Below are 72,089 nucleotides of genomic sequence, written 5' to 3'. Positions count from 1 at the left end.
CCCAGCATTGGCAGATCTGCCAGTGGTACGCGAGTTTGCTGATGTATTCCCAGACGAGATTCCAGGGTTACCTCCAGCTCGAGAGGTTGATTTCAGCATTGATCTCATACCAAGTACAATTCCTATATCTCGAGCTCCGTACAGAATGGCACCTATTGAACTGAAAGAACTGAAGACACAACTAGAGGATCTTCTAGCCAAGGGATATATCAGACCGAGTGTATCTCTTGGGGTTCACCAGTGCTATTTGTACGAAAGAATGACGGTTCGATGAGATTGTGTATTGACTACCGGCAACTGAATAAGGCAACAGTAAAGAACAAATATCCATTGCCTCGCACAATGATTTATTTGATCAGTTGCAGGGATCTTCCGTCTATTCAAAGATTGATTTGAGATCCGGATATCACCAGCTGAGAGTTCGAGATGTTGATATACCGAATTCAGCATTCCGAACCAGGTATGGACAATATGAATTTATTGTCATGCTTTTTGTTTAACGAATGCACCAGCGGTGTTTATGGGATTGATGAACCGTGTTTTTCAGAGGTATTTGGATGAGTTTGTTATTGTTTTTATTGATGATATTTTGGTGTATTCGAGAAATGAGACTGATCATGCCGAGCATTTAAGAATTATGTTGCAGACGCTGAAAAATGAGAGATTATATGCTAAACTGTCAAAGTGTGAGTTCTGGCTGAGACATGTTGTCTTCTTGGGTCATATTATATTTGGAGACGGTATTTCTGTGGATCCGAGTAAAGTTGAAGATGTGATCAGTTGGCCGAAACCGACTTCTGTGCCAGAGATACGCAGTTTCATGGGTCTAGCAGGTTGTTACCGACGATTTATTCGAGATTTCTCTAGTATTGCGAAGCCGATTACACAGTTGACACAGAAGAATGCGCCATTTGTGTGGTCTGAAGCCTGTGGATCTAGCTTCTTGGAGTTGAAGAAACGACTGACCAGCGCTCCAGTATTGATGATACCTTCAGGTACGGGTGATTTCATTGTATATTGTGATGCATCTCACAGAGGGTTAGGATGTGTTCTTATGCAGCGAGGTCATGTGATTGCGTATGCCTCGAGACAGCTGAAGCCACACGAGATTCGATACCCAATTCATGATCTTGAATTGGCGGCTATCGTATTTGCAATAAAAATCTGGCGTCACTATCTTTATGGCGAGAAATTTGAGATCTACTCAGATCACAAAAGCCTGAAGTATTTATTTTCTTAGTCAGAGTTGAACATGAGACAACGTAGATGGCTTGACTTATTGAAGGACTTCGATTGCGAGATCAAGTACTATCCAGGGAAGTCAAATGCCGCAGCGGATGCCTTGAGTCGAAAGGTATGTTCCCTATCCTTATCGACGATATGTGTTTCGAATTTAGTTGAGTTCTGCTGTTTGTCTGGTTTAGCATTTGATACAGATAGTAGACCATTGCGACTTGCTACGATTCAAGTTGAGCCAGATTTGATTTTGAAAATCAAAGAAGCACAAAGAGCATATCAGAATGTTCAGAGGTCGATTCAGATGGTCAGATCAGGACATCAGTCAGAATACCAGGTGCTTGATCATGTTCTTTATGTGAATAACCGTCTTGTAGTGCCCGATGTTTCAGATTTGAAACAGCACATATTGTCAGAAGCGCACTGTAGTCGGTTCAGTATTCATCCTGGTGGCAGGAAGATGTATAATGACTTTAAGACACAGTTTTGGTGGAAACAGATGAAGTCAGATATTGCAGAGTTTGTGTCTAAGTGCTTGAATTGCCAACATGTGAAGGCAGAGAGAAAGAAGCCAGGAGGTTTACTTCAGAGTTTAGCAATTCCTGAATGGAAATGGGATCACATTTCCATGGATTTCGTTACGAAGTTACCACGATCATCCCGAGGTTGTGATGCGATTTGGGTTGTTATTGACAGATTAACCAAATTTGCATGTTTTATTCCATACAGAATGACGTACGGACATGATCAGATGGCAGAGATATATGTCAGAGAGGTAGTCAGATTGCATGGTGTGCCGAAGTCGATCGTATCAGATCGTGATCCTCGATTCACTTCACATTTCTGGCATAGTGTGCAGCAAGCTTTGGGTACGACATTGCATCTGAGTACTGCTTATCATCCCCAGACAGACGGACAGTCAGAGCGGACTATCCAGACTTTAGAGGATATGCTGAGAGCTGTAGTGCTAGATTTTGGCACTAGTTGGCAAGATTCACTATCTCTTTGTGAATTCTCGTACAACAACAGCTATCAGACGAGCATCGAGATGGCACCGTTTCAAGCTTTGTATGGCAAGAAGTGCAGATTGCCGCTGTATTGGGATGACATCTCAGAAGTACCAGAATTGGGGCCCGATATGATTCGTGAGATGACTGAAAAAGTAAAGATCATTCAGAAGAGAATGAAGACAACGCAAGATAGACATGCTAAGTATGCGAACATCAGGCTTAGACCGTTAGTATTTGAGCAGGGATATAGAGTGTTTTTAAAGATTTCTCCTTTCAGAGGCGTTCTCAGATTTGGCAAACGTGGAAAGTTGTCTCCTAGATACATCGGTCCTTACGAAATTCTGGAAAAGATTGGTGATCGAGCATATCGATTTGCTCTTCCTCCTTCTTTATATGGGATACATGACATCTTTCATGTATCGATGCTGCGTAAATATATGCCTGATGCTTCTCATGTTATTCAGCCTGACGAGGCCGAACATGATCAGACTTTGAGTTATATTGAGCAACCCTTACAGATTCTTGATCGGAAATAGAAACAGCTCAGAACGAAGACTATTCCGCTAGTGAAAGTCCAGTGGAGTCGTCATGGCACGGAAGAAGCGATTTGGGAGACAGAATCGGAGATGAGACAGAAATATCCCGAGCTATTTTTATGATGTAAGTATTTATTCAACTTTTGATCATATTACTTTGTGTATATACTTTGATTGATTGCTTGCAAGTTCGAGGACGAACTCATATCTCAGAGGGGGAGAAATGTAATGCCCGAGATTGTAGGTTGATAAAATGAAATTATGGAGTGTTGTACGAAATGAAGACCGCACATGCGCCTCAGACAGAAGCGCACCTACGGTTGTTTAATTCTGAATTTATGAAGGTGATTCCGAAGGGACACCACACCCGCGGTCCAAGAAAGAGTGCACCTGCGGTTGATGGACAGAGAGTTGGACATTTTTACAGTAGTGACACCGCACCCGCGGTGATGGAGAGACAGCACCAACGGTTGTCGATTTTGAAAAATGGATTGTGATGCCGTGAGTTTAGCGCACCCACGGTCTGAAGAAGAGCGCACCCGCGGTATGACGTGTTGGCTGAAAAATAAAACACTTGTCCTTGGCCATGCAATATATGTGTTGTCTCCTATTCATTCCCTTCAGACTTCAGCAGCAGAAGGCACCGAGAATCCCTGGGAGAAATGTGCTCAAGCTTCTTTCAAGTGTAGAAAATAAATTGTGAAACATTTAGCCATCTAAACTTCAATCCAAGCATAGATTATTGCTCTTCTCATCAAGGGCTAAAAGTGGATGTAAGTTTGGTTATGTTTCAGCATGTTTTGAAGTTTACATGTTGGGGAAATTCTGATATGCTTGTAGTTATGTCTTCTTGAGATCATATACATTGTAGAAACGTAACCAGATCGAGAAAATGATAGTATATGACATCGTTATGATTTCCAGCATGTCTTGAATTGGAAACATGTAGATTTCAGAATTGATATGTGTTTATGAGTTGAAGATTATGACTTGTTGATATATGTTGAGAGTTGATATGACCGGTATAGAGAAACTACGCCATTATGCCGTCAAATGTAACAAGATTGATTATTGATTCATACATGTGTTGAATTGAGTTGTGGATTGATATTGGACATCTCAACATTGTCATTTCAGAATTGATATTGTCATATTCGCCTTCGAGACTTCGACTACGACAAAGACTGTGCGACTGAAAGGTATAATTCATGTTTGATTTGAGAAGACACAACTTAAATGAGATTCAATTGAGTTTCCCAACAAAATCACATACTAGATTGTTGTTTATATTTTGAATGCTTATGATTTGTTTATAGATTCATATTCAAGCCTTTAAGATAGGTGAGTCATTTGGTAGATTCTCCAAATAACAAGACGTTCGGTGGTGTCGACGCTTCGGATTAGAATCACTCCGATTGTAGATATTCGATACAGTCAGGACCGAAGTCTAGGAATAAGATGTAACTGCCACCCCGAACTGGAGAGTAGGTGGGAGATCTATTACATCTTATTCACATCGGGATCCCTAGAGTTAGATAAGAGTCAAGTCCAATATATGAGTTGGATTTTAAGTTGATTGTTTTATATTGCTCATGTTTCATAGATTATGTGGAACATGTAGTTATTGATTACATTCATGATAGTATGTTCATGTTTTATTTTGTATATTCATGGATTATGGTTTGTACTCCCTTGAATGATATGCATGTATACATGTCTTATACTGGGATTTGTTCTCACCGGAGTATCCGGCTGTTGTTGTGTCTGTATGTGTGCATAACAACAGGTGGACAGGATCTGGGTCGAGACAGAGATGAGAGATCGAGGTAGCGTGGAGATCACGGGCCAAGAAGAGGAACTAGGAATGTTTACTTTTGATATGCATTATGTTGTGAACTATAGTTTGTACTATGGAAATGAATAAGACTTGTAACTATTTATGTGGAAATGAATAAATATATTGTTTGCGTATGATTTATATACATCTGATTTAATATTAAAAGAAATTTTTTTATGACCAACATTTTCGAACAAAGATCTAATTAATCCCAAAAAGAATTGAGTTAGAGCCCGGGTCCCCACACAAGGTCTCTACGCTGCTGATCTGCATAACTCTTCTGTTGGCTCTGATCGGTCTTCATTCAGTCTCGGATCTTTACCACTAACTCTGCAGTCTGACTGACGATATCCAGTCCCAACTCTGCCCACTCTCCTATCCTCGTTCCAATACATTAGAGACCTACACTTCCTCCCAGTACAATGCCTCATATGGAGCCATACTGATAGATTTCTGATAGATATTGTCGTACGTGAACTCCACAAGAAATAACTTCGGCTCCCAGCTGTCCTGGAAGTCGATCATGCAAGCTCTAAGTAGGTCCTTTAAAATCTGAATCACCCTCTCTGACTGTCCATCGGTCTTGAGGATGGAAAGGAGTACTAAATAGCAGCTTAGTACACAATGCCTGATGCAAACTCTTCAAGAAATCGGACGTGAATCTCGGATCCCTTGTCTGACACTGATGGATACTGGAATCCCTTGCAGCGTGACTATCTCTCTGATGTACAACTCTGCATACTGAGTCATGGTGAAAGTCTTCCATGATCGGTAAAAAGTGTGCTGATTTAATGAGCCGATCGACTATCACCCAGATGGCATTATATCCTCCAGTCATCCTATAATGTCAAACACTTGGAGACGAAACGCATAATATCTTCCTTCATGCCCGGCCACCAGTATAGAGTCTGTAAATCCTTATACATCTTGAAATTGGTATTTATATCAGTCAGAACAAATATACAAAGGATCTGGTAAAGAAATTTGGCATGGAAACATGTTCAGCTGCAGCCACTCCCATGAGTTCATCAGTTAAATTAGATAAATATGAAGGAGAAATATCAGATGAGATGGCAATCTACAGAGGTCTGACAGGTTCTTTATTATACCTAATTGTTAGTCATCCTGATATCGTGTTTGATGTCTGTTTATGTGCTAAATTTCAAGCTAATCCTAAACAGTCTCAATTTTTAGCTGCTAAACGTATATTGAAATATCTAAAAGGCACAAAAAATTTGGGCTTATGATATGCTTAAGGATTCATCCTTCACTTTAGGATATTTAGATGAAGATTACGCAGGATATAAGCTTGATCTTAAAAATACAAGCGGTTCATGTCAATCTCTAGGAGACTAGACTGATCTCATGGTTTAGCAAGAAGCAAACATCCATTGTTACTTCCACAACTGAAGCTGAATATTGAGCTGTTGGAAGTTTTTGTGCTCAACTGCTCTGGATTCAGCAACAATTGAAAGACTATGGAGTGATAGCTTAAGAGTCACCAATCTTATGTGACAACACCAGCTCCATTTCTATTACATATAATCCAGCTTTTCATTCCAGAACTAAAAACATTGATGTCAGACATAACTTCATCAGATTTCATGCTCTCAAGGAAGACATCAGGCTGGAATATATCTCAATTAAACAACAAGCAGCAAATATCTTCACTAAGCCACTACCCGATACTAAGTTTTATTATTTAGAAATATTTAAGGGCTCAATGATTTATCTTGTTGATTAATTAGGGGGAAAGTAAAATTTCAGTAAGTTAACTGATTAGACAAATGTAAGATATTTATGAATTTAACTGAATTAGTTACAAACTGATCAGTCACCAAATAAATCAAATGATCTTATCCCATAAGTTGATTAACTTTAATTTTATTAAGTTTCATAAAAAAACATGTAAATTAATTTACACTTTTGAATTTCAAACATTTAAATCAATTTTTTTATAACTGCTCAAATTCTGTTTCTAAAAATAAATGGCAACGGTTGAATGACCAATTATTACGGTCAAACTTATAATGGACTGTCACGTGTCAAAAATTTGAAAGTCACGAGACATATTTAGTAACCGCCATTTCTCATATTTGTTCTCACACTTTCCAAATTCTCTAAGTCCCGAATTCTTCAGAGCAAATCACATGTTCTCTCTTTTCTCTCTTTACAGAGCAAATTCAAGATCCAAATGGCAGTACAAACCCTACTTTTCTTGTTGAACGCAGTTGCAATCGATTTTGAATCAATTTTATTAGGCTCTAACGAATCAGTTCGGAACGTTTTTGAGAAGATTGAAGCATCTGGGCTTCGTCACTTTCTAGGACTATCTACTCAGGAAATTTATTCTCCTGAGCTCCTGTAAGGCCCGAGAAATTTATCCTGTTAATCCAAAATGATTTGGGGAAATTGACATGATTATAGACGGAAAGGATTAGACCAGAAAAGACGGAAGGAAACATGAAAAAGGTGCGAGGACAGTACACCTCGCGCATATGTGCGACATGGATGTGCGCATATGCGCGAGATGGGCAGAAGACCTCGCGCATATGCGCGAGGAGTGGGCGCGCATATGCGCGAGTGGTGCGCAGAAACGAGTTTCATGACCCGAGAGCCTCGCGCATATGCGCGGAAGGATGTCACCTAGTCATTGGCTGATTCGTCAATTCTGTGGCCGATTCGCCCAGACACTGGATATATGAATTATATCGATGCCGTCTAGGAGTTGATTCATTCCTATCGACTGAGATTTGATATATTTGTCAATATCCAGACACCGGGATCCCTATATTAAGAATGAGTCGAGTCTGAGTCTGAGTGTGATTCATTGCTTGGTATTGATTTATGTTTCTAATTTGATACATGTTATAGATATTTGTTTATGCTTTTATATCTGTCTATATGAAATGCATGTATACATGATTTATACTGGGAATGTAATTCTCACCGGAGTTATCCGGCTGTTGTCTTGTTTGTATGTGTGCATGACAACAGGTGGGACATGATCAGGGTCAAGAAGAGAACGAGACAGGACTAGATAGCGTGGAGATCCGGGCTCAGAAGTAAACTATGATTCAGCACTTGATATATAGTAATTGAACCCTAGTTGGACCAGAATGTATTTAGTACAGGACTTGTACTTTTATATTTAATATGTATTTCGGATTGATTTACATTACGTTTCCGCATTGTATTTTTTTTAAAAAAAATTAGACCCTGTGTATTATAATCGATTGAATATTTCAAGAATGATTAAAATTGGAATTAGCGTCCGGGTCCCCACAACATGTGGTATCAGAGCAATAGGTCCAGAACTGTAGGTTCCTTAGTCTGAGATAGAGGAGGGTGAGCGGGGTAGAATGAGTTTTCTTTCCTTGCATGTGAGTGCTAGCATGTGATTTATTATAATGTTGAATTACATTGTGTATGCTAGCATGATATTATGTTTTACTGCTTTTAAATACATGTTACCTGAATATCTAAGATGATTTGGTAATATGTATTATTTGAAAAGGGATCAGAACCAATTCTTGATCAGAGGTAAGCTGATCAAAAAGGAACTGAGACAGATTTATCTCATGTGATACCTAACTTTTATGATCATCAGACATACCTCCTCGTAGAATTCCAGAACGAGGTAGTACTTTGACTGATCAGATGGATGTGTCAGAAACTCTGATGGAAACACAGTTGATGAGGTTTCAGTCATTTCAACCGCCGATTTTGAAGGGTACTGAGACGCCAGTTGATTGTGAGAATTGGCTAGATGACATAGAAATGCTATTTGAATTTCTTGATTTCACAGATGATTGTAGAGTTAAACTGATTGGGAACCAGTTACGGAAAGTCGCAAGGAGTTGGTGGCTGGTAACTAAAGAAGCCTTAGAACAGCGTGGTCTAGTGATTACATGGAAAACTTTTAAAGTTGAATTCAATCAAAGATTCTTCCCCGTATCATACAGACAGGATAAAGGTGCAGAGTTTGTAAATCTAAGACAGGGTCAATTGAATATTGATGAGTATTTGGCCCAATTCTTCACCTTGCTACGTTTTGCCCCTCATGTGGCTAGGAATGATGCAGCTGTATTTGATCAGTTCATCCAGGGATTGAATCCAGAGATACGTACATTGGTAAATGTGAAACAACCGAATAACTTTGCTGATACTCTGAATAGAGCCAGAAGGGCAGAAACAGTTCTGATGAGACAACAGAAAGCCTCGTATGTTCTTCTAGCACCTGAGACCACAACAACTGCCTCCCAGAATCGAGATTAGCAGCAGCAGTGGTGGAAAGAAAGAACAGTTGAAAGCTCGAAAGAAGCAGTTCAAGAAGTTAGGGAGCGGCTCATCTAGCTCCAGTGGTTCTTGCCCGAGTTATACGGGGATTTATTACAGAACTTGTGGAGGGAGACATCCCACGGAGCAATGCCAGGGAGTGACTGGTATTTGCAATATCTGTAGACAACAGGGACACTTTGCTAGAGTTTGTCCACAGAGAGGTTCCTGAAGATCTCAGGGAGCAGAATCATCTAGTTGTAGTGACCAAGGAACAGACCCATGATACACTTAATGATATAGTGACAGGTAACTGTTCTTTTATGATTATTTTGCGAATGTATTAAGAGATACTAATACATCCTATACATGATTCTGTATGAATTGCATTGATATATGCTTTATCTGTTGGGTCTATATGTGGGGACCCGGGCTCTAACTCAATTCTTTTGGGATTTATTGGATCTTTTCTAAAAATTGCGGGTCAAAATTTTTGCTTTTTAACATTAATTCAAATGTATATAAATCATACATAAGCAACAACTCAATTTCATTCAAATATAAATAGATACAAGACTTGTTCTATTTTCATAATATAAACTAGTGTTCACTACCAACTACAATTCATATATAGTACATGTCTAGTAAAAACCACTAGTAATCTTCTGCGCCCGAAGTCACTACTCTATCAATCTCTCATCCTCGTCGAGACCCAGATCCTGTCCCACCTGTTGCCATGCACACATACAGACACAACAACAGCCGGAAACTCCGGTGAGAACGAATCCCAGTATAAAACATGTATACATGCATATACGTAATCATAAATCATGAACATTCTATCATCATGAATAAAAGGAATAGCAATGGGTTCCATAATCTATGAAACCAAAGCAATATAAGCATGCAAATCAAATAAATTCATATCTTGACTCGACTCGAACTCTAGGGATCCCGGTGTGAATAAGACGTCACTGTCTGTCACCTACCCTCCCAATCGGGGTAACGGTACGTCTTATTCCTAGATTTCGGTCATGTCTGTATCGAATGTCTACAATCGGAGGAAGTCTACTCCTATGCTTCGATACCACCGAACATCTAGAAATTTGGCAAATCTGCCAATGACTCTCCTATCTTAAATGCTTGAATATAAATCTATAAACAAAACATAAACGTAACACAATATAAACAACAACTAGTATGTGATTTTGGGAAACTCGAATCAATTCTAATTCGAGTTGTATCTCCCCGAATTCACATGAATTATACCTTTCTTGTCGTTGGAATAAATCGTAGTCTCAAGTCGGTATCAAATCTGTCAATCCAAATCTGACATGACAATGTTGAGATGCACAATGTCAAACCACAACTCAAACTAATACTTGTACGGTTCAATATCAATCTTGATACAATTCGACGGTATAACGGCATATTTTCTCGATACCGGTCACTCAATAACAATCAATATATTATCCATAAGCCATAGCATCAATAACAACAATCATAATCTCCCCAAAATCTGCATTATCTCAACTCATACAAGCTGGAATTCATAACAATAGCATATGACATCCGATAATCGATCCGGTTGCAAATATACGTATCTTGTAATCTCAAGAACACATTCTAGAACTCAAATCATAATTCCTCCCATACATAAATTTCGAAACATACTGAAACGTAATTACATCCTTTCGAAGCTAGTGTTGAGAGGAACACAAATCTAACTTCGGAATTAAAATCGGATGGCTAGTTGTTGCACAATCTCTTTTCTAAGCTATGAAGGAATCTTGCTCTCTCTGTGTTCTTCAGCTGAAAATGGGAAGAAAGTGACTCATGCTCGAAGTATATATATACCATGCCATGTGTCATCATAAAATTCAAAGGTGGATTTCTCGCACAGAGCACCGCGGGTGCGCTTAGCTCTCGGCAGCACTTTCATTTTCCAAAATTCGACGCCCGCGGGTGCGGTGTCACTACTGTAAAAATGTCATACCCTACTAGCCATCTACCGCGGGTGCGGTACATTTCTAGGCGCGGGTGCGCTCATGCTACTGTAACTCTTCCACATTTCATGAGCCACAACCGCGGGTGCGGTCCTTCTCAAGGCGCGAGTGCGGTCTTCCTTACATTCAAAACTCTAATTTTTCATGTCTTTTCCATGTCTTTCCTACTCCAATCTCACTTAGTGCTTCTCATTACATGTCATGCATACTCATATCTTCGAATATCACATCAATGAAGACTAATAATCTCAAGCCTTACATTTCTCCCCCTCTAAGAAATGATTTCGTCCTCGAAATCGCAGGCAATTCTATCAAATCATATATGAAAAGCAATATAATCAAAACTGAAGAAATACTCACATCATGTAAATAACTCGGGATGTCTTTGTCTCATATCTGCTTTTGTCTCCCAAGTCTCTGCTTCGGTGCCATGACGACTCCACTGAACTTTTACAAACGGAATAGTATTCGTTCTGAGCTGCATCTCTTTCCGATCAAGAATCTGTATCGGTTGCTCAAAATAACTCAAAGTCTGATCAAGCTCGGCTTCATCAGGCTGAATGACATAAGAAATATCGGGCATATATCTACGCAACATCGATACATGAAAAACGTCATGTATCCCAGATAAAGGAGGAAGAGCAAGTAGATATGCTCGATCGCCAATCTTCTCAAGAATCTCGTAAGGACCGATGTATCTAGGAGACAACTTCCCACGTTTGCCAAATCTGACAATGCCTCTAAAAGGATAAATCATCAAAAATACTCTGTCCCCTTCTTAAAAGGATATATCTGTCGTTCGTATATTTGGCTTATCTATCTTGCACTGCCTTCATTCTCTTCTGAATTATCATTACCTTCTCAGTCATTTCACGAATCATATCAGGCCCAAGTTCTGGTACCTCAGATATATAATCCCAGTACAATGGAGATCTGCACTTCTTGCCATACAAAGCTTCAAACGGTGCCATCTCGATACTCGTCTGATAACTGTTATTGTACGAGAATTCACAAAGTGGCAGTGAATCTTGCCAACTAGTGCCGAAATCTAGCACTACAGCTCTCAACATGTCCTCTAAAGTCTGGATAGTTCGCTCTGACTGTCCGTCTGTTTGGGGGTGATAATCAGTACTCAAGTGTAATGTCGTACCTAGAGCCTACTGCAGACTGTGCCAAAAGTGTGAAGTGAATCGGGGATCACGATCTGATACGATAGACTTCGGCACACCATGCAATCTGACAAACTCTCTGTCATATATCTCAGCCATCTGATTGTGTCCGTATGTCATTCTGTATGGAATAAAACACGCTGATTTGGTTAATCTGTCAATAATGACCCAAATCGCATCACAGCCCCGAGATGATTGAGGTAACTTCGTCACGAAATCCATGGAAATGTGATCCCATTTCCATTCAGGAATAGACAAAATCTGAAGTAGACCTCCGGGCTTCTTTCTCTCGGTCTTTACCTGCTGGCAATTCAAGCACTTAGACACAAATTCGGCAATGTCTGACTTCATCTGTTTCCACCAGAACTGTGTCTTCAAGTCATTGTACATCTTTATACCACCAGGATGAATACTAAACCAACTACAGTGCGCTTCTGACATAATCTGTTGTTTCAATTTTGGAACATCTGGCACTACAATACGGTTATTCACATACAGAACATAATAATGTACCTGATATTCTGACTGATGTCCTGATCTGACCATATCAATCGACTTCTGCACATTCTGATTAGTTCTCTGGGCTTCCTTTATTCTCGTAATCAAATCTGGCTCAACATGAATCGAAGTAAGTCGTAGCGGTCTACTATCTGTATCAAATGTCAATCTAGACAAACAGCAATCTTCAACTAAATTCGAAACACCTACCGTCGATAAGGATAGGGCACATACTTTTCGACTCAAGGCATCTGCTGCTGCATTTGACTTCCCTGGATAGTATTTAATCTCGCAATCAAAATCTTTCAACAAATCGAGCCATCTATGCTGTATCATGTTCAAATCTGACTGAGAAAACAGATACTTCAGGCTCTTGTGACCAGATTAAATCTCAAATTTCTCGCCATACAGATAATGACTCCAGATCTTCAATGCAAATATAATGTCCGCCAATTCAAGATCATGAATTGGGTACCGAGTCTCGTGAGTCTTCAACTGTCTCGAGGCGTATGCGATCACATGTCCTCGCTGCATAAGAACACATCCTAACCCTCTGTGAGATGCATCACAATATACAGTAAAATCACCAGTACCTGAGGGTATCGTCAATACTAGAGCACTGGTTAGCCTCTTCTTCAACTCTAGAAAGCTAGACTCACAATTCTCAGACCACAAAAATGGCGCATTCTACTATGTTAACTGGGTAATCGTCTTCGCAATGCTGGAGAAATCTTTAATGAATCGTCGATAGTACCCTGCCAAACCCATGAAACTACGTATCTCTGGCTCAGAAGTCGGTCTCGGCCAACTGATCACAGCTTCAACTTTACTCGGATCTACAGAAATACAGTCTCCAGATATGATATGACCCAAGAAGACAACCTGTCTCAGCTAAAACTCACATTTTGACAGTTTAGCAAATATTCTTTTATTTCTCAACGTTTGCAACACAATTCTCAAATGATCGGCATGCTCAGCCAGATTCTTAGAATAAACTAAGATATCATCAATAAAAACAATCACAAACTCATCTAAATACCTCTGAAAGACACGGTTCATCAATCCCATAAACACCGCTGGAGCATTCGTTAAACCAAAAGGCATGACAATAAATTCGTAATGTCCATACCTGGTTCGGAATGCTGTCTTCGGTATATCAACATCTCGAACTCTGAGCTGGTGATATCCTGATCGTAAATCAATCTTGGAATAGATAGAAGATCCCTCCAACTGATCAAATAAGTCGTCGATACGAGGCAAAGGATATTTGTTCTTTATCGTTGCCTTATTCAGTTGCCGGTAGTCAATACACAATCTCATCGAACCGTCTTTCTTTCGTACAAAAAGTACTGGTGCGCCCCATGGAGATACACTAGGTCTGATATATCCTTGGCTAGAAGATCTTCTAACTGTGCTTTCAATTCTTTCAACTCTATCGGCGCCATCCTATACGGAGCTCGAGATATAGGAACAGTACCTGGCACAAAATCTATGCTGAAATCTACCTCTCGAACTGGAGGTAACCCTGGAATCTCGTCAGGAAATACATCTTCAAACTCCCGTACTACTAGCAAATCTGCCAATGCCGGGCTCGATTTCTGTAAATCTACAGAATAGACAAGGAATCCCTCTGCTCCTTTCTGCAACAATCTACTCATAGTCAGAGCAGACACTAAGGGAATCCGAGATCTAGAACCCTTACCAGTAGAATTTCCATTCTTCTATCATTTCAGGTCTGAATCTGACAATCTTGTGAAAACTAGTCTACGGTATCTCTGTACTTAGTTAACATGTCAATCCCGACAATACAATCAAAATCAGATAAGCCAAGTACAACACAGTCTAAATCAATCTCATGCCCCTCAAACTGTAGTATACAATGTCTAACTGAAGTCACAGATATCAGACCACTTCCCAACGGAGAAGAAATAGACACTACAGTAGACAATGACTCGACAGGAAATGCATGTGTCAATGCAAAATGCTCAGAAATGAATGTATGGGATGCACCTGTGTCTATCAAAACATATGTAGGATAACCGCAAAGAAAACAGTTACCTGCAATCACATCGTCCGGCGCATCCTGGGCCTGCTCCTTTGTCAGTGCGAATACTCGAGCCTGCTGTCTGGGAGGTTGGCTCACTGTCTGGCTACCTCTGGCTCAGATCTGGGTCTGTGTAGGTGGCGGCTGGAAGGAATGAACAGATGATGCTTGCCGCTCAAGCTGAGATACTGAACCAGATGCTCCTACACTCTGAGCTTGCTGTGCACCTCTCTGGGGACAAACTCTGGCAAAGTGTCCCGGCTGTCTACAGATATTGCATCGGCCCATCACTCCCTGACACTGCTCAGTGGCATGCCTGCCTCCACAAGAACTATAGTAAACACCTGTATACTCTGTACTCTGTCCAGGACCTCTCTGTCGTGACCCACTGGAGCTCGACGAACTGCTCCCTGCTCTCTTAAATTGCTTGCCTCTAGATTTCATAAAATCTTTCTTGCCCCTAATACTGCTTCCACTATCAAATCGAGTAGGAGGTGGTAGAGACTGGGCGGCGGGCAGTGGATGTCTCAGACTCTGAACATTATAGGAAGCTCATCGCAGTCTAATCAAGCCAGCCTCTTCTCCTTTCGCTCTATTCAGTGCATCAGAAAAGGTATTAGGTCGCCCCGTGTTCACCAAAGTAAAAGTTTCAGGGTTTAAACCATTGATGAACTGGTCCTCGACCGCTTCGTCATTTCCTGCCACATGTGGCGCAAATCAGGAGCAAGGAAGAAAACTTGGCAACATATTCTTCTATGTTCCACTGCCCTTGTCGTAGATTTGCAAATTTTTCCCCTTTGTCTTTTCGATACGACACTGGAAAGAAACGTTGATAAAACTCATCTTTAAATGCTTTCCAAGTAATATCAATACCTCGATGTTCTAATGCTCTTTTCGTGGTAAGCCACCAACTCTTTGCCACTTCTTGTAACTGATGCCGTAATCAACTTCACTCTCCGTTCATCTGTATAAGCAAGAGATTCATATAGCATCTCTATATCGTCTAGCCAGCTCTCACAATCCACTGCAGTCTCTGTGCCCTTCAAAGTCAGGGGATGAAATGACTGAAACCTCTTCAATAACGTCTCCATAGGTGTAGCGGTCACATCCATCTGAGTACCTGACGTACTACCCTGTTCTGGCACTTGACCTGCAGCTGGTTGTGGTATTCTTCTAGGCGGCATATCTGATTATTCAACTGATTAGTACACAATCTATACAAGCTGTCTCAGCCCTCCTCTGATCATATACCTCTGATCCAGAATCGGTTCTGATTCAGTCTTTACAAATACATGATGCAATCAACTCAGATAACAATACAACATGTAATAGGGAAAGCAATAAATCATGCTAGCATATCAAAAGCAAGGAAGATGACTCGATCTACCCCGCCCATTCTATTCTATCTCAGTCTATAGAACCTACTGCTCTGATACCACATGTTGTAGGGACCCAGGCTCTAACTCAATTATTTTGGGATTTATTGCATCTTTTCTAAAAATTGCGGGTCAAAATTTTTGCTTTTTAACATTAATTCAAATGTATATAAATCATACATAAGCAACAACTCTATTTCATTCAAATATAAATAGATACAAGTCTTGTTCTATTTTCATAATACAAACTAGTGTTCACTACCAACTACAATTCATATATAGTACATGTCTAGTAAAAACCACTAGTAATCTTCTGCGCCCGAAGTCACTACTCTATCAATCTCTCATCCTCGTCGAGACCCAGATCCTGTCCAACCTGTTGCCAATGCACACATACAGACACAACAACAGTCCGGAAACTCCGGTGAGAACGAATCCCAGTATAAAACATGTATACATGCATATACATAATCATAAATCATGAACATGCTATCATCATGAATAAAAGGAATAGCAATGGGTTCCATAATCTATGAAACCAAAGCAATATAAGCATGCAACTCAAATCAATTCATATCTTGACTCGACTCGAACTCTAACTCTAGGGATCCCGGTGTGAATAAGACGTCACTGTCTATGACCTACCCTCCTAATCGGGGTAACGGTACGTCTTATTCCTAGATTTCGGTCCTGTCTGTATCGAATGTCTACAATCGGAGGAAGTCTGCTCCTATGCTTCGATACCACCGAACATCTAGAACTTTGGCAAATCTGCCAATGACTCTCCTATCTTCTCCCCGAATTCACATGAATTATATCTTTCTTGTCGTTGGAATAAATCGTAGTCTCAAGTCGGTATCAAATCTGTCAATCCAAATCTGACATGACAATGTTGAGATGCACAATGTCAAACTACAACTCAAACTAATACTAGTACGGTTCAATATCAATCTTGATACAATTCGACGGTATAACGGCATATTTTCTCAATACCGGTAACTCAATAACAATCATTATATTATCCACAAGCCATAGCATCAATAACAACAATCATAATCTACCCCAAAATCTGAATTATCTCAACTCATACAAGCTGGAATTCATAACAATAGCATATGACATCTGCTAATCGATCTAGGTTGCAAATATACGTATCTTGTAATCTCAAGAACACATTCTAAAACTCAAATCATAATTCCTCCCATACATAAATTTCGAAACATACTGAAACGTAATAAAACTTACATCTTTCGAAGCTAGTGTTGAGAGGAACACGAATCTAACTTCGGAATTAAAATCGGATGGCTAGTTGTTGCACATTCTCTTTTCTAAGCTATGAAAGAATCTTGCTCTCTCGGTGTTCTTCAGCTGAAAATGGGAAGAAAGTGACTCATGCTCGAAGTATATATATACCATGCCATGTGTCATCATAAAATTCAAATGTGGATTTCTCGAACAGAGCACCGCGGGTGCGCTTAGCTCTCGGCAGCACTTTCATTTTCCAAAATTCGACGACCGCAGGTGCGGTCCTGTTTTTACCGCGGGTGCGGTGTCACTACTGTAAAAATGTCATACCCTACTGGCCATATACCGCGGGTGCGGTACATTTCTAGGCGCGGGTGCGCTCATGCTATTGTAGCTCTTCCACATTTCATGAGCCACAACCGCGGGTGCGGTCCTTCTCAAGGCGCGGGTGCGGTCTTCCTTACATTCAAAGCTCTAATTTTTCATGCCTTTTCCATGTCTTTCCTACTCCCATCTCACTTAGTGCTTCTCATTACATTTCATGCATACTTATATCTTCGAATATCACATCAACGAAGACTAATAATCTCAAGCCTACACTATACTTACTGTAGTAGTTATCCCTTTACCTGTTAGGAAAAAGTTTCATATTAGTGAATTCTGTGAAGTATCGGATACTATAGAGGATGAGAATGAAATTGAGTTAGCTTGTGTTGTCTGATTCTGACTGCATGATTAATATTGTTATGTTGACCAAGTACAGAGCTATTGTAGATTCTTGCTAGGAGATGGTAAGATTCGGACCTGAATTGGCCGAAGAATGAACAATGTATGGTAAGGATTTCTCGATTTTGAATTTCTTTGACATTCTTATTATGTATGACTCGGTGATTATCGGAAGGAATGGAAAGATTCCTTTTGGATTCAGTTGATTACTGAAACTGAGCGTATCGTGGATTGAATTACCAGTAGCAGGAGAATTGCTAAAGTCTTTCCAGACGAGATTCTAGATTTGCCTTATATCAGGGAGATTGATTTTAGCCTTGATTCGATATCAGGTACTGTTTTTATATTTAGAACTTTATACAGAACGACACAAATGGAATTGAAATATCAGTTAGAAGATTTACTGCTTGAGAGTTACATCTGATTGTGTATTTCTCTGTAAAATACTTCAGTTCTGTTTATGAGTTGATGAATCATGTGTTCAGAAGTATTCTGATAAGTTCATGCTCGTGGTGTCTATGATATTTTGATTACTCGCAGCATATGATTGATTGAATTGAATATGTGGAAATTGTATTGAATAATCTGAGAGCTGATATGGTTGTATATAGAAATTGTTCAGATATGAATTTTGATTGAAACAAATTGTATTCAAAGTATGTAATATCAGAAGATAGTATATCAAACAATCTTAACACAGTTGAGGCCGTGATTCGGGGCTGAGAACGACACCGACGTCAGAAATGCAAAAGATGTCAGAAATTCATAATTGCCTGAGTTTAGTAGATTATTATATACGGTTGTTGTTTTGAAATTGCTTGAGAATTGTTATTGTTCTTAAAAAGTAATTGAGACAGATTATATTGTTTGACGGACAATAAATTCGAAGATGATATAGCAGTTGATCTAAACAACGTTGAAGATGTGATTGATTGTTGTATATTGTTAATATTATATACAGTTCAAGCCGAATCGGAGTTAAACTCGAGAATTGCAGCAGTACAGAAGTTTGATCAGAATTTGAATTCGTTAATCAGAACAGGGTGTCGATCAGAATATCAGGTAGGTGATATTGTATTGTATGTGAATAACCAACTTGTTTGTTCCGAATATTTCGAATCTGAAAGGACAGATATGGTCAGAAACGCACAGTAGTCGATTCAGTATTTATTCTGGTGACATGAAATGTATGATAATTCTAAAAGACATTTTTGATATAAACAGATGAGATCAATTGTGACAGAATTTGTACTGCAATGTCTGAATCTCAGACAGATGAAGACAGAAAGATAGAAACCAAGAGAGTGGTTATACAGATTATTGATTCCTAAATAGAAATAAGAATACATTTCTATAAATTTTGGCGATTAAAATACTAAAATCTTTTCAAGACTGTGTTGTGATATGAGTGTGATTGACAAATTGCTCGAATCTGCCTATATGATGTTTTACATGATGACGTACATATATAACTAGACAAATGAGATATATGTCAGAAAAAGGGATCAGATTGCACTGAATGCCAAAGTTAGCTATATCATACCATGATTTTTGGTTGATTTTTTACTTTTGGCAGAGTATGCAATACACTCTTTTTCATATCATCTATAGATCGAAGGATAGTCGAAGCGAACTATCCCAACACTGGAGGATATCCAGGAACTGTCGTGCTGGATTTTAGCACTAGTTGACACGATTTATTGTCATTTGTGAATTATTGTATAACAATAGTTATTAGATGAGTATCGAAATAGCTTCAGTTGAAGCATTGTACAGTGAGAACTGCAAATTTCCTTTGTATGGGAATGATATCTCGGTGATACCTGAGATTGGATCTGATGGGATCAGAGATATGAAAAAGAAATTGAAACTGATTCAAAAGAGAATAAAGACAGCTCAGAATAAATAGACTGAATATGTCAACGTCGGATGATGACTGTTGATATTTAAGGTTGAAGATTGAATATAACCCTGATTGAAATTATCAGATTGATAGGAGATGATAGTATTGATTTGTTATGAGCCGTTAATTGGCATATACGGATGTTGTATAGCCAGTATTGTGAGATTAATTCTATCATCAGTTATTCGAGTGGTATTATGAGATTATACTTCTCGAAGCATTATTCCATATTGAAATTAGAATCAATAAAAGAAAGATGATTCAGAACGAAGACTATTTCGTTTGTGAAAGTTCAATGGAATCGTTATGATACTGAAGAAACTATTTGGAAAACAAAATCCGAGATGAGATAAAGATTCTAGAATTGTTTTATTGAGGTGAGTTTTCTGTTAGCCTTTGTATATATCTCCTTCTTGTATCTGATTTGGTATCTGATATAATTACCTTGTGGAGACCCGGGCTCTAACTCATTTCTTTGAGATTAAATGGATCTTTATTATAAAAAGTGGGTCAAATTTTTTTGCTTTTAACATTACATCAAATGTTAATAAAACTAACACAACATATGCTTCTACTTCATTTCATCAAATGTAAATACAAGTCTTGTTATTATACATTCGTACAAACTAGTGTTTAAAAACAAACTACTATCTACAAGTAGTACAAAGCTAGTAAAAATCACTAGTCCTCTGCTGCGCCCGAAGTCACCACGCTATCACGATCTCATCTCTGTCTCGACCCAGATCCTGCCCCACCTGTTGTTATGCACACATACAGACATAACAATAGCCGGAAACTCCGGTGAGAACAAATCCCAGTATAAACATGTATACATGCATATAACAATCTAAATCATGAAACATGCTATTCTGAATGTCATCAATATAAGCATGCAATGCAAATCAAATCATGTCTAGACTTGACTCAACTATAACTCTAGGGATCCTGGTGTGAATAAGACGTCAATGGCTGTCATCCTACCTCCCAATCGGAGTGACTGTACGTCTTATTCTTAGACTTCGGCCTGATCTGTATCAACATCTACAATAGGAGAATGATCTTCCCCTAAGCTGCGATATCACCGAACGTCTAGAAGTCTGACTGTTCTGTCAAGACTTTCCTATCTTAAATGTAATGAATAACAATCTGTAAACAAAGCATAATCATCTCAAAAAATTTGAATACAAGTCTATAAACAAATCACAATCATATTACAAGATAAACAATAAATCTAGTATGTGATTTTGGTTGGGAAACTCAAATTGGATCTAATTTGAGTCATGTCTCCCCAAACCAAACATGCATTATACCTTTCTTACAACAATCTGTGTCGTACTCGAAGTTTCGATGTCGAATCTGTCAACTTAAATCTGAAATAGCAATGTTGATATACATTCTATTAATTTCTAACTCAATTCACTCATATACAAATCAGTAAGCAAGCTGGATACAATTCGACGGTATAACGGCGTAGTTTCTCGATACCGATCAATCTAATCTCAACATATAACAACACTGTATAATCCTCAATTCATAAACAACATAATCTACCTCATAACATCTCAAAATCTACATAATCTCATATACAACCATTCTGAAAAACCGTAACAATAGTATACAATATCCGTTCTTCGATTCAATTGTGTTTCTACAGTGTCAATAACTTCAAGAACATATATCTACAAGCATAATACAGTTTCCCAATATCAATATCTTAAATCATGTAGAAACTGAGTGAAACTTACATCCTCTTGTAGCCCTTGAAGCAAGGAACAAAAATCTCGATTTAGATCAAATTTGGATAAGTATATCTTGCACAAGCTCAATTACAAGATGAAATGCACTTAAAGGATTTGTAGGATGCTCTATCTCGGTTCTGCTGAAGATGGGGAAGGAATGAATCAGCACTACATCTATATATATATATCATGCCATGTGTCAAGTCAAGGAGAAAAGGTGTATTTCTCGCATGCAGGACCGCGGGTGCGGTCATTCCTACAGCGCGGGTGCGCCATGCTCTCGGCACCATTTTCATTTTTCAAAAAAATAGCGACCGCGGGTGCGTTCAAACCACCGCGGGTGCGTTCACACCACCGCGGGTGCGGTCCTTCTCTCACCGCGGGTGCGGTCTCTCCTAACACCGCGGGTGAGGTGTGGCTTCGGCCTGCCTTCCCAAATCCCCATTTTAATGATCGCGGGTGCAGTCTTTTCCTCAGCGCGGGTGCGGTCTACTTCATATGCAATATTTCAAAATCTCATTTTATCAACTTAAAAATCTTGGGCATTACATTTCTCTCCCTCTTAGAAATGAGTTCGCCCTCGAACTCACAGGCAACCTATCAATTCATACATGAAAAGTAATATAATTAAGACTGAAAAATTACTTACATTATGTGAATAACTCGGGATGTCTCTGTCTCATATCTGCTTCTGTTTCCCAAGTCGCTTCTTTGATGCCATGACGACTCCATTGGACTTTCACTAGCGGAATAGTCTTTGTCCTTAGCTTCTTTTCTTTCCGATCAAGAATTTGTATCGGTTGCTCAACATAGCTCAAGGTCTGATCAAGCTCCGCTTCGTCAGGGTGAATGACATGAGAAATATCTGGCATATATCTATGCAACATCGACACATGAAAAACGTCATGTATACCAGATAAAGAAGGAGGAAGAGCAAGTCTGTAAGCTCGATCGCCAATCTTTTCAAGAATCTCGTACGGACCAATGTATCGAGGAGACAATTTCCCATGTTTGCCAAATCTGACAACACCTCTGAAAGGAGAAATCTTCAAAAATACTCTGTCTCCTTGTTCAAATACTAATGGTCTACGTCTAATGTTGGCGTATTTCGCTTGTCTATCCTGTGCCGTCTTCATTCTCTTCTGAATAATTTTCACCTTCTCAGTCATGTCACAAATCATTTCCGGCCCAAGTTCTGGTACCTCTAAGATGTCATTCCAGTATATTGGAGATCTGCACTTCTTACCATATAAAGCTTCAAACGGTGCCATCTCAATGCTCGTCTGATAGCTGTTATTGTAAGAGAATTCACAAAGAGGTATAGAATCTTGCCAACTAGTGCCAAAGTCTAGCACTACGGCTCTCAACATATCCTCTAAAGTTTGGATAGTCTGCTCTGACTGTCCGTCTGTCTGAGGATGATAAGCAGTACTCAGGTGTAATATCGTACCTAAAGCCTGCTGTAAACTGTGCCAGAAGTGTGAAGTGAATCGTGGATCACGATCTGATACGATAGACTTCGGCACACCATGTAATCTGACTACCTCTCGGGCATATATCTCCGCCATCTGATCATGTCGATAAGTCATTCTGTATGGGATGAAACAAGCTGATTTGGTTAGTCTGTCAATAATGACCCAAATCGCATCACAGCCTCTAGATGATCGAGGTAACTTCGTCACGAAATCCATGGAAATGTGATCTCATTTCCATTCTGGAATAGACAAACTCTGAAGTAACCCTCCGGGCTTTTTCCTCTCGGCTTTCACCTGGTGGCAGTTCAAGCATTTTGACACAAATTCTGTAATATCTGATTTCATTTGTTTCCATCAGAACTGTGTCTTCAAGTCGTTGTACATTTTCCTGCCACCAGGATGAATGCTAAACCGACTACAGTGCGCTTCGGATAAAATCTGTTGTTTCAAATCTGAAACATCTGGCACTACAAGACGGTTATTCACGTACAAAACATGATCACGTACCTGGTATTCTGAAATATGTCATGTTCGGACCATCTGAATCGATCTCTGCACATTATGATCGGTTCTTTGGGCTTCTTTGATCCTCATAATTAAATCAGGCTCAACTCGGATTGTAGCAAGTTGTAGTGGCCTATTCTTTGTATCAAATTTTAATCCAGACAAACAGCAATTTTCAATTAACTTTGTTACACCTATCGTCGATAAGGATAAGGAACAAACCTTTCGACTCAAAGCGTCCGCTGCTGCATTTGACTTCCCTGGATAGTATTTGATTTCGCAATCAAAGTCTTTCAGTAGATCAAGCCATCTACGTTGCCGCATATTCAGTTCTGATAGAGAAAATAGATACTTCAGGCTCTTGTGATCGGAGTAAATCTCAAATTTCTCGCCGTAGAGATAATGACGCCAGATCTTTAATGCAAATACGATAGCCGCCAATTCGAGATCATGAATGGGGTATCGGACTTCATGTGGCTTCAGTTGTCTCGAGGCGTATGCGACCACATGACCTCGCTGCATAAGAACACATCCCAACCCTCGGTGAGAGGCATCACAATATACAACGAAATCACCCGTACCTGAAGGTATCGTCAGTACTGGAGCACTGGTCAACTTCTTCTTCAATTCCACAAAGCTACACTCACAATCCCCAGACCATACAAATGGCGCATTTTTTTGTGTCAACTGGGTAATTGGCTTTGTAATACTGGAGAAATCTTTAATAAATCGTCGATAGTATCCTGCTATACCCATGAAACTGCGTATCTCTGGCACAGAAGTCGGTCTCGGCCAACTGATCACAGCTTCCACTTTACTTGGATCTACAGCAATACCATCTCCAGATATGATATGTCCCAAAAAGACCACTCGATTCAACCAAAACTCACACTTTGACAATTTAGCATACAGTCTTTCATTTCTTAAGGTTTGTAATATAATTCTTAGATGCTCTGCATGCTCATTCCTGTTCTTAGAATACACCAGAATGTCATCGATAAAGACAATCACAAAATCATCCAAGTACCTCTGAAAGACTCGATTCATCAATCCCATAAATACCGCTGGGGAATTCGTCAAACCAAAAGGCATGACAATAAATTCGTAATGTCCATACCTGGTTCGAAATGCTGTCTTCGGTATGTCTACATCTCGAACTCTGAGCTGATGATATCCAGATCGCAAATCAATCTTAGAATAAACAGATGATCCCTGTAATTGATCAAATAAATCGTCGATGCGCGGTAATGGATATTTATTTTTCACTGTCGCTTTGTTCAATTGCCGATATTCTATAGACAATCGCATCGATCCATCTTTCTTTCGCACCAATAGCACTGGTGCGCCCCAAGGAGATACACTAGGTCGGATATATCCCTTGGCTAGAAGATCTTCTAACTGTGCTTTCAGTTCTTTCAGTTCAACAGGCGCCATCCTATACGGAGCTCGAGATATAGGAACAGTACCTGGCATAAGTTCTATGCTAAAATCTACCTCTCGAGCTGGAGGTAACCCTGGGATTTCATCTGGGAACACATCTGCAAACTCCCGTACTACTGGCAAATCTGCCAATGCCGGGCTCGATTTCTGTACATCTACAGCATACACAAGGAATCCTTCTGCTCCTCTCTGTAAAAATCTATTCATAGTCAAAGCCGATATCAAGGGAATCCGAGATCTGGAACCCTTACCGTAGAATTTCCACTCTTCTGTCATTTCGGGTCTGAATCTGACAATCTTGTGAAAACAGTCCACGGTGGCTCTGTATTTAGTTAACATGTCAATCCAAACAATGCAATCAAAATCATCTGACCCAAGTACTATGCAATCTAGATTAATTTCATGACCCTCAAACTGTAAGATGCAATGTCTAACCGTAGTCACAGCTATCAAACCACTTCCCAACGGAGAAGTAATAGACACTACATCCGACAATGACTCAACAGGCAGGGAGTGCAATAATGCAAACCGTTCTGAGATGAATGTATGCGATGCACCAGTATCTATCAGTATATGAGCAGGATAACTACAAAGAAGACAGTTACCTGATATAACATCGTCTGGGGCATCCTGTGCTTGCTCTGCAGTCAACGCAAACACTTGCGCCTGTTGTCTCTGAGGCTGGCTTCTGGTCTGGCTACCTCTGGCTCGAGGCTGGGTCTGTGGAGGAGTAGGCTGAAAGGAGTGAACAGATGAAGCTTGCCTCTCAGGCTGAGTCACTGATGCAGATGACCCTGCACCCTGAAATCTCGGTGCACTTCTCTGAGGACAGACTTTGGCGAAATGTCCTTGTTGCCTACATATGTTGCATCTCCCCGTCACTCCCTGACACTGCTCTGTGGCATGTCGGCCTCCACAAGTACTACAATACACACCTGTCACATCTGTACTCTGGCCAGGACCTCGCGGTCGTGACCCACTGGAGCTCGAAGAACTGCTCCCTGCTCTCTTGAACTGCTTACCCTTAACTTTCAACGGATCTTTCCGACCGCTGCTACTACCGCCGCTATCGAATCTAGGAGGAGGTTGTACTGGAGGTAATGGCGGTCTCGGACTCGGGGCAACATACGGAACACTCCGTTGCCTAAGCAATCCTGCTTCTGCTCCTTTGGCACGGTTCAATGCATCGACGAAGTTTTTGGGTCTCCCAGTATTTACCAATGTAAAGATATCGAGATTTAAGCCGTTTATAAACTGATCTGCCACGGCCTCATCATTACCTGAAACATGTGGTGCAAATCGAAGCAAGGAAGAAAACTTAGCGACGTACTCTTCAATGTTCAATTGCCCTTGCTTCAGGTTTGAAAACTCAGCACCTTTATCTTTACGGTAGGATACAGGAAAGAATCGCTGATAAAACTCTGTCTTGAACACTTTCCAGGTAATCTCTGTGCCACGCTGTTCTAATGCTCTTTTGATATGCAACCACCAATTCTTAGCCACATCTTGCAGTTGATGGCCAATGAGTTTCACTCGTTTCTCATCACTGTATTCCAGAGACTCGAATAACATCTCAATATCCTCCAACCAGATTTCACATTCGATTGCGTTTTCTGTACCCTTTAAGGTAGGTGGTCTGAAAGACTGGAATCGTTTTAACAGAGTCTCCATAGGTGTAGCAGTAACATCCATCGGATCTCCGGATGTGCTACCCTATTCTGGTGCTGTTGGTCACAAAGGCACGGCTGCTCTTCGAGGAGGCATGTATCTGATATTCAACAAATTAGCATATCATCTATACAAACTGTCTCAGCCCTCCTCTGATCATTTACCTCTGATCCAGAATCGGTTCTGATTCAGTCAATTACATGCTGTAATCACATTAGATAACACACAATATGTAATAGGGAAAACAATAAATCATGCTAGCACATCATAAAGCAAGGAAGAAGACTCAATCTACCCCGCTCATTCTATCTTATTTCAATCTAAAGGATCTATCGCTCTGATACCACCTGTTGTGGGGACCCGGGCTCTAACTCATTTCTTTGGGATTAAATGGATCTTTATTATAAAAAGTGGGTCAAATTTTTTTGCTTTTAACATTACATCAAATGTTAATAAAACTAAACACAACATATACTTCTACTTCATTTCATCAAATGTAAATACAAGTCTTGTTATTATACATTCGTACAAACTAGTGTTTAAAACAAACTACTATCTACAAGTAGTACAAAGCTAGTAAAAACCACTAGTCTTTTGTTGCGCCCGAAGTCACCACGCTATCATGATCTCATCTCTGTCTCGACCCAGATCCTGCCCCACCTGTTGTAATGCACACATACAGACATAACAACAGCCGGAAACTCCGGTGAGAACAAATCCCAGTATAAACATGTATACATGCATATAACAATCTAAATCATGAAACATGCTATTCTGAATGTCGTCAATATAAGAATGCAATGCAAATCAAATCATGTCTAGACTTGACTCAACTATAACTCTAGGGATCCCGGTGTGAATAAGACGTCAATGGCTGTCACCTACCCTCCCAATCGGGGTGACTGTACGTCTTATTCCTAGACTTCGGCCTAATATGTATCAACATCTACAATAGGAGAATGATCTTCCCCTAAGCTGCGAATCACCGAAGGTCTAGAAGTCTGACTGTTCTGTCAAGACTTTCCTATCTTAAATGCAATGAATAACAATCTGTAAACAAAGCATAATCATCTCAAAATATTTGAATACAAGTCTATAAACAAATCACAATCATATTACAAGATAAACAATAAATCTAGTATCTGATTTTGGTTGGGAAACTCAAATTGGATCTAATTTGAGTCATGTCTCCCCAAACCAAAAATGCATTATACCTTTCTTACAACAATCTGTGTCGTACTCAAAGTTTCGATGTCGAATCTGTCAACTTCAATCTGAAATAGCAATGTTGATACACATTCTATTAATTTCTAACTCAATTCACTCATATACAAATCAGTAAGCAAGCTGGATACAATTCGACGGTATAACGGCGTAGTTTCTCGATAACGATCAATCTAATCTCGACATATATCAACACTGTATAATCCTCAATTCATAAACAACATAATCTACCTCATAACATCTCAAAATCTACATAATCTCATATACAACCATTCTGAAAAACCGTAACAATAGTATACAATTTCCGTTCTTCGATTCAATTGTGTTTCTACCGTGTCAATAACTTCAAGAACATATATCTACAAGCATAATACAGTTTCCCCAATATCAATATCTTAAATCATGTAGAAATTGAGTGAAACTTATATCCTCTTGTAGCCCTTGAAGCAAGGAACAAAAATCTCTATTTAGATCAAAATTTGGATAAGTATATCTTGCACAAGCTCAATTACAAGATGAAATGCACTTAAAGGATTTGTAGGATGCTCTCTCTCGGTTCTGCTGAAGATGGGGAAGGAATGAATCAGCACTGCATCTATATATATATCATGCCATGTGTCAAGTCAAGGAGAAAAGGTGTATTTCTCGCATGCAGCACCGCGGGTGCGGTCATTCCTACAGCGCGGGTGCGCCATGCTCTCGGCACCATTTTCATTTTTCAAAAAAATAGCGACCACGGGTGCGGTACATATCAGACCGCAGGTGCGGTCACACCACCGCGGGTGCGGTCCTTCTCGCACCGCGGGTGCGGTCTTGCTTCGAATAAAATTTCCTACCCTACTGGACATCGACCGCGGGTGCGGTCTCTCCTAACACCGCGGGTGTGGTGTGGCTTCGGCCTGCCTTCCTAAATCCCCATTTTAATGACCGCGGGTGCAGTCTTTTCCTCAGCGCGCGGGTGCGGTCTACTTCATATGCAATATTTCAAAATCTCATTTTATCAACTTAAAATCTTGGGCATTACATACCTGTGATATACGAGTTGATTGCCTGTGATTTCGGGGACGAAATCATATCTAAGGGGGGGAGAAATGTAAGGCCCGATAAATTTATCCTGTTAATCCGAAATGATTTGGGGATAATTGATATGATTATAGACGGAAAGGATTAGACCGGAAAAGACGGAATGAAACATGAAAAAGGTGCGAGGACAGTAAACCTAGCGCATATGCGCGGCATGGATGTGCGCATATACGCGAGATGGGCTGAAGACCTCGCGCATATGCGCGAGGAGTGGGCGCGCATATGCGCGAGTTGTGCGCAGAAATGAGTGTCATGACCCGAGAGCCTCGAGCATATGCGCGGAAGGATGTCGCTCATATGCGCGAGCAGCCGAGGAAGTTGCATGCCGAGACAGTAGGTCTCGCGCATATGCGCGAGTAGAGGACGCGCATATGCACGAGCTGATAAATATTCGGACAGAACTCTCTGCGCATATGCACAGGGCTTGGGCGCGCATATGCGCGAGTCATGCAGAAAGAAATAACGCCACTTGGTCTCTGCATGCAACGTGTATATATATATATATATATATATATATATATATATATATATATATATATATATTTATATATATATATATAAGACAAGCAATTATATTCCTTCAGAAACGAAAAAGAAAGGAATAGCTGAGGAAAAGCTTTAAGGTTCTTCGACGCTTATTTTATAATTTGCGAGAAATCCGTCCGTCTGATTTTGAATCTGAGTACAGCACCGTGTTCCTAGCGACGCCAACTACAACAAGACGTAAGTTTTGTTACGATTAGATACGATTTGAAATTATGATATTGTCAGAATCAGATATGAATTATATATGGTGTTTCGGATATAGTAGACATCGTATAATTGAAGTCAGATCGAATAAAATACTGTGTATGTAATTGTTATGATTTTCGGAGTTAATTTGATTGAGATTTGATATCAGAACTGTATTGTTATTGATTATGAGTTCTGTTATTATATCTGTGATGTGAGACTGAAGGGGTTACCGAGACTGTATTGTTATGCCGTCGAAACATCAGTAGATTGATATTGATCAGATTCTGTATTGATTGTGACTGTATCATACTGTGTTGACATTGATCAGATTGTATTTTGATTTGAGTATTGATCAGAGCAGGTTCTGAATTGAGTTGTATATTGATATTGTGCATGTTCGATATTGTCATTGCCAGATTGGGTATGGACAGAGTTGAATACGAGATTTCATCTTCATCAGATCAAGAAGATAAATGTATAAATTAATGTTGAGTTGGGATTGCACAACTCGAGTGAGGTTTGACTCGAGTTTCCCTAAATCACATACCTTAGTTTATTGCAGTGATATTTGCAATTAAGGATATTGATGTGTGTGGTCTATTGATTCATAGACAATGTATGTATTGAGTCCTATACTGATTCGTCTAGCTATCGGCTAATTCGCCTAGTCACTGGCTGATTCGCCTAGTCATTGGCTAATTCGTCAATTCTGTGGCCGATTCGCCCAGACACTGGATATATGAATTATATCGATGTTGTTTAGGAGTTGATTCATTTCTATCGGCTGAGATTCGATATATTTGTCAATATCCAGACACCGGGATCCCTAGATTAGGAATGAGTCGAGTCTGAGTCTTAGTGAGATTCATTGCTTGATATTGATTTATGTTTCTGATTTGATACATGTTATAGATATTTGTTTATGCTTTTATATCTTTCTATATGAAATGCATGTATACATGATTTATACTGGGAATGTAATTCTCACCGGAGTTATCCGGCTGTTGTCTTGTTTGTATGTGTGCATGATAACATGTGGGACATGATCAGGGTCAAGAAGAGAACGAGACAGGACTAGATAGCGTGGAGATCCGGGCTCAGAAGTAAACTAGGATTCAACACTTGATATATAGTAATTGAACCCTAGTTGGACCAGAATGTATTTAGTACAGGACTTGTACTTTTATATTTAATATTTATTTCGGATTGATTTACATTACGTTTCCGCATTGTATTTTAAAAAAAAAAATTAGACCATGTGTATTATAATCGATTGAATATTTCCAAGAATGATTAAAATTGGAATTAGCGTCCGGGTCCCCACAGCTCTTATCTATTTATGAGTCCAGCACAGTCACCACTGATGGAAAGATTCAGATGACAATCGATAATCACTCAATGATTATGGATGAAGCTTATTTCAACAACCTCTTTCAACTGTCAGCTTACGGATCTCCTGGTGATATGGAAGAGATGCAACTACTACTTTATGCCATTAAGCATCCAATCAAGGTGTCTGATGCCAAGCGAGAACTGAAGCCAGATTATCGGTTGCTAGGAGATATTGCTTCAAAGGGCATCTTATCCAAGGCCGGTTCCTTCGTCGCCTTAACACAAGAAAAGCTTCAGGATCTGACCGCCATTATGAAAGGAATCAAAGTCGACTATTAATCAATCTTGTTCACCATTTTGAAGAACATGTTTCATACTGTCAAGCTATCAAAGGCATTCAGGGGTTCATCTGGAATCATCTTCTTCAACCACCAAGTTCAAAGTTTACATTGTTCAGAACACTCAATCCAAAAAGAGTGGATTTGAGGAAGGGGCTGTTAAATCGAAGAAAGTTGTCAAGACAAAAATAGTTACTACCCCTAAGTCCAAGAGGAAACTGGTCTTGTCCTCAAGTGATTCGGAGAAGACCTGCTCTCCTCGACTGTTGAAGAAGCCAAGGTTTCATAAGACTAAGATGTATGCTACTCCAGGAGCTCTGCTTGAGCTCAGACTACTATCCTTCGGAGCTAAGAAACCTCTTCTTGCAGTTCCGATTCAGTCAGTTCTACCCGCAGACAAACTGAAGAAAAAACTTCAGCTGACTACCTCTCCACAATCATAACTGAATTCGGTGAAAAGCTGAAGCTAACTGGAATTCTAGCTTCTCTAATCACATTTTTCCGCCCCAGAATCATACCGCAGGCATGCCCAAAAGGAGTGCTCATCAAAGAGGTGGTGGACAAGATTGGGTCATGATTAGATCTGCGTCATGCTCTAACTGATCCAAAGGGCAAGGCAAAGCTGAGTGAAGAACCACAACCCAACAATACTATTCAGACCCAAATTGATCTCATTATGGACTTCATCAATGAGCATGCAGAGCTGACAATAGAGCATTATGACGAATGGGTGCAATTCAGAATTGTCATTCTTGCAAAGAAACCGAAGAATAAGTCATGGAAAGAATATTTAAAATAACTTAACATTTCCGACATCAAAAATTTAACATTTAAAAGTTTAAAGTGCACAAAATCCCTAACTCGTCAATTAACAAAAATCCTACGTCAACCATTAAAATAATCAACACTAACTTCAAAACAAAGCATGAAAATATCTAATCAATTCATTAACAAAATCTTTAAAACTTTAACTATCAAGTTAATGCGGGAAATAATATCTCTCGGGAGTGTATTGTCGGACTCGACCCACTCAAGCGTAAGTGCCTCCTTCAATCTCATCCTCACCTGCAACATTCGAACCTAGTGAGTCTAATGACACAGCAGGTTCTAAACATAAGTATCAAATAATACATATACAGACACATGCATTAAAATCATACTTTTATTCAAGATAAGCTAGTATCAATTTGTAAGCATAATTTAATCATAAATCGGAAAATCATAAAAACTTCCATCATTTATCGTTTTGTGTGAAGTTTGATCCTTGAAAGTGACTAGCTATATCCTCTGGTCGACTGATCAATCTTAGCTCACCATTGCACATGGGACGGGCACTAGGCACCCACATAAAATGGAAATACGATCGTTGAGCTCCCTTTAGGATCTTCTCCCTCACGATATTCCAAAAAATCATCTATCATATCCTTTTAGTCACAATTAATTCACATCTTTCAAAATATTTTTCTTTTCTTTTTAATCATAAAATACCGCGTCTTTTCCAAACCCGAAAAATAGCATTTTAACAGTAAAAATTTCACAGCTTTATCATAAATCATAAATCATAAATCCCTTATTTTAATCATAAACATTTTCAAATATAATATAGCTTGAGTTATGATTCTTCTGGACACTGCCAACTTTTTTTGTACTATCCAGGTGTAAAATGATTGTTTTGCCCTTGGGCCCAAAATTTCTCGATTTTGACTTTTTCTCTCTTTTATTGATTCAAGCCAATCACAAATAATTATATAAGCTTAAATTTGAATTCTAATATGTTTATTTAATGTAAACTTGGGCATTTCATTTTAGTTACTTAATTACTAAACCGTGAAGCGTTTAAATCTCGAATTAATTTAAAACTTAATATTTTCTTCTCAAAATTTAAACACTGACTTTTCATACCTAAACTACTCTCATTAACCATGAATCGGCCTACGAGGACCGTGGTTCGAACTGCTTCTCTTCATAGCCTCAAAACCAAACCCTAGACTATGCATATAAAGACACGGCTCGATTTCCTCGAGCCACCACCGAGCCAAAATGGACCTACCCCTGGCCAGAACTTCATGGACCCTTCCAGAAATATTCTAGCCCAGCGCACCAGCCCCTAGCAACAAGACCAACTGTGCGCTCATCCCCTTAGATCCCTAAGTCATGGCCCTCGTCAAATCGAGCCACCATGGACCATGGCTGCACCAGCCCAATCCTCAACCAGAGCAACATTTCCTAGTTACTACTGGACTAGCCTAGCCTGCCCTAGCTGATCCACGCTAGCCTAGCCTGCCCTAGCCTATTACCAGCGACACGCATGCACGGGTGAGACTCCTAAGTCTTGCGGACTCCTCGTTATTTTGCTGCCGCAAGTACAGCATTCAAGGGACATTCCTAGCCTCTACCCCAAGCCGCACACAGGCCCTGCCCCGTCCCTAGTCGAGCCCTGGCGTTGTTCCTCCTTACCTCGAACCATATTCCAATCGTGAAGCCTAGAAAACCCTAGATTATTCTTTTTTCCAAGCTCGACTCCAACCCTCGTTTCCACCTTACATCGTCCATGTTACACCTATTAAACATCCTATGTTGGCAGCTAATCCCTTGGAAATCATAAAGTTTTTCGTACAAGCGTAAAATGGTCAAAACTTTGAAAATATTTGTTCTATCGTTAAATGGTTCATGCTTCAATATTTTTCATGCAAAAATAAATAAAACAAGCAAGATACGATTTGAATGATGCGTCAAAGGAATTTAGAAAGTTCCTTTGCAGTTTTAGAACACTTGAATATACGATAGTTGGTGTGGGGATGCGAAGGAGAACGAACGAGCGACGAAGACTCTTTGTTTTTCCTCCTCAAATTTTTGAAATATGGTGTGTGAAGTGTGTGTGAAATTTTGGGTGAATGAAGCTTAGGAGGCCCTAGGATTTCTATTTTATAGATTTAAAATTTGCATGTTACTGGGCTTATGTTTTGGGCCTTTGGGTTTAGGAGCGATTGAGCCTACTAATCCTAGGTAAATTAGGCCCAATAACACCTATTTAATTGAAAAATAAAATTTTATAAAAATTAGTTTTCAAAAATAATTACTTTTGGTCCTTTAAAAGTCCCTTGCTTGCCCAAAACTGGCTTTCTCAAAAAAATCATGCTCGTCTCGTAAAATAATTTGGGCTCAAGAATTTTTAGAAAATTTTAATCATATATAATCATATTATTAAGCCTCAAAAATATTTATCGAAAAATATTTTATCTTGGTAGTCCACGGTCTCTTCTCCCCAAACTGTTATCGAGTATGAAGATAAAATCTTTAGTTTTCATGAAATCATGCAATTGGACCTTCAATCATAAACTATGTATCATTTGAGAATTTTAAAAATAAAAAAATTAAGTAACTTAAATCATTTGCATGCATGTGATTTACGTGCAGTGAATTTTCAGGCGTTACACATACTTCTTTGACTTAATGCGAATCAAGATGCTGACTGAGGTGACAGCTGAATTGAAGACGAACTATGATCCAGCTGGTCCGGCTGCATACGCTGATCAAGTAGTCTTTCAACAACTGAACTCTAATCTCATCTCTTTCCAAATGAAGGTTAAGAATTGGGAGATGAGACAACAGTCACACATTCCAGTGGACACAGCATTCCGACAACAGTTGAGGAGTTCCCTCCAACTGAAATGGCAAAGGAGCAGTTGGCAGCTCCAGCTGAAACAGAGTCAGCTATGGTACAACCAGCCGACCTTGTTCCGAAGGTCCCTCCTCCACTTTCCTCCATAGATCAACCATCCTCATCCACATCAATAATTGTCCTACCAGTTTCTAAACTAGTAGCACAATTTTCTACCTATACTGAAGAAGAACTGACCCTAGCAAATGTAGACGAACTGTTGCAATCAGTTGCTGAGGATATTCAAATGGAAAAAAAAAAGAAAAAGATGATATGATTGCTGATGACGTTGTTGCATCACTTCAAAACCTAGAAATGGTCTCAACAACAGAAACAGAAGTTCAATCTGATACAGATCAGTTACCAACTGAACGAAATGTCACTCCAATAGTCCAAGAACCATCAATTGCACCACAACTGCCATTATCTCATCTGGTACTTCCTGAAACTTTCTTCATGTCAGAAGCTGCTCAGAAACTGATCTTCAAGAAGACTGCTAAGGCATCTAGCACTACAACTGATTATCAGGATCAGACTCCAAGTCAATCAGTTCAATAAGAAACAGTTGCAGAACTGGCAAAAGATATAGACCAAGATGCTGCCCTGGAAAAGCTTGCAGTAGTGGAATATACTCATAAAGAAAAAAGGGAAAGAAAAGGCTCCCGCTGAAGAATTCTCCCCAGAATTTCCCCTTGCAACTGATGTGATGTTATACGAATTTCATGACATCTCACAGATCTTGGGTCAAATATCTTTCAAGTCAAATCTACCAAGTTGTTGAATTCCTTAAGTCTGGACACTTTAAAAGATCATATCATGAAAGACTTGAAGTAGCTGACAAAGTATATATCTGCCCTCTTCGATACAGTACAAAAGATGAAAAGAGAATCAGTTACAATTCCTACACTTCTTTACTCCCAGGAACAACTCAGCAACCAGATTGATTTTTTCCACACTAGCTTATCTAAGAAGATTGACATCGTACAAGATCAACTGGTTAAGGTATATGCCGAGTTATTTTAGCACTAGGTATTGACAAAAAGGAGGAAGAACAGAAGACATCAGCATCAGGCACAAGCAGCAAGAAGAGGAGTGAACCAAACAAACCAACTAATAAATTACCAGCTGATAAGAAAATCAAAGAAATGATCTAGTATCCCAAGTCTAAATCAATTGTTAGTCTGTTGGAAATTTGTACATTTTTTTCATTTTTAAATGTACTTACGAATCTATACATACCTCTTTAAAATTCAATGAAAAACTATTCCTGATTATGTATGAATATGTACATTATTTATCTTCAATTAGTTTCATTATTTCAGTTTATCAGAATAATCAATTCATCATTCCAAGTTATCTAAGTTTTGTCAAACACCGGAAAGGGAGAAATTGTTGGAATATAATAAGTTTCAGAGTTTGACAATCTGCAAGAAAACTGAATAACCAAACTGATCGGACGTTATCGGGAGATCGTAACTGAAATAAGATTTAAAACCGATGACATAAAGTTCAGTAAACAAATTGGTAATTAGAACTGAAGACCCCGCGTATCTGAAATGGAAAACCATTTATCAACTGAAGTATCCAAAACTAAAATGACACCAGTTAGAACTAATGTTTAACAGTTGAACAGATCTGTCGACCAGTTGACTCATGATCAGTTAGCCACGTCATCAGTTGTAGTATCAACCTATAGACTGACAGTTTGTATCAAAGCAGAACAAATGAAACAAAGTAGAACAGTCTGATACTTCGTACTACTGTCAGATAAAGTCATCTATATGGACTAAACGACGATTCAATGCATATTAGTCACTAATTGCATTCAATGTGAGCGTTGGAATCAAAGACTATATAGCTGATCGATTCAGTTGAATAAGGATGGTGAAACATATTTGACAAACTATCTACAATCATTAATCAGTTGCGATATATTTTTCGAGCACTTCTCAGTTTACAAATCGCACACATAAGCTCTTATTTCATTGTATTTATTTGTAGCATTCAGGCTACTCTTTAAGGGCGATTCAGTTATTTACTGTAAAAAAATTGAAAAACCAAGAGTTTCAATTTGATCGTGTATATGTCTAACTGAAATCGATTATTGCAATCTATTGTAATACATCAAAGCTTTTTAGTGAAAAACATATCCTTGAGATAGAAGGGGTGACAAAATCGTGTGTTCTATTTTGTCATCTATTTAATTTTTATAGTACATCAAACTCAGTATTCAATCTATATTTCAGTCTAATTCCGCACTGCCATTAGTTGGCAGATTTATATCGACAAACAATATTTCAAGATCAATCCAATTAAAAGACTTATTCATATTCAAAATATTGAAAAACTCCAGAGTGTTTACTCAATCCTTTTCTAAACACTCCAACTGCATTAATCGATCATGTCAAATAATTATATACAAACTGATAATTAAATGCAAAAAATTATAAAAAAATATTCAATATGTTACGTAAATTATTAAATTATAAAAATGACATATGTAAACTAAAAAAAGGCTTAATGAAATAACTCTTTAGACGTAATCCCACGAGCATACATACATATATATATATATATATATATATATATATATATATATATATATATATATATTATATATATATATATATATATATATAATACAAACAAAATAAGAATCATTAAAATAAGGATGAGTAAATAACTCTTTAGACGTAATCCCCCGCTGCCCGCGCACAATTCCGGGGAGATATGAAACTATTTTTTATGCTGCATCAATTTTCTGAAATTTTTTCTTGTGTTAGAAATAAATTATTCAATATGATTTAAAACCTTACGATATAGAGAACCTAGCTCTGATATCACTGTTGGATATCGGTTTTCTCACGTCCAAAGGATGTTTTACTAAATATAAACATACAAAGGATGTTTAGTAATATTATACTTTTAGTGAATTAATTCACTCGACTCCAACTATTCCGATATTGACGGATATAGCTCTTGTTGAAATTCCTGGCGAACTTTCTTCGATCTCCAAATAAGGTCCACGACCGAATTATTTGTTCCTCTTCTAATTTGCACTATAAAATTAGAATATATTTTTACGTAGAAATAAAACACGAAGAAAAATTCGACTCAATACTATAAGTCAAATTTTTCTTGCAAAAGAAATTGGATCTGAGAGCCGCAGACTAATTCTTGGGAAGAGCCGAAATTAATGAAATCTTATTCCAAGCTTTCGGATTCCCCTTCACGTAAAACAATAATGAAAATCTTATTATTCTTTCTAATCTTTAATTTACTTAATTAATTAGATTAGTTAAGTCAATTAAGGATTCTAAAAATATTTGCAAGCCAAATTATGGTGACTCCATTTTGTGCATAATTTTAAGAGAATATCATGCATTGATTTTTCTTGGTGTGCAAGTTTTAAAATTATGGTATCATGAATTTTTTCATATTACATAAATCAATACCATATTTTATAAAAACTTAATGGACTATATTTTAACTCAGTTAAAATATAATTTAATTATTAAAGCTCATTTGCACTTTAATAAATTAGCATGATGAGCTTATACTCTTACAAGGCCAGTACCATGCTCTCGTTACATTAATCTCATAATAATCCCGATCGACGATCCAATATCATCGATGTGAACTTATTTGTTATTATGATGCACATTTTAATTTCGAGATCACCAATGTCTAAATAAGGCATATGCACTCCCTTTGACTGTCTTTAGCAGTCATGCTCTCAAAATTTCTATAAGCTTTTATTAACTTTATTTATAAGCTTATCGATTGATCGTATCAAACTTATTTCTTATAAATTCAACTCATTGAATTTATTATCTCAACGGGAACAAGTAAACAGTGCTTGTGTGACCCTCAATGGTTCAGGAATACAGCTAGCTGTTGGTTCACAAATCTTTGTAATTCAAGACATAATCCTTTATTCGAGCTTACCCTAATTTGCCTCATTCTATGTATCAACTATCGATCATGAGAATGTCAGAAATCATATTTCTGATTAAACCAATCGAATCATGGTAATAGCATCTAGTAGCATCGCCCCATGATTCCCTAGGTATCATTGATAGTGCCTGCAAGAACCAATCGATTATGATTAACGTACAGTATGGTCCATTCATCTCATATATCCCGATTGAATCTGCAACCATTGGTTCATCGAGGGTTTCATATTAATTCGATAACAATGTGACACATCTTTGATAATAAATAGTGGCTTCGCATGTGCAATTGGAGAACTCATTCTCTAACATACATCTCATACTCTGGCCAGAGATTCCATAGACTATTATTTCATCAGATCACATAGGATATCCACACCCGTAGGTGAGCAGTGAATTCCCAACTACAATGCACTGGCTCCTATATGTATTGCAACTGTACCCAATCTCGCCACCTGATGTGAAACATCTCTTTCATTTTAAAATTCTACTGGACATTTGTTTTAAATGCAATAGCCGGAACTATGCCCATAAGAAAACTATAAAATTCGAAACATACATTTTGTAAAATCACTCCACTGCAGAATAAAATAACTGTAGTTAAAATTATGAAAATAACCTAAACAATTGCCATTTAAAAAAAAAATTGCAAAATGTCCAGCATATCAAAATATGCAAAAAACCCTCAACAAAATAAATTCATCAATCAATTAAAAACTATTCAAACATGTTCTCATGAAATCATATTATTGAGGAAGAATACAAGGTCCTCGGGTTAACGTGCGCCACCAGCTCCGCCCGTTCAGTCATCATCACCTCCAGTCTCCTCATCAATAATGCTCACCTGCATCACACACGCCTAGTGAGTCTAAAGACTCAACACGCCTGCACCTTTAATAGCAAATACATATCACACAACAGTGAAAAATACAATACTGGACATACCTTTCATTAACTTTAAAAGCGTAACATAATCATGTCGTGTAAAATCAATACGTGTCAAAACAGCTCATCGTTAATCATCGTTCATCATTCATCTTTCATCATTTATCATTCATCATTCATCATTTATAATTCATCATTTATCATTGGTGAATTCAGTTCATTAGAGGTGACTATCGTACATCATCATTTACGATGGATCCATCATACATAAAACCGCGGTATCCGACGGCTGTCGAACATCAGTGACAGGATAACCCATCCACTGTGCCTAGGCCTCAACATCAGCAATTACATATACGTCTTAAATATTTACATATACTTCGATTGCCACAACTAATTCCCATCATTCAAAACATCATCCTTTACATCACTTATAAAAATCATGCTCATACGCAATTTTCCTTAAAATCAAGCATGCAACGTATAATTTCATAAAATCTTAAAAATCGTGATCATGATGCATAAACATTTAAAATATAGTAAATTTGTGCTCATGGCACTACCAGAACCAAAATCTTACCCCGGGTGCGAAATGACCATTTTGCCCATGGAAACCCAAAAATTATCGTTTTACACCTATACCTTTAAAATTGACCCGAAGCTTACTAAACTCCTTAACATATCCTTAACAAATTTATAAAAGCAATCTTAGACGTAAAACTCGAGCCAACATCAGAACTTAACCGATTCGTTTTTAAACTTGGAAAACTTAGCCGAATTTACCGAACTTAAACATGACTTAACTACACCATATCATACCTTAATTCACTCAATACGAACCCCTTAGCACCCTAAAAACCCTGCTGACATACTGCTTAAAATTTCAACAAGTGCGCGTCTTCCCTAATGACCCAACTCTCCATTGATTCGTTCATAGCCTAGACCCGATGAACCCACCATGGCTCTGTCTCCCCGAAACCCTCTCAAGACTCCTCTGGACCCAAAGACAACACAACTCCAGCCCCCATGCAACCCACACATCAAGCCTACACGCTAGGACCCGAACTCCCTATTACAACGAGCTCCCTTGCTTATGTTTGATCGTGTTGTACAAGAATTCAGACCAGCGGGGTCAGGGCTCTCCCAATTCATGGTCCTCACCCATCAAGGTTAGATCCAACACCTGGAACCACACTGACACCAGTGGCTTCCCTCCCTAACCCATGATCTCACCGACACCATCCCAAACCCAGCGATCCAACCTAAAATTAAATCTCTCATCCTCTCGACCATCCGTGACTCCAGCAGCTATACCCCTTGAACTCTTGACAGAAACGATTCTGAAACTTTGCACCAGCAGCCCCTTTACACCAAGATTCATAAAAAAAATGAGTTGTACGAGAAACATGCACAAAACCGATACCAATGATACACCCATACGATATCATGCAAGATGTCACTACAAGAAAAAAGGAAAAAGACAACGGTTTTTAAACCGTTGTCGTAGGTAAAAAAAACTGTTGTTAAAGCCACTGTTTCTAAATGGTGCGCTCAAAGACAATGGTGAAAAATCGTTGTCGTAGACATAAAGACGACGGTGAAAAACTGTTGTCGTATGTCTTGTAAAATGTTGTTAAAGGCACTGGGGTTAAAAGGGTGCGCTCAAAGACAACGGTGAAAAACCGTCGTCGTAGACGTCTAAATACGACGGTGAAAAACCATTCTCAAAATTTTGCGACGGTTTTTCTAAACAATTCTGTCGCTAATAGCGACGGTTCTGGTTGTCCATCGCTCATTAGCGACGGTTTGAATTATGATTGCCGTTGTTAATTACGGTTGTTTTATGATTTCCGTCGCTATTTTTTTCGTTAAATAAAAAAAATTTACGGTTATAATTTTATAAACCTAACAAAATATACTAACAATCTTACTAAATTAATATATTTGTATCTTTAACTTAAAATTTAATTAAGGAAAATCGTGGACAAAACGTGGAAGAAAAAAAAAATTAAGAAGTGAAACTAACTAAGGAAATGACTTAGGGGTGTGAAGAAAATGACTAAGTAGACCGATATTTATAGACACTTGTGCGACGGTATTTGAGTAACCCGTCGCTCGTAGCCACGGTTTATGCAAAAATCGTCACTAGATGTAAATCGGCGACGTTGTTCTAAAAACCGTCGCTAAATTTAGCGACAAACAGGCTACGAGCAAATAAAACCGTTGTCTTTAACCAAATAAAACACTAAGAAACGACAACGTTTTAAAAAATCGTTGTCGTAGTTAAAAAACCATCTGAAAGACAACTGTTTTACACAAACCGCTGTCTTTGACCCTTGACCGAATCTTATATAGACAACGGTTTTTGAAAAACGTTGTTGTAGCCCAAAAAAATCATCCAAAAGACAACGGTTATTAAAAACCATTGTTGTAGTCTAAAAAAACCTCTCATAGACAACGGTTGTTAAAACTGTTGTTGTAACCCAAAAATATTACCGATGATAGAAGTCGATCAGTAATTTTTGGTGCTAAGGTTTCTCAAGTTGAACTACATAAATGTTAATATAATAGGTCAAAAAACATCCTGGGTATAGTATAAGAAAGTAAGACGCAATAAAATTCGGACTGGCATTTCTAATATTGGGAAGTTTACGAAATGTTGAAATATGAGGTTATAAAAAAAAATGAAACTAGGTTACCATGGGTCGTTATAAGTTGAGTTTCGCAAACAATGATTTAGAAATTAGAGTTAATCGGCCCGAGAGAACATAAAGATACCTTAAAAATTTATTATTTTGCCAAAGTAGCGCAGCGGAAGCGTGGTTATTGGGATACTAGAATTAAGAGTATAAATTTTTTTTGATTATCAAGGATAAGCGAATTTCGGGGACGAATTCAATTTAAGGGGGGAAGATTGTAACGTCTCGAAAAATCGAAAAGTCCACGCGAACCATACGCATGTAAGTTATTAAATTTCTTTGGTATTTTGTTAATTTGTTTTAAAGCATTAAATGCATGCTTATTTTATTAATTTGTGTTTAATTATTTTATGCATTTTATGCATAATTATTGCATGATAGGATTCATTTCATGAAAGTTTAAATTATGAATTAGGATTACTAGGTGCATTTCACGCTCGAAGGAGGAACGGAGATCGGAGAATTTTCAGGAAAAAAATTATTTTATTACATGATTAATTTGTATTAATTAAAATAAGGTGTTTTTAAGGGTATTTTTCAAAATAGGATTTTATTTGGTATTTTTTTTATCCGCATGATTTTATTTTTAACAGTACGTAAATTTTGTTAAATCGGGGGACTATTTGAGGGTTCGACTAATATTTTCAAGAACTTACCAAAATGAAATATTTTTCGGGAGCGTGTTTAGAGTTATTGGATCTACTTTTCACCTTGTTGCCCATGAATTAATTGTTAGCAACATAATTAACACTAAATGACTCCCTAAGCGTTTCTATAAACGTAATCATCCTCCACTCAACCGCCCACTCCTTCCACTCACAATCATCCTCAGTCATTTTTGCTGCAAAGAGTTCGGTGCTTCTATTTTTCATTTCAAGCAAAATTATTCTGTTCGGCTGTGTGTCTTCGCTCGTGTGGCCAATTATAATCACCAAGGCACGCCGTGTAATCTCTTTTCTCATCACACTCGTCATATATATGTGGTTTGTGTGTGCCATAGATAAAGCTTTTGTACACACTACAAGAAAGCATCAATCAACAACACTCATACGACAACAGTTTTTATTAAAACCGTTGTCTTTTTTCTTTTAACAACGGTTTTAACAAACACCGTTGTCGTAAACTAAAAAACCTCTCTTATTAAAAAACACGGTTTTTAAAACCCCGCTTATTAAAAAACATGGTTTTTTTCTTTTAAAAAACACGTTTTTTTAAAAACCGTTGTCTTTTATGTGTCTACAACAACAGTTTTTAAAAACCGTTGTCTTTGATGTGTCTACGACAACGGTTTTTTAAAAAAAGTTGTCTATGAGCGATTTTTTTTTTGGTACAACAACAGTTTTTAAAAACTGTTGTCTAAGAGCTCCAAATCTTAAACCTCGAATAACGTTAATCCATAAAACCCAATTATACAATAATGATCTTCTACCTAATTAGTAAAACTCTTCTCATATCAGTTGCATGCTTAAATTATTCTCTTCCCAATTACAATATAGTTGAGGCCTAATACTCTTAGACTTTCCTCCTTGAAGCGAATGTCGTATTCTTACGTATCCCTAATGATTAATTAATATTAGCGTATAAAACTTAATAAGTTATCCTATGGTAGCATTAGGCTAACTTTAATAAATCAACTTCACTTATAACCCATAGAGTTCTAGAATCCCATATTACGATTTTAGATTTCTTACTCGGTAAAAATCTTAACATTCGTTCCTTGGTAACATATGCTGAACACAACTAATTCCTTTTTGTTTTGTTTTTTTTTTCACCCAAAATTTCCGTATGAACACACACCTCATAAATTTGAAATTCAAACTTACGAAACCCAAATAGTTTTGGATAACATAATTCCAACACACATATTCACTGAGTCCCAAGTTTCTCAATGACTTACAAAAATTTCTCAAGACAAGGTGTCTACCTCAATTCTACATGCGTCTATCGAGTAACCTAACCATCAATCATACCCAACTTTCTGGAAAGATTAAATTCCAACAAATATATAATCTTAACTGTTATGATTATGACTAAAACTTATTACACATCAAACTTAAATTCCCAAAAATTTGCTAACTCGGTGTCTAATCTTATAACTTAACTAACCGATAAACATTACCTTAAATTGTCATGACTTTAAATTATTAAATTGCCACAACATCATATCACTAACGCTTAAATTTTCAAGCCCAAGATTGGTTCATCCTACAATGTCCTCGATTACCATTCCTTATAACATTATAACCCAGGTATCTAAAGGTTCTAAATATCCTGCCTAAATCACCAACAATTCCTATCATTTAAATAATTCAATTCTCACTTACTGCTAAATAAGTCCCCAAATTTCTTAAAAATTGAAAAATTAATTATTACTTTCCTCGAATATTATCCGATTTGTCCTTAATTTCTAAAATTCCATAATTACCCATAAGTTCTTGGCGTTCCTAATTCCATTTTATATGTTTCCGTAATATAAATTTCACAAATTTTAAACTTATTAAACCCAAAATCAATTCTCATAACCTCGAAAAATTACCTATTTTACCCAAGTGTTGTCAAAAGTTCGAATTTAATACTAAAAAATTTTGGAATTTGCAATTTGGTTCTTAAATCTCTCTAAGATTACAATTCTCGTCCTACAACTCTTCGAAATTTGCATTTGTTTTCATTAAATTTTCGACTTAGACTCATTAAACCTTAAAATTCTCGAAACTCGTAATTTAATCCCAAAAATTGGTAAATTCGAAAATATTTCCTTAGAATTTTATTTTTGCACTTAGGTCCACAAATTATGGGTTATTACAATTAGGTTCTTAAAATTCTCAATTCATGCAATTCAATCCTTAAATCCAAAGTTATACATTTTTATACTTCTAAAGATTTTCGTATTCTTCGAATCATTATTGCTTATATAAAATCTTCAGATTAACCCAACTAGTAACCATGAAGCATCAATATTTTCTTAGAAAACATACATGCTCCAAAAGTATTCATAATTTTCAAGATTAACTTATTACCCCAAAGAGTAGAACATCAGTACTACTAACCTAAAAATCAATATAGTCAAATCATTATCCTAAAGCTCAATATTCGAATTCTTAGACACGTCCAATTTCAAACGTAACCAGCATGAAATTTAATCTAGTTTTTAAAACAGTAAATCCTTAAATCATAAAAGCAGTTAAACATATACCGTAGATCAACATAAAGCGTAAATCATGTTAACATGCAGCTGATAAGAGTAAATCATTTAAAATATTTAAATTATAAAAAGCCTACAGACTTGTGGCTTGAAGACTGAGCTGTAGAAACTGGCAGTGACACGCATATAGAGGACTCTTGCTCTGATACCAACTGAAACAACTCGATCATTTAAAATTCTACTGGACATTTTTTTAAATGCAATGGCCGGAACCATGCCCATATAAAACTATAAAATTCGAAACATACATTTTGTAAAATCGCTCCACTGCAGAATAAAATAACTACAGTTAAAATTATGAAATGATCAACCAACCTAAACAATTGCCGTTTAAAAAAAATTGCAAAACGTCCAGCATATCAAAATATGCCAAAAACCCTCAACAAAATAAATTCATCAATCAATTAAAAACTATTTAAAGATGTTCTCATGAAATCATATTATTGCGGAAGAATACAAGGTCATCGGGTTAACGTGCGCCACAAGCTCCGCCCGTTCAGTCATCATCACCTCCAGTCTCCTCATCGATATGCTCACCTACATCACACATGCCTAGTGAGTCTAAAGACTCAACACGCCTGCACTGTTAATAGCAAATATATATACATATCACATAATAGTGAAAAATACGATACTAGACATATCTTTCATGAACTTTAAAAGCGTAACATAATCAGGTCGTGTAAAATCATGACGTGTCAAAACAGCTCATCGTTAATCATCGTTCATCATTCATCTTTCATCATTTATCATTCATCATTCATCATTTATCATTCATCATTTATCATTGGTGAATTCAGTTCATTAGAGGTGACTATCATACATCATCATTTACGATGGATCCATCATACATAAAACCGTGGTACCCGCCGGCTGTCGGACATCAGTGACAGGATGACCCATCCACTGTGCCTAGGCCTCATCATCAGCATTTATATATACGTCTTAAACATTTACATATACTTTGATAGCCATAACTAATTCTCATCATTCAAAACATCATCATATATATCACTTATAAAAATCATGCACATATGCAATTTTCCTTAAAATCAACCATGCAACGTACATTTTCATTAAATCTTAAAAATCGTGATCATGATGCATAAACATTTATAATATAGTAAATTTGAGCTCAGGGCACTGCCATAACAAAAATCTTACCCCGGGTGCAAAATGTCCATTTTGCCCCTGGAAAACCAAAAATTACCATTTTACCCCTAGACCTTTAAAATTGACCCGAAGCTTACCAAACTCCTTAAAATGTCCCAAAACATTTATAAAAGCAATCTTAGACGTAAAACTCGAGTCAGCATCAGAACTTAACCGATTCGTTTTAAAACTTGGAAAACTTAGCCGAATTTTACCAAAATTAAACATGACTTAACTACACCATATCAGACCTGAATTCACTCAATACGAACCCCTTAGAGCCCTAAAAACCCTGCTGACATACTGCTGAAAATTTCAGCAAGTGCGCCTCTTCCCTAATGACCCAACTCTCCATTGATTCGTTCATAGCCTAGACCCGATGAACCCACCATGGCTCGGTCTCCCCGAAACCCTCTCAAGACTCCTCTGGACCCAAAGACAACACAACTCCAGCCCCCATGCAACCCACACATCAATCCTACACGCTAGGACCCGAACTCCCTATTACCACGAGCTCCCTTGCTTATGTTTGATCGTGTTGTACAAGAGTTCAGACCAGCGGGGTCAGGGCTCGTCATGGTCCTCACCCATCAAGGGTAGATCCTACACCTGGAACCACACTGACACTAGTGGCTTCCCTCCCTAACCCATGATCTCACCGACACCATCCCAAACCCAGCGATCCAACCTAAAATTAAATCTCTCATCCTCTCGACCATCCGTGACTCCAGCAGCTATACCCCTTGAACTCTGGACAGAAATGATTCTGAAACTTTGCACCAGCAGCCCCTTTACACCAAGATTCATAAAAAAATGAGTTGTACGAGAAACATGCACAAAACCGATACCAACGATACACCCATACGATATCATGCAAGATGTACAAAAGCTTTATCTATGGCACACACAAAACCACATGTATATGACGAGTGTGATAAGAAAAGAGATTACACAGCGTACCTTGGTGATTATAATTGGCCACACGAGCGAAGACACATAGCCGAAGGGAAGAATTTTGCTTGAAATGAAAAATGGAAGCACCGAACTCTTTGCAGCAAAAATGACCGAGAATGATTGTGAGTGGAAGGAGTGGGCGGTTGAGTGGAGGATGATTACGTTTATAGAAACGCTTAGGGAGTCATTTAGTGTTAATTATGTTGCTAACAATTAATTCATGGGCCTAAAAATAGCATTTTAAAATTTCAAAAGAGTTTTAAGTCCAACAAACTGAAAAGTAGGTCCAATAAATCCAATCACGCTCTCGAAAAATATTTCGTTTTGGTAAGTTTTTGAAAATATTAGTCGAACCGTCAAATAGTCCCCCGATTTAATAAAATTTACGTACCGTTAAAAATAAAATCATGCGGGAAAAAAAACCCAATAAAATCCTATTTTGAAAAATACCCTTAAAAACACCTTATTTTAATTAATAAAAATTAATCATGTAATAAAATAATTTTTTTCCTGAAAATTCTCCGGTCTCCGTTCTTCGTTCGAGCGTAAAATGCACCTAGTAACCCTAATACATGAACTTTTAAACTTTCATGAAATGAATCCTATCATGCAATAATTATGCATAAAATGCATAAAATAATTAAACACAAATTAATAAAATAAACATGCATTTAATGCTTTAAAACAAATTAATAAAATACCAAAGAAATTTAAAAAATCATGCTTGTGGTTCACGTGGACTTTTCAATTTTTCGAGACGTTAAATGATGACTCTCCTGGAGTCGGTAACGAGTCAAAGCATAGCCCTAGCATATAAAGCCTCAGTGTTGTCCCGAGTCCAAAAGACTAATGGTGTACAATCATAACCATGAACTTATTCTCTTGATGAATGATAACCACTTCGAAATTTCGAGGGAAGGTGGTTTGATATAATCATCATATGGCTACTGGACATCTCTATGCCCTTACCAAAAAATGTGGTACACAACATCACAGATGCTAGTCTCGAGATCAATCGACCTTTATCCACGTTTTAGGCAGCTGAATTGAAAAGGAACGAATTTAGATCATACGGTGTTTACAAATCAGTTTCAACATCAAATTATGATTCATTTGTATTAAAATATAATCAAGGTCTTTATCTATATTGTTCACATGGGTATACATATAAAGAAATAACAAACCATGAATTAATGTATTATATGAAAATAAAGATTGTTTATTACAATTGAGTCAATAAATTCCCTAGCCAACAATTGGCTTACATGACATCTACTCTAACAAATATTTCTCTGTATGATGTGGTGCAAGAAAGTTTTGAGCTGTACAAAGATATTTCTGATGGGTTGTCCCTTCTTTTAGATAGTTTCTTTCATTTAAATTAAATATCAGAATTGTGTGTCGGCCTTTCAGACATGTATCAAGGCTTTGAAACAATATCAACAACTAAGTTCTTTCTACGAGTTATGTAAAATCATTGGCGTAGGGAGGTCCTCCAAGTATCCTAGCGTGCAGATGATATCAGAGGAACTTATCAAAACGTTGCAAGAATTCTTGAAAGATCAGTCTTCTTTTTCCTGCATTGTGAAGCCCGCAAACAAGCTTTTGCTTCCAAGCTCCGTCAGCTCCTAGTGTTGCCTCAATATCAGCACAACATGACAGCTATGGAGGGTAATCCGAATTTTCAGTGGCGACAATTGCATTCTCTGAGAGAACTTCTGAATTTGGTTCGCCATCATGTAACTCACTAGAAGACCTCATAAGCGCCACCGAAAACGGGATAAGCCCGGCTATTTCCCATTGATCTGGAGGCTTACTCGGAACAATTCGACCAACCTTTACAGAGAGACAATGCGTTTAGGATAAGTGACACCTGCTCGACACGATTATTGCCTGTCTCAAATTCAATGGCTGATCTCGTGTCATGGAGAGACTGGTCCGAGCAGGATGAAAAGGAGCAAGATCTGAATCAACAAGATCATAACCAACCAAAACCTATGGATTCGTCAGTTTTCAAAAATTGAGAGCTTGTGCTCGCCGAAACAATGTCATCAACGACAACGAATTCATCAAAAACCTCGAATGTTGACAACTTCATTGCCTTTTTTGTACAAAAAACATATGCAGATATTTCAAAACACGGCTTACATCATGTATTATTCGACACGGCCCATCAACAAGACAATCACTACAATCCGATTCTACTGGATCTTGAACCATCACCTGTGCAGCTATCTACAGCAGTAGCGCCTACATTTCAAGAACCTCCAACGTCTTCAGTACAGAATACGAATCAAGAATAATCGGTTTTGCACAACGAGAGCAATCCCTTCAATGCATTTTCTGGTGAACATGCATTCAGTACTTCGACGAATCAGCATAATCAACAGCACGAACAGCAGTTGTGGTTGCAAAACCAAAACAAAATTATAGCTAAACATATGGCTTAAATTATGAAATATGTATCGCTTACCCTGTATTTTATTTCTTCTTCTTACTTCTATTGTTTATTTGACGTGAACAAGATCATGATTTGATATTGTTTTAGCTTATTATTGTTTCTTATGCTTGAAAAATGACTCGTATCAACATAAGAATAAACACATAGGAAATTTGTACGGCCATAACCTCCATTTTTTATAAACGATACATGCACCGCCTCAACTTTAGAAAATTGATATACGCATGTGTCTCTTCTTTTGACTCTCGAGCTCACGATCAACTCATTGATGGCATGAGAAACGTCTATAAATAGCGATGATTGAGGTCCTTAAGCATACAGCTCATAAGAACATAAATACATCATCTACAGAGAGTTGGATCGCTTAAAAGGCTTCAATCGGAGGAAAACCGAAAACTTACAAATTATTCGATGGCCGGAGGTAACGTTCGATCCGCTTCCGCATATTGTTTATCATGTTCAAAGTTGTGTAGAAACATAATTTTGTTGAAAAACTATAACATTTGGTATCAGAGCTGTGATATCTCTGTCTTGAAAATATTTGTTTTCATTCTCTCGCTTTTGGCAAAGCGGGCCCCCAGTGGGAGGCTCGCACGGCAGGCTATTAGCTCAGTGGTAGAGCACGCCCCTGATAATTCATCAAATTCCTATTGAAATAGGATCCACACAAAGCACTTGCCATTCGTTGGTTATTAAAATCGGATATCATGAAATTTTGGAAAAAAAATTATTTATGAAAATTTTGCGTAAAAAACTTGAAGTTTGAATGTCGAACATAATAATATTAAGAAACCTACATGAGAATTTCTTCTGAATATAATTAGTAGGAAAACTTTATTCTCGGTTGTACATTGAAGTTCTTCCTTGAAATATTGAAAATTAAATAAAGTTTCTGAATTTGAAAATGGAATGAGAAAATTTTTGAGAGCAAAACTTTCAGAAGAAAAAGAAGGCTTGTAGAAGATGAAGGTTTTTGAATTGCATTCAATAATTATGATACAATCATGTACAAGTGATGTGTTGAATTAATTAAAATTGAAGCCCACACAATTGAAGACAAGTGTTGGTAAATAAATTCAATTTTTATTTATTTTGTTTAAAAAAATTAATAATAAATAAATAAATAATAGTTAATATGTTATTAAGTTATATGTATAATTTAATATACATATAATATTTGGTTAAATAATTTATACTCATTAAAAATAGTTCTAATGTTTTTGAATAATTCAAATGGTGTATAAAAATATTTATTTTGTTTTTGTATTTATAATTTATTGTTTATGTATATATATATTATATTAAGTGTTAAAATCATAAATATTTTTTATTCTTTTAATATGAGATTTCATAACATTAAAATTCACATTATGTTCATATTAAATTATATAAAGTTGTTAGGAAAGAGTTTAGAGGGGTGAAAAAGAACTCTTTCAGATTTTGCTTTCTAAAAGCGGTTGAAAATTCTTATCAAACTTGTTAGAAATATGAACTACTGTAATGTGCGGAAAAACGGTTCAAGATTTCTAATCAAAGCTTAAAACTTGTTGGCAAACTTATCAGCAAATAAAATTAAAAGTAAGTGCTTGTATGAAGTAAAGACACAATGTTTTTATGGATGTTCATAGATGAAAAACTCCTACATCACCCTTTATTCCTCTTTAGGAAGAATTCCACTAAAAGATTTTGGCTTTACAAAAACTCTTTGCAACAACCCACTCCAATCAGGACTTATCACACTGCCTGTTTTGGAAATCTTAGTGATCACTTTACAATTCTGGACTTTAAGAGCACTCGGTTCACCAGAAACCACAACTTAAACAAATAACCGAAAGGTTACTGATATAAGTAAACAAATTGATTTTTGTAGCATGAAGATGATCCTTGAATGATCATATATCTTTATGTCCAGTGCGTGCTTATGAGCGATGTAGTGTGTAGACTTTTGAGTGCGCTCTAAATCTTTGAAGTATGCAAGCTTGTGATAATTTCACTATTGTGAATTCGATAACTTATCGCGTGCGTCATCTTGCACACTTCCTTCTCTGTTAATATAGGCGATCATTCCAACGGTCGAAAGGATTGAGTAACGTTAACTTGTAACAGAGAGAAGCTGTGTCATTATCAGTTCATTTGCATTTAATGTTCTTTAGATATGCATTAAATGTTCTCTTTGCTGATATTGCCTTGAGTCCCATTCTCTGAAGAGTTGCTGCAGAGTTACCGTTCATGGCAACTGCTTTTATCCTCAGACCTTTGTAAGATGAATGATCTTTCCTTTCTGGGATAGTGATATAAATTGTAACGAACCGTACTTCTCATACTTAAAATTTGCGGAAAAATTAAAAATTTTCTTAAATAAAAACATCCATGCGTTCGTCACTCAACATTCATAAAATAAACCTCACAATCATCCGTCACCAATAAAATTTTGCTAAATGAAACTGTCTCCAAATATTTCGCATCCAAATATTTAAAAATCAGAGTATTTTAAACTTGCATAAAAACATAAACATTGCGGTCCTCGGGTCTAGCCTGCCACTCAGCCCAAGCCTGCCCCTTGGTCATCACCTCCTGCCTCCTCAGCATAGTCACCTGCATCGATCAAGTCTAGTGAGTCTAAAGACTCAACACGTATAAACTGGAATAACGAGTACTACATAATAAGATCGCATGCAACTTTAAAATAGGACATACATAACTTGAAACTTGAACTTGTGTATTAAAACTTGAACATACGTACATACATACTTCGACGTGCCATAACTTAAACTTTTCATAAACATGCTGCATACTTGAACATACTTGCACATACATAACTTCATCATTTTTGCGTAGAGGATGTTTCAAAGCAAGTGACCCATACATAATAAACGTCTGATCAGACACACCACAGTACTGGCTGACAGGGACGTATCCACTGCCACATACATGAGATCCCTGTTCATAATTTAACAGGCCAGTTGGTCCACGTTCATAATTTAACGCTTCACAACCACGATCTAACCCGTTCATAATTTAACGGGCGGATTGGTCCCCGTTCATAATTTAACGCTTTCCAATCCTAACTTCAAACCCGTTCATAATTTAACGGGGTGGAGAGGTCCTCGGCCACGTTCACCGACTTCCAAACCCATTCATAATTTGGTCACAAGACATTTAGCATACCTCAAAAACTTAAAATATTTTCATTGCACGTCATACATACTTACTTGGCGTTGAGGGATTCGTTGGACTTTGACTGGGGCCGTCGCTGCTGCACATACTAACATGAAACTGCATACTTAACTGACATAACTTAGACGTAGAAATCATACTTAATCCTAAGCTCAATCAATACTTAGGACGTTCTAAGTTTTCCCATGACTCGACCTTGAAAACATCATATTAAACCTTAACATACAACCTCAAACCGAATCCTAAGTGATGAAAGAATGTATCCCAAAAATAGGAGGACACGGACCCCGTGCCTAGGTCCGGGCTTGGGTCCGTGTAGACACTGCATGGTGTGTGTGCCGAAAAGTAAAGGCACGGACCCCGTCTATAGGTCCGGGTCAGGGTCCGTGTAGATACTGTGAAGGGAACACTCGGAAATGAGAGGGGCACGGACCCCGTGCATGGGTCCGTCAAGGGGTCCGTGTACCCTCGGGAACTTGGCACTGCTGAGGGAACAAAGGCACGGACCCCGTGTGGGGGTCCGGGTGAGGGTCCGTGTACTCGCGGGACAAGAAAACTCACGAGAATTTTGTACATGTTTTGTTTAGCGCTCTCGACTCGATTGTACGGACTATGAGTGGACACCTCGAGACCCATCCTAGCTTGCCATAACCTTAAAACACATTCGCATAGACTCCCAAAGCAACAATGTTCACCTTACGACGCATATCATTCAAAAACGTGGCAATTGACACCGAAACGTTTCCTACGGCTTTAATGAGGTCGAGTGCCTATCGACACTAAACAACCTATCAAATAACAACCCAACATCATACTAAGCATACCTAGACGCAGCAACGATCACCCGTCGATCCCCAACGAAGCCTGCAACCATAAAATCTCAAGAACACATCAATACATAATTTTCTGAAAACGCAGTTTGAGCAGTCCCGCGAAAAACGTCATAACTCACTCAATTTTCATTCAAAAATCTCGAATTTTATATCAAATCGAAGGCATCAAAAAGTTCTACAATTTTCTAGTTGAACGTTTTCTCAAAATCCCGACGGAAAAATCGCAGTTTTCGACAGAACAGTAAGTTACGAGTTTTCAGATCTAAAAAGTATTTCAAAACGCATTCAAACCATTTTCCGCTCAAACGACGAATGTCACACATGAATTTTTACGCATAAAAATAACCCAACACATAATATGACAAGATCGATGCAGAAAGAACAGAATATACGTGCCTTTTGATATTTAAAAATACCGTACGACGACACCGAAGCGGAGATGGAAGCGAGGTTGATCCGGGACGAACGTGACGCGATTTTCTTGCAATAAAATCGAACAAAAACCTGTTGGAAGGTAATGGGGAAGGGGGCGGCTGCTAGGTTTCTTAGAAACCTAGGTTTTCTTCAAAAAGAATTGAAATAGAAATATGTTTGTGTGTGTGTTGTGAGTTGCCGTGTGTTAGTGTGTGAGTTAGGTGTGTGTAAAAGTGTGAGTGTGCGAGTTTAGTGGTTAATTATGGGAATTAAATTGCTTAATAATAAATTGACCACTAATTTAAAGTTAATCAAACACTAACTCCCTCAATTGCCTTAATTAAAATAACAAACCCACACAAAATGCTAGATTTAAAGGTTTTAAACTTTAAAATCACTAAACAAATAAATTAGGTTTTTAAAAATACTAAAACTAAATAAATTATTTAAAATACCTCATCTTAAACTTAAAATAAAATACCACCCTTTAAATTGCTAAAAATCGTCACAGGTTCTTTCCTCGATCCCGCCTCGAATAATCGCCTGAACAAGAAACTCGAAAAACATTTTAACATGCATCAATAAAACATAAATATTAAAATAATGCAATTTCTTAAATCGTGAACTAAAACTCAAGTCAATGAATTAAACATGCATTAAAATCATTTAATAAAGGTAGAGAGGTCCTCGGCCACGTTCACCGACTTCCAAACCCATTCACTTTTGGTCACAAGACATTTAGCATACCTCAAAAACTTCAAATATTTTCTTTGCACGTCAACATACTTACTTGGCGTTGAGGGATTCGTTGGACTTCGATCGGGGCCGTTGCTGCACGTACTAACATGAAATCACATACTTAACTTGCACCCCTTAGACGTAGAAATCATACTACTCTCAAGTTCAATCATTACTTAGGACGTTCTAAAATTTCCCATGACACGACCTTGGCAAAACCATGACATCAAAACCATGCTAAAATATTTTTTCCAAAATATAAAAGACACGGACCCCGTGCCTACCTCCGTGTAGGGGTCCGTGTAGACTCGGGTAAAAAGGTTCTGAAAAGAATCAAAGGCACGGACCCCGTGCTTGGGTCCGTGTATGGGTCACTTGCTTTGAAACATGCCTCTACGCAAAATGATGAAGTTACGTATGTTCAAGTATGCAGTATGTTTATGAAAGTTTATGTTGATGGCACGCCTAAATTATGTACGTACGTATGTCCAAGTTTATTATGCAAGTCCAAGCTTCAAGTTATGTATGTCCTATTTTAAAGTTGCATGCGATTTTATTATGTATTACTCGTTATCCCAGTTTATACGTGTTGAGTCTTTAGACTCACTAGACTTGATCGATGCAGGTGAGTATGTTGACGAGGAGGCAGGAGGTGGTGACCAAGGGGCAGGCTTGGACTGAGCGGCAGGCTAAACCCGAGGACCGCCCACGTTATTTTACGATTCTTTTTATGGAAGTTTAAAATACTCTGATGTTATGTTTCGTTTCAAGACTTTTGGAACAGTGTTTCCTTTCAGCAAATTTTATTGGTGATGTCGATTTCAAATATTTTTATTGATGAAGGATGTAGTGACGACCGTATTTGATTTCATTTCCGCATTTCATTTAGTTTAAAAGAAAATCTTAAATTTTTCCGCAAATTTTAAGTAGTATGAAAATACGGGTCGTTACATAAATGCAGATCATTCTTGGGACTGATGTAGGGACAAGTTAACTTTGAAGCGGTGCAAACTGTTTAATGTCTTGAACTGGAAAGATAATGTCTTTTATTAAGTAGGTAATAAATAACCCTCTTTAATGATGTCTTCGAATCAACCGGTTGAGAATTTCATCTTCTTTTACTTTAAGCGGGTGAATTATCAGCGGTCTGAAATTCAAGAGGTCAGACTTCTAGAGTATATCCTTTGTTTAAGCGGTTAAACTCTTTTTGTTGTAGCCGATAGTGAAGCAGTCTGGTTGCTAGGCTGGACGGTTGAACTAATACCTGTTACACATAATATATGTAGATGTTTCCTGAAATAGTGAAGTGATATCTTGATTTTGTCGATCACCGGAACTTTTGGATAATAATAATTTCTTAACAATTTTCCCATTTTAGGTGATGACAAAACTAAGCTGTAATGTTATACAATGTTTTACATATAATTATAGCAGGCAAGAAATAATGCACATGTCAAGAGAAAATATAGCATTTCATTGAGTAAACAAAATTACAATTTCTAAAGCAAAAATAAGCAACTGAACGAATAAAAGATATACTACTTTTGACCTGCTCGTTCAGCTTTGGCCCTTTCGTCCAGTTCTTTCATAACTGATATCTCTGCTTGCTGAATGAATCTTTGTCGCTCTCTTTCCCCCTTTTTGACATCACCATGAAAAAAAAATTCCATAATTTTTGTAAGTTGGGATCCTTGGGCATTCATGTGTTGATCAACATGTGCTTGTAGAAGATTTATTTGTCCTGAGAGCTCAAAGCACATGTTGAGATGTGAAGAATTATGCTTGGATTGCCGGAGGGAGATACTAGTATTCATGGCAGAAAAGTCTTTGTAGAGATCAGACTACATCGAATTAAAAGCCTCTTTTAGATCAAAATTCTTGCGGTTGAGAGCAAGAACTGAGTGATCCAAGTTGACAAGTCTGGTCGGAATCTCTTTTTGACAATATTCTTCTATGTGTTCTTCTTCTTCAGATGCAACCTGATCAGAAAGTAATCTGGCATTGAAAGAGACCAGTTTAGAAGACAAGGCTTTACTAGCAGATTTTGATGACTAAGGCTCATTTAGTTCAGCAGATATATCCTCAGTAATTTTGTTAATATCATTAGTTGAGGCAAAAGGTATATTGCTCGTGCCTTTCTTTCCATCCGGGGCCACAGATGGAAGACAATCTATAGGTATGCATGTAATGGTTACCTCGTCATTCTGTAAATCTTTGGGAGTTGATATCAATGGTTCTTGGAGAACGTCTTGATGAAGATCAGCAGCAGAAAGAGATTTTGGAGAAGAGGATTTCTCTTTGTAAGTTTTGTGTTATCAAAGTCATATGAAAATTGCACGGCCTCATCGACAGAGAGAGGTTGGAATTCAGAGAGGCTGCCATGAGTCTGTTGAATTGGTGTATCAATCTCGGATTCGTGTGAAAAGCAAACAGATGGTCTGAAACATCCTGGGGATAGAGTTGTTCAGTAATGGGAGCATCCTCGGGCATGAGTATTTCAGTTGGTAGGAGGTTGTTGTCCTCATTATTCATCATAGCAGTTTCGACCGGTACTTCTGGCGATGAAGATTTAGTAAGCTCACCAGATGATGAAGATGGGTGATTCTGAACTGTGGATTGGTCTTTGAGCATCTGAGAGCTCAGTTATTCATGTAATTTCAGTTTATAGTCAAGATTAATCTTTTCTTCAACCGTTGGAAGATGAAGGTCCGGTCTCATTTGAGCAACAATCATAGAAAGAGATAGGGCATCCATTTCAAGCTGGGAGATAGGGCATCCATCTGAATTTGCAAGAAATCTCATCGAAGCAGAGCGGTTGGAATATCCGATGTTTATCTCTATTCCAAGATGGACCGTTCAAGCTTGGCAGCAGCTTTGATCATACCGGTTTGAATCAATGAGTCAAAGGTTGTGACGGTTCGAAATTTAACTCATTGACCAAACATCTCCATCTTCTTCTGAACGGTCTCATTGACTCGTTCAGTGGTAAGAACTATGGCGGCATGGACTGAGTTTGTTTTTGGTGGTTCTTCGATCATGACTTGTTTTCCCTTATCAGTTGAAAGAATGATAGGTACTACTGAGTAAGAAGATTCAATTTCTGAATCATCAATTTGAATACTTTTGAGCTTTGTTACAGGGAGTGCAGGATTGGAGGAGGGACCAGTGGCACCGAAAGATGCTTAATCTTCGTTGTTTTGGGCTTTTCGGACCGTTTCTTCTTGAAAACTTGAGAGACAGGGACATCGTCCCTAGATTCATCATCAGAGCTAGATTTTAGGACCATCTTTCTCTTTGTTCCTTTGGGATTTGACTCGGTCTTCTTTTGTTTTACAAATTCATCCCCAGTCTCTTTTTTGATAGAGACTATTTCCTCATCGGTTGGTCGATTTTTCTTGATAAAGTTTTCAAATGTTGGCCAATTGAACAGCTTGGTCTTTCCAACTTCAGTCATTTCCACCGATTGAACTCCAGCATCAATTAGAAGATAACAAATTTGAACCACAAATCCTTGAGACTGGTTTTCCTTCTTTATCATAGCCACCAATGTTTTGAATAGAATGTCGGACCAGTTGACCTTCAGATTTGATGAGATGGTGGCCATGACAAGAAATTTTTCAAAAGTTATCTTGTCATATGCTCGAGTCTTGGCAATCTGAATTCGATCTTCAGATCCCGTTTTTAACAGGTCGGAGATGAAATTTGAGATTTAGTAATGGAAAAATTGCTTCTCCAAAGCTCAATGTTTCCTTCTGGAAGTGTAGTGAAGTCGGTGATTCCAGCTGCTGCTAGTTTAAATAAATCAGCAAACATCTTTTGGGTGAAATGAAGATTTTTCCCTTGAACATCACAAATAATTTCTCTGTTTTCCATGTATGATGAATCGAAGAATTCCTTCACTAGATTCTCAGAATACTTCTCTCTGCATCCCATAAATGAACAAAGCCCAGAAGATTCAAGGAGACAAAACATGGCTTTCATTGGCTTGTTGGTCATGACAAATACTGATGCGAAGTTGATGGCAATTGTATTTTGAACAATTGATGCAACTATTTGATTCGAAAAGATCGAAATATATACCTAGAAGATAATCTCAGATAATATTCCAGAGGAAATGCATATGATTGCTGCAAAATAAAGATAAGAATGATACTGAATATGTATGAATGTCGGGTACAAAGACTCACAATTCAGTCCATTTGGATGACTATTAATGGGGTATTATTATTTTTTTTCGAAAAAACATTATACGGCGGTAAAATGATTAATTTTGAATTTTTAGAAAGTAGCCGTCACATTAAAATAGGGCAGACTCAAAGTTGCGTAATTTTTACGGAATGACGTCAAAGTAGGCGATGGAGTCATATTAATTTATTGACTAAATCGGTATTCTCCCTAAGCAAATGCATTAAGTAATCTTATCCTCGAGTAATGAAACGGTGGTCGATTTGCACAGAACTCTTCATATCCTCCTGACAGTAATTACGATGGTGACTTATTGTATGGTTCTTATCTATAAATACAACCAGAGGGATTAGTCACAAAATCATTTTAAGGTGCAAAGCAAAATAAGAGAAAATGAATACTGGAGATAGTTCAAGTGAGCCGGTTCTCGCTAAAGAATTCATGCTAGAGATAATCACGGTGCGGAAGGCTGCGCTGGAGGACAGCGTCTTGAAGAAGACGGTGTCAACCTGGATGAAAATCTAGGAACTTCAGTCCTCCCTCGGGGGATGGCTTTTTGCTACCCCAAAAGGGGTGGAAACACTGAAGAAGTATCAGCGACGCGACCAAAAACACCTTCTCGATGAAGGTGTCTACCTCCTCATGCTTCTGAAGGAGCAGAGGGCTCTGCGAAGGATTGCCTTCTCAGAGGACTTTATGCGCACCTCTTTCGGAGGTCTGACCACTTGGTTGGCCTTCTGGAGGGGTGTAGTGAAAAAATAAATCGCTGCTGTAAGGGCTCGTCTAAATTAATGAAATTTTATATATTTTCACTACTCTTCATCTATTTATTTCTTTATTTCCTGCATAAAAAACTTAGTAATAATTCAATCAACTAAGAATGTTAAACAAATGACTAAGATAAATCGATTAAACCAATCGTATTCCCTAAATAAGAAAACTTAGCCTCTGGTAATGGTTTTGTGAAAATATCAGCTGCTTCTTGATCAGTATGTACATATTCAATCTAAATCTCTTTCTTCATGAAATGTTCTCGGATAAAATTGTGTCTGATGTCAATATGCTTTGTCCGAGAGTGCATAACCGGATTGTATGTGATTGTGATTACAATTGTGTTGTCACATAAGATGGCAGATTCAGTGGCTTGAATACCATAATCTTCGAGCTGTTGTATCCACAACATCAGTGCGCAGTAGCTTCCAGCCGCAAGGTACTCCTCTTCAGCGGTTGTTGTGACAATAGATGTCTGTTTCTTGCTAAACCACAATATTAGTCTATCACCCAAAAATTGACATGAACCGCTAGTATTTTTCCTGTCAATTTTGCAACCGACATAGTCTGCGTTTGAATATCCTACAAGATGAAGACTTGAATCTATGGGGTACCAAAGACCCACATAATACCCATATGATATTTAAGGATTCGTTTAGCGGCAGTAAAATGAGATTGCATTGGATTAGATTGAAATCGAGCGCGTAGACAAACATCAAACATTATATCGGGACGACTGGAGGTTAGATACAATATTGAACCAGTTAATCCTCTGTACATTTTTGTGTCCACAGAGATTCCCCTTCATCTTTGTCCAGTTTGATTGATGAGCTCATTGGGGTAGTGGTTAGGGAGCAATTCTCCATTCCAAACTTTTTCAGTATATCTCTCGTGTATTTAGCTTGGTTAATGAAAATTCCATCCTTTGACTGCTTGACTTGCAGCCCTAGAAAGAAGTTCAGCTCTCCCACCATGCTCATTTCAAACTGCTTTTGTATTATCTTAGAGAATTTCTCGCATAATTTAGGATTAGTTGATCCAAATATAATATCATCCACGTATATTAGCACAAATAACGAGTTACCATCTTTTGAAAATTTAAACAAAGTTTTGTCAACTGTTCCAGTTGAGAAGTCACGTTCAAGCAAGAATTTGGTTAACGTGTCATACCATGCTCTAGGGGCTTGTTTTGTCCATACAGGGCTTCATCTAGTTTTTAAACATAATCATGATGAACGTGATTGACAAAGCAAGGCGGTTGCACTACATAAACTTCTTCATTTATCAAACCATTTAGTAATGCAGATTTAACATCCATCTGATATACCTTAAATTCTTTAAATTCTGCAAAGGCCAGAAAGATTCTAATCGCTTTTAGTCTAGCTATATGGGCAAAAGATTCATCAAAGTCTATTCCTTCCTCCTTCCTATAGCCTTGAGCTACTAGTCTGGCCTTATTTCTTATTATCGAATCATTTTCATCCATTTTTTTACTAAACACCCATCTAGTACCAATAACGTGCATATTATCAGGACGAGGAACTAGATGCCAAACTTTGCTTCTTTCAAATTGATTAAGTTCCTCCTGTATAGCCTCTATCTAGTTGATATCATGCAGTGCATCATCAATCTTCTTTTGTTCTAACTGGGAGACAAATGCAACATGCATAAATTCATTAATCATTTGATTTCTAGTTCTAAGAGGAGCAGTAGGGTTACCAATGACCAGCTCAAGTGGATGGTCCTTTTTCCACTGGAGACATGGTCCATATGGCTCGGCTTGTTGTGTGATGTTATTTTCTTGTTCCAGCGACTCTTCTCCTATCTGAACAATCTCAGGTTGATATTGTTTTCTAGTTCGTTTGTCTGATGATTCTTTTCTTGAGCGGTTGGACTTTGCTCTGAGATGTGTTCACCTGTTTCTCTAAAATTTATTTCGTAATCAAACCGAAGATGAGGAAGTATCCAACTTCTGGCTGCTTGCCGGTCCAGATTTTATATGGAGTCTTTTCATAACTTTTATTGATCATAGATCGGTTCTAAGCATAACAGGCTATATTGATATCCTCCGCCCAAAACCGTTGTGAGATACCAGATTCTGCTAGCATGGTCCTAACTGCTTCCTTCAGCCTGCGGTTCCTTCTTTCAGCTACTCCATTTATGTTGAGGTGATTGAGCAGCTGACAGCTCATGCTTTATGCCATGATCTTCGAGATAAAATGATAGGTATTGGTTCAGAAATTTGGTTCCTCTGTCACTTCTAATTCTGTCACTGCTGAAGTTTTCTCATTTTGAAGTCTTTTGAGGAGCTTGATTTGTTCAACCGCGGTTTGATCTTTGGAGCTTAAAAATATTACCCATGTTAATCTGGAGAAGTCATCAATTACCACAAGAGTATATTTCTTTCCCCCTAAGCTCATTACTGGTATAGGTCCAAACAAGTCCATGTGAAGAAGTTCCAGACATCTAACTGATGATGTGGGGACCCGGACACTAATTCATTTCTTAATCATCTTTGGGAATAATCAGTTCAATTAAATAAACAGGGTCAATTTTTTTTTTAAAATACAAATGCGGAAACGTAATGTAATCCATCTTATATACATATGAAACATAAAGTACATGTCTTGTACTCAATACATTAAAATCAAACTAGGGTTCAACTACTACATATCAAGTGCTGAAGCCTATCTACTTCTGATCCGGATCTCCACGCTAACTTGTCCTCTCTCATCCTCTTCCTGACCCTGATCATGTCCCAGCTGTTGTCATGCACACATACAAACACGACAACAGCCGGATAACTCTGGTGAGAATATAATCCCAGTATAAACAATGAATAAATTCAATCATATAAAAACATATATAAAAGCATAAACAGTCATCAATAACATGTATCAAATCTGAAAACATGAATCGATATAAATATGTAAATCAACTAATGACTCGTCATCTCATACTCGACTCATCTCAAATCTAGGGATCCCGGTTTCTGAATATTGGCACATATATCTAATATCAACGATAGGAATAAATCAACTCATAAGCAAACATCGATATAAACCAAACATCTAGTGTCTTGACATATACGCCACAAACTTGGCATATCCTGCCGACTTGGCATATCATGTCAATGACTAGACATCTCCACCCATGACTCAATACACGCTTTGTTATAAATCAATAGACTAAGAATATCAATTTCGTTCAATTGCAAACATCAATGCAATAAAATAAAGTATGTGGTTTTACGGGAAACTCGAGTCCAGTCTGACTCGGGTAGATCTCCCGGTTAACATCGATTTATACCTTTCTTTCGTTGGGGTTCGGCTCTGATCTGTCTTCGAATCCTTCAATATATCAATCTGGAAGGACATTCCCAATAGGCACAATATCAATATACAATCTCAAATCAATATTAGATATAATCAGAACTCAATCAAATTCTGTTTCAACGGCATAATGTCACAAACTCAATATACCCAGCAATACAATATCAGTCATGATATCAATCCCAACATCTCATAATCAATAACAACACAAATCAGATATCAAATCTCAATCAAATCAACTCTGAAAATCATAATAATTTCATATTGTATCTGTTATTCGATCTGGTTTCGATTATACGATATCTACTATGTCAAGAACACCATATATGAATCAAATCCGATTCTTTCAATATCATAATTTCAAATCATAACAAAATGTAATAAAACTTACGTCCAATTGAAGCTCTCGTCGATAGAAACACGGTACTGAAGTCGGATTAAAATTCTAACGGTTGGATCTTTCACAACTCAAATTCTAAGATCAAGATTTGAAAATCTCCCCCAAAGCTCTCGGTTTTCTTCTTAAAGAAATAAAGGAATTTAACACTATTTATATATCAACTTGCATGCCAAAGATAGGTGGCTTCCTCTTGGTACAGCATGTCTCGTGCATATCCGCGACTTCTCTCAGTCGCATATGCGCGAGACCTACTGGTCTCGGCACATAACATCTAGGCAAGTCGCGCATATGCGCGAGGTTCTCTGGAATTGGCACTTAGCTTCTCTCACAGTTCGCGCATATGCGCGCCCTCACTTCGCGCATATGCACGAGGTCTTCTGCCCATCTCGCGCATGTGCGCGCATCATGTCGTGCATATGCGCGAGAGGTACTGTCCTCGCACATCAAATTTCGCATGCAAACTCAAATCAAGTCTCGGAGCGATCGTTCATAATCATATCAAATCATAAACCAATAACCGCAATTTAACAGCAAATAAATCTTGGGCATTAAATTTCTCCCCCTTAAGATACGATTTCGTCCCCAAAATCACAAGCAATCAAATCATATCAATAAGAAGGTATAACAGAAGCTAAACAGAAAACTCACATCAGTGAAATAACTCTAGGAATCTCTGTCTCATATCTGACTCATTCTCCCAGGTAGCTTCTTCAATGTCATAACGACTCCACTGAATCTTCACAAGTGGAATAGTCTTTGTTCTGAGATGCATTTCTTTACGATCGAGAATCTGAATCGGCTTCTCGAAGTAACTCAGTGTCTCATCTAGTTCTGTCTCTTCTGGCTGAATGATATGTGAAGCATCTAGCATGTACTTTCGCAATAATGATACATGAAAGACATCATGTATATCAGATAATGAAGACGGTAATGCGAGTCGATATGAACGATCTCCTATCTTTTCGAGAATCTCATAAGGCCCAATATAACGTGGAGACAGTTTCCATTTTTTGCCAAATCTGACAACTCCTCGGAAAGGTGACATCTTCAAGAATACTCGGTCTCCTGCCTCAAATACCAACGGTCGACGACGAACATTGGCATATTTGGCCTGTCTATCTTGAGCTGCCTTCATTTTCTTCTGATCAGCTTCACTTTCTCTGTCATATCTCCGATCATGTCAGGTCCAATCTAAGGTACCTCAGAGATATCATCCCAATAAAGAGGGGATCTGCATTTCTTACCGTACAATGCTTCAAACGGTGCCATCTCAATAATCGTTTGATAGCTGTTGTTGTACGAAAATTCACAAAGTGGCAAAGAATCTTGCCAACCAGTGCTAAAATCAAGCACTACTGCTCTCAGCATATCCTCCAGTGTCTGGATAGTCCGCTCTGACTGTCCATCGGTCTGAGGATGATATGCGGTACTCAGATGTAACTTTGTACCTAGAGCCTGCTGTAAACTCTACCAAAAGTGCGAAGTAAACCGAGGATCACGGTCTGATACCATCGACTTCGGCACTCCGTGCAATCTGAACATTTCTCTGACATAAATCTTTGCCATCTGGTCATGTCGCTACGTCATCTTGTATGGAATAAAACATGTTGATTTGGTCAATCTGTCAATCACGTCCCAAATCGCATCACAACCTCGGGAGGATCTCGGTATCTTTGTCACGAAGTCCATGGAAATGCGATCCCATTTCCATTCAGGAATAGACAAGCTCTGTAATAAACCTTCTGGTTTCTTTCTCTCAGTTTTTACCTGTTGGCAATTCAGACATCTGGATACAACTCATCAATATCATCTTTCATCTGTTTCCACCACAACTGTCTTTTCAAATCATTATACATCTTTCTGCCACCAGGATGAATACTGAATCGACTGTTATGCGCTTCTAACAAGATCTGTCGTTTAAAATCTGAAACATCCGGTACAACAAGACGATTATTCACATATAAAACACTGTCACGAACCTGATACTCTTATCGATGCCCTGCTCTGATCATCGATATCGAATTCTGCACATTCTGATCAACTTTCTAAGCCGCTTTAATTCTCAAAATCAGCTCTGGTTCGACTTGAACAGCATATAATCTCAATGGTTTACGATCTGCCTTAAATACCAATCCAGACAAACAACAATCTTCTATCAAATTTGAAACACCAATCATCGATAAGGATAAGGAACATACCTTTCGACTCAGTGCATCAGCTGCTGCATTCGATTTCCCCTGATAGTACTTGATTTCACAATCAAAATCTTTAAGTAAATCAAGCCATCTTTGATGCCTCATATTCAGCTCTGACTGTGAAAACAGATATTTCAAGCTTTTATGTTCAGAATATATCTCAAACTTCTCACCATATAGGTAGTGTCGCGATATCTTCAACGCAAAAACAATGGCCGTCAATTCAAGATCATGAATTGGGTAACGAGTCTCATGTGGATTCAACTGTCTCGAAGCATAGGCAATCACATGTCCCCACCGCATCAAAACACAACCCAATCCTCTGTGAGAAGCATCACAATAAACCACAAAATCACCAGTACCTGACGGAATAGTCAACACCGGAGCGCTGGTCAATCTCTTTTTCAGCTCAAGAAAACTGGACTCACAGTCTTCTAACCAAATAAATGGAGCATTCTTCTGAGTCAATTGCGTAATAGGTTTAGCAATAGTAGAGAAATCTTTGATAAATCGTCGATAATATCTTGCTAAACTCATAAAACTGCGAATCTCTGGCACTGATGTCGGTCTCGGCCAAGAAATCACGGCCTCAACCTTGCTGGGATCGACTGATATACCATCTCCGGATATAATATGACCCAGAAATACAACCTGTCTCAACCAGAATTCACATTTTAATGTCATCGCGGATCCAGTAGTCGCGAAGTAATATCTTGAGGTTATGGAGGAATGTGACCATATCAAAAGAAAAGTCCCTCATCTCTAACGTGAGTGCTCTATAATTTGATAAGAGATTTATGGTCTATAAGGTTACACTTGACTTCAGTCCTGCTGTCCCTTAGGGTTCTCCGTATTCTCTCTTCTGGAGTTTCCGCTTTCCTGTTTTCGGAGCTGCGAGTCAATTTGCTGTGTTCGTACAGGTTACGCAGCGGATCTAATAAGGTCTACTCACGTCAAGGTCTTCCGACATTTTAGCATATAATTTCTCAGCCCTTAGAGTTCGCAAAACAATCCTCAAATGTTCGGCATGATCAATCATATTCTTCGAATAAATCAAAATATTATTATTGAATATAATCACGAAATAATCGAGATATTTCTGAAAGACACGGTTCATCAGACCCACAAATACAGCTAGAGCGTTTGTTAAACAAAATGGCATGACAATAAACTCATAATGTCCATACCTGGTTCTGAACGCTGTCTTCGAGATATCAGAATCTCTGACTCTCAGCTGATGATATCCAGATCTCAGATTGATCTTAGATTATACAGAAGAACCCTGCAACTGATCATATAAATCATCAATACGAGGCAAAGGGTATTTGTTCTTTACCGTCGCCTTGTTCAGTTGCCGGTAGTGAATGCAAAGTCATATTGAACCGTCCTTCTTTCTTACAAACAGTACTGGGGCACTCCAAGGAGAAACACTCGGTCTGATCTACCCCTTGGCTAGTAAATCTTCCAACTGCTCTTTCAGTTCTATTGGTGCCATTCTGTACGGAGCTCTAGAAATCGGAACTGTACCTGGTACCAATTCAATGCTGAAGTCTATCTCTCGAATCGGAGGCTCCCGAAATCTCATCTGGGAAGACGTCAGCAAACTCACACACCACTGGCAAGTCCGCCAATGATGGACTCGATTTCAGTACGTCAACTAAATATACAAGGAACCCCTCTGCTCTTTTCTGCAACAATCGAGTCATAGATAACACAGATATCAAAGGAATTCTAGATCTAGAACCCTTACCATAAAATTTCCACTCATCAGCCATATCATATCTGAATCTCACAATCTTGTGGAAATAATCAACGGTAGCTCTGTACTTGGTCAGAATATCAATACCGATAATACAGTCAAAATCATACAATCCAAGTACAATACAATCTAACTCAATCTCATGCCCGTCATACTGTAGCATACAATGTTTCACAGAATTCACTGATATAAACCCTGTCCCCAATGGAGAAGAGACAGACACTACAACAGATAATGACTCAACAGACAAATCATTCATCAAAGAAAATAGTTCATAAATAAACGTATGGGAAGTACCCATATCTATCAATACATAAGCAGGGTAACCACATAAGGAACAGTTACCTGCAAAAACATCATCTGGTGCTTCCTGGGCTTACTCCTCAGTCAAAGCAAATACTCTGGCCTGCTGTCTAGGAGGCTGGCTAACTGTCTGGCTACCTCCTCACCTCTGCTGTGACGAAGTAGTAGTCGGTGGCGGTTGGAAAGAATGAACAGCTGATGATCGTCTATCTGTCTGAGCCACTGATCCAAATGACTCTGCTCCCTGGGATCCCTGGGAACTTCTCTGTGGACAGACTCTGGCAAAGTGTCCCTGCTATCTGCAGATACGGCAACTACCAATCACTTCTTGGCATTGCTCAGTCGGATGTCTTCCTCCGCAAGTTCTGCAATAAGCCCCGGTATAACTCTGGCTCTGTCTGGAACCACTGGAGCTTGAAGAACTGCTGTCAGACTTCTAAAAATGTTTTCCTTTGGCTTTCAAATAATCTTTCTTTCCACCACTGCTGCTGCCACTCTCAAATCTGGGAGGTGGTTGCTGTGGTCTCGGTGCTAGAAGAACATAGGAAGCTCTTTTCTGTCTAATCAAACCGGCTTCAGCTCCCTTGGCTCTGTTCATGGAATCAACAAAGTTATTCGGTCGCCATGTGTTCACCAGTGTAAAAATCTCGGGATTCAAGCCATTGATGAACTGATCAGCAACAGCCTCGTCATTTTTGGCAACATGCGGATCGAATCTCAACAAGGTAGAGAACTTGGCCACATACTCCTCTATGTTCAACTGACCCTGTCTCAAGTTTGCAAACTCGGCTCCCTTGTCTTTCCTATACGACACTGGGAAGAATTCCTGATAAAACTCAGCTTTAAAGACATTCCAAGTAATAGTCGTACCTCGATGCTCCAACGCTCTCTTTGTCGTGATCCACCAGTTCTTCGCAACATCATGCAACTGGTGCCCTATCATTCGAACTCGGCGCTCATATGTATAATCCAGTGAATCAAGCAGCATCTCAATATCATCTAACCAACACTCACAGTCAACAGAAGTCTCTGTTCCTTTCAAGGTTTGCGGTTTGAACGACTGAAATCTCTTCAGTAACATTTCCATCGGAGTTGCTGTCCCATCCATCGGATTTACAGAAGTACTACCCTGTTCTGTGACTATTTGAGGAGGCACATGTTATTACCAAAAGGGTTAGCAACCAAATACAACAAACATGTTTCAGTCCTCCTCTGATCATCTTACTGCTGATCAAGAATCGTTTCTAATTCATTCTCAAACATTACATATTACCAATCAAATCAGATAATCAAGTAACATGTATTTCAAAGCAGTAAAACATGCTAGCATTCAAAAGCAAGGAAAGAAAACTCATTCTATCCCGCTCACTAGCTTCTATCTCAGTCTCAAGAACCTACAGTTCTAGAACCTACTGCTCTGATACCACCTGCTGTGGGGACCCGGACACTAATTCATTTCTTAATCATCTTTGGGAATAATCAGCTCAATTAAATAAACAAGGCCTAATTTTTTTTTTTAAAAAAATACAAAAGCGGAAACGTAATGTAATCCATCCGATATACATATCAAACATAAAGTACATGTCTTGTACTCAATTCATCTATATATATATAAAAATAGTTTTTGCCAAAAATAGTAATTTCCCGCCAAAATGTCATTTCTAAAAAAGAAAAATATTGATACATGTGTACTGCAATAAATTATCACTTTAATTATTTTTTGCATTGATTGTATCAATTCACTTAATTCAATTTTAATTTAATTAATTTTATATTAATTCAAATTTAATTTATGTATTATATGTTTTTTATTTTTTTACTCAAATATATATATATATATATATAAATAGAGTTTTTGACAAAAATAGTAATTTTCCGCAAATATATTATTTTTAAAAAAGGAAAGATTTATCATAAATATTGACATATGTGTACTGCAATAAATGATCACTCCAATTATTGATTGCATTGATTATATCACTTCATTTAATTCAATTTTAAATTTAAATAATTTTTATATTACTTCAAATGAATTTATGTATGATATGTTTTTTTTTATTTTTTTACTCAAATTAAAACTAAACTTTATTGAAAATATAAACTATATCAAAAAATTTGTATTGATTATATCAATCAGTTTAATTAAAAACTGCATAAATAAATTTAAAATACATATGGTTGCAATGTTCAGTATCACTCATAAGGTAAATAATTCAAAAATAATTTTTTCGATTTTAAGTATTTTTCTGCCCAAGTTACTTACTGAAAAAGAAATACAATATCTAATTAGTTTATTTAATTTTTCTAAAATAAAATTGTTTGAGTGTTAAAAGTTATCACTACAACAAGGTTTTTCAATTAACATTAATTTACCATTTAGTAATCATAATTTTTTTAATCCCAAAAACATATTATTTCAAAATTATCTTAATTTGAAAGAATTAATGTGTTGTAGTTTTCTTCCAAAACCATATGTATATTGTATAATTTAAATTCTCTTCTTAAAAATTCAAATAAGATAGCACAAAAAAACTAAAAGAGATAGATTCAAAATAGCTTCAAATTGACATTAAATTACTCTCAATAAATATGTATATTACTCTCAATAATCAGAAATGTTTGACACCGAATGCATGCAATTCGAGATCTTCATAATTTAAAAGAGTTAATGTATGGTATAATTCTGTCAAGAGCATCCAATGTATAGTTTTTGTCTCTTGGGATGTCTTATTTGAATTTTAAATTATAAATAATGCAATATTGTATATTGTATTAGAAACCATTTTTATTCTATTTATCTTACTAAATTTATCTAATCCAAAATTGAGTTGAATCTTTCTAAGATGTAATGTTCATTTAAATTTAGATTTGTTTGTTGTTATGAACTACATGCATATGGAAACAACGAGAACAACGAGACATTAAGTTTGAAATATACCTTTCATGATCGAGAAGTAAAAAATATTATTCATCTATTTGTATAAAATTTTGATTATTACGTATTACTAATGTGATATTCTTCTCTGTTACAAAGTTCACGGATACATGATAATATAAAATTCCCGTAATGGAGATTATTAAACCAATTCTAAAGAATGTGAACATCTTATTAGAAGATACCTCATAAAATGTATTGACATTGTTTTGGAATACACATAATAAATGTTAATAAAATAACTTTTCTGATTTATACATAATTTTCTTATGATCATATTTTCATTTTTTTTTCGAAATAATAGGCTGTTGTGTTTATGATGAAGAGATTTTGTAAATAAAATCACAACCCATTTGGATAAAGATATTGATGAAACAATTATTGTTATCATTCAAATGTGTCAAACACGTGTCATGTCACAAAATTGTTGGTGAATGTGGATTTAGACGAAATTACTGAATTTTTAAAAAAATATTTTTCATTCATTTTAATTATTATGATTTAAAAATATTTTTTTGTCACATGTTAAACAATAATAATATGTAGCTTCTCGAAAATTAAAGAATTAAATATGTATTAAGGTTGGTGGCCGACATCAATATATTAAACAGGATAACCATCATGTCATTGTCTTAGGCTAACACAATCTAAAATTTTGATATATGATACTGATTATTA

The 72,089-nt window shown here is 37.7% G+C and overlaps 1 pseudogene; it reads left to right on the top strand.

Annotated features, from left to right (window-relative positions):
• The first annotated feature begins 49,173 nt into the window (after nucleotides 1-49,173).
• Nucleotides 49,174-50,427, top strand: LOC140835753 (clathrin coat assembly protein AP180-like; annotated as a pseudogene).
• The last annotated feature ends 21,662 nt before the right edge of the window (nucleotides 50,428-72,089 follow it).

Source organism: Primulina eburnea, chromosome 7 (genome assembly GCF_022965805.1).
Source record: "Primulina eburnea isolate SZY01 chromosome 7, ASM2296580v1, whole genome shotgun sequence".
Classification (NCBI taxonomy): Eukaryota; Viridiplantae; Streptophyta; class Magnoliopsida; order Lamiales; family Gesneriaceae; genus Primulina; species Primulina eburnea.
This window is presented reverse-complemented; position numbering and strand designations above follow the sequence as displayed.